The 72089-nt window shown below is 41.4% G+C and overlaps 1 protein-coding gene and 1 long non-coding RNA gene across 3 annotated transcripts in view; one reads left to right on the plus strand and one right to left on the minus strand.

Moving 5' to 3' along the window:
* The window catches only part of ACO1 (aconitase 1), a 70824-nt gene extending 69534 nt beyond the window's left edge, over window positions 1-1290 (minus strand). For both annotated transcript variants that reach the window (XR_005530936.1, XM_039247037.1), the window contains exon 1: window positions 1173-1290. The gene's annotated coding sequence lies outside the window, so the exon portion shown is untranslated. The remainder of the gene's footprint in view (window positions 1-1172) is intronic.
* A 10835-nt stretch (window positions 1291-12125) lies between these two features.
* On the plus strand, window positions 12126-31955 carry LOC120241721. Its single transcript, XR_005530937.1, has 3 exons — window positions 12126-12194; window positions 30994-31143; window positions 31819-31955. It is a non-coding gene; the product is annotated as an uncharacterized LOC120241721 (long non-coding RNA).
* The last annotated feature ends 40134 nt before the right edge of the window (window positions 31956-72089 follow it).

Genomic DNA, 72089 nt, shown 5'->3' on the forward strand with positions numbered 1-72089 from the left:
AATACCAAGACGCAATTGGCCTTTTTCCCTGTCACGTGTTCAGGAGTATACAGTGGAGTTTTCCAGAGGCTACATGATGGGACAGTGCAACAGGCTTGAGTGCAGAAGCGGATATAAGAATCCAGCTGCCTTCTATTAAACCTGCCATTAAAGAGATTTGCAGAACTATAAAACAATGCCACTCTTCTCAGTAACGTTCTGTTTTGGAAGGCAGCTATGCTCACCACTATACCACCAACGCAGGCCCGTTCTGTTTTGGAAAATAAGGATATTTTCATAAAATGCTCTGTTAATATAAATAGGTCCGCTATTTAAAAAAAAAACCAGTAAATATTTACTGTATAAAACTCTGTTTTATATATATAGTAAGTATCAAAACATAGAACCCACATAAACGAAAGCTTAGTATACGAATTTTTAAGCGCCAAAGGATTTTTGGGTCCCCTCAAAAGTTTGAGAACAGCTGTCCAAGAGACCGTGTCCCCATCCTCCGGCCACCCCTCGCCTTCACGCTTGTGGGGAGGGTTATGTATGTTATGTAGGTTGCAGGGAAGACGTGCCATTCAAATATCTGGCTGGATTAGGAAAGGCAGCCCATTCTTCCTGGATCTCTGAATTCATCAGGGCAGGCTCTGTGCCGAACTCTTCCATCTCACCCCATTTTCTCCTCACCACTCGGTGTGGCTTCCCCAGGCTGCCGGCTGGGTGAGGATTTCCCTACCCTGCAAGCCCGGGCGCCGTGAGAACTCCCTGGTGGGACCCACACATCCTCCTTGGGGTTAGGACTCCCCAGGGAGGCCCGCACACCCTCGTTGGAGGTGAGGATTCGCCGGTTCGGCCGGCCTTACAGCCTGGGTGAGGGCTCCCAGCGAGGCCCGCACAGCCTCTGAGAGGACTCTCCAGCGGCGCACACAGCCAAGGCAAATAGGGACGAGGAGAGCCATTTCCAGTCCCTGAACCCTGTCCCCCGCGCGGCACAGGCTGCAGACAAGGCGGAGAGGTCAGTCCCCAGGAGCTAGTCCGTCCCCGATTCTCACCCCAGGCCTTCCCCGGCCTCTACCCAGCGCCTGGCCGCTCCACGCGCCTCGGAAGAGGCTCCGCCGTCTGCCCCCGGGGACCGGGCGGCCGGCGCCCCCTCCCCGGGACGTCCGGCCTGCCGGGCGGGTACTCACCGCTAAGTGCACGGCCTGGATCTGCGCGCGGGCAGGCGCCAAGTGCGGGACGCGCTCCCGAGCGCTGCGTGGATCTAGGGGCAGCCGCCTCCGCGCCCCTCCCCCTGCGTCCCTTGGGGCCACCGGCCGGTGGGCGGAGCAGGGGCGGGGCGGGGGGCGCGGGGCCCGGGCGCCGCAGGGTAGCGGCCCGAGAGGCGGGGCGGAGTCTGCCGCGGCTGCCCCGCCCCGCCCGGCGGGAGAGACTTCGCCCCCGGCGGGAGGGGGCGGTGGCTAAGGGCCCTGCAGCAGGAAGCGGACCGACGCGTGCTCCGGCCCGTTCCACTTCGGAGGGCCCAGGGCCTGGGACTCGGGTGACTTTCGCACTCTGAGGGATCGGGGGGGTGCTGTCCGGCTCGCGCTAGCAAGTGAGCCCAAGGGGTGGGGAAGAAATGTAGTGTTCTTTTTTGCTTTTAAAAATGATTTGGCCATAAAGGGAGAGGCTTCGTTCTTCAGCTGCTGCAGCACATGTGGTCACACCGCGCCCCTTCTCACCCCCTTGTGCCCACCCCCGACCCCTACTCCCGCCTTAATTTCTTGCAAAGCGTGCCAAGTGGACATCGCAGTCACGCTGACATATAATAGGACTTTGACGTTTCCATGGTTATGAATGCAGAGTTTCTGGTGTAAAAAATTTTTTTTCTTAACATGTGACAACATTTTATAACGCAGGCTATTCACCAGTCAGAAATCAGAGAAATGGCTGAGAGTTGACGCTGAATGGACCTTCTTCACCAGACCTGTTTTTGTTGGCTGATTTGACTTGCACCCTCTCTAGCAAATCTGAGAAAGAAGTGATTCAATCTTTCTAGATCCAAGGTGGTGAGGTTTTCCTGTCGATTTATATGGAAAACTGTTGTTTTCTAACTTAAGTAGCTGAATAAACAGCTTATAGGACGGATAGCTAATAGCTAATACTAATTTCCACTGCTACCAGTTAGTTTCCGTTTTGTTCCTCTGTGCAGGGCCCTATGATTGGATCTTTATGTATCTTATTTAACCGACTCTTCCATCTGTCCTGTGAAGTGAAAAATATTACCCCGTTTTGCAGTTATGAAATGCGATAGCTGGGATTCAGTCCTCATGTCTGTTTCCCAAGCCCATACTTTTCTCATTATATCTAATTTTTAAATATAAAGGGTTATATTTAAAAAATCATATTTAATTTTGAAAAATGAGATTACTTACTGTATTCCCAATGTGGGAAAAGACTTTCTTTCCACACACTTCCTAGATTCATATTCATTCATTCTTCCTTTCACATTCATTAATTTTCCTTGAGTGTCTACCCCATGTCACAGAGTCACCACAAACTCTGAAAAATAATAATATTAGAGTTCCCTTGGAAGTAAGGGTGATAGTGTTCAATGATAACAGGCATATAACACAATAAGATATAATCCCTTACAGAAAAGAATGAAATCAAAACTCTAAAGGGAACAGGAATTTATTCGTAAACACTGGTCAAAACCATGAAGGAAATACATTTGAGAGTTGGTGTTCCACCACTTCGATGTTATAAAAGACATTACCTTAGTACCTGTTTTCACTAACTGAAAGAAATCTGAAGCGGATTTTCGCTTTTACAAAAAATTTGAAAAGTGAAAATGGCATTCAGTGTTTGTTTTGCAGCAAGCTGTTATAGAGAGGGCCCCCGACAAGATCCTTCCCTGGGAACTACACTCAGCCTCTCAGCACCAAGCCACCATAGCTTTGGACTGTGTCCGTGAGCATCTGTGCTTTATCTGGATTTACTTTGTGTATCCATGAGCAAGATGTGTCCTAAGGGATCAGAAAAGCCTAAGAGAAGCTGTGTTTTGGGTCTGGGAATGCTGAAAAACTTTCCCACAGAAATTAATGTAATTGCTTCTTTGCTTTCTGCCATTTTGGTTTCATGGGAACCCTCTACTTTCAGAAAGCACAAGAAACCTGTACTCCCCACATCACTCGGCTCTGTTGCTCTCTGGAAAGTCACCAGTACCATGCAGATTGTAAATCCACTGGCCTGTCTTCTGTTCCTGTCCTCACTGACTGCTCTGTGTTATTTGACACTGGTGACTAGTCTTTCCTTGAAATTTTAACCTCTTTTTGGCTTTAGAGCCCTCTGCTCTCATGATCACTTCTCTATCTTTGATCTCTCTTAGGCTTTTTGCCTATACTTTTTCTCCTCTCCCTTTACTTGTGATTCCATACACTGAGTTTTTCTTCATTTATTTTCTCTCTGTGTAGACTCTCTGTCACCTGCAGCTAAAGCCTGCTAGGTCTCTGTCACTGTTCTTAATTCTCTTCAGGTCTCCACATGCTTTATTTCCAGCCACTTGTGGGCTATCACCACCTGGATATTCCAAAGGTGCCTGCCATTCTTCACATCTAAAATGAGACTTCAGCATCTTTTCTAACCATCAGTCTGTCCCCTCCTTCCCTTCCAGTTTCTTCCTCACTCTGAATCTCACATCTTGAATTTGGGTCTCATGGAGTGTTGCAAAAGCTAAATATTTAAGGGCTTTAGAACCATATTACTATGCTTATACAGGGTCCACCTGATAAATATTTCTGCCATGGTACAAAAACTCTGCGAGTGGCCTAGCGGAATATGTAGACTTTATGAACCTTGTGAGAGGAAGCCAGCCAGCTGTGGAGCTGCTCGGGCACCGCAGATCACTCCAGGGGCCAGTGGCAGAAGGACCTTCCATTGAAGCGACTGCACTATTCTAGCAGCCTCACCTGCCAGAAGCTTCTGCTACTATAAGTTGAACCATGAAGATGTGGTCAGAGACCTGTTATGCTCCGAGGAATGCATTATTGTACTTCACGCTGACTTCAGTTATTTGTATAAACTGGACTTCTTCACTTTATAGAAAGGTCCTAAAAACTGTACCCAATTAACTTTGTACCATGCTTTTCCATTTATACTGCACATGCACACATTTTATTTAAGAAAAAGGAACTGGTGTCAGAGAAAGGCAGCCTGAGAGCACAGTCATATGCTGTTCTCTTGGAGAGATTGAGTTTGACAGTCTGACCACCTTTCGAGAAAAACTATTGGTGGTTCCCAAACTGAGTGTTTCTTGGCATCACCAGAGGGCACTTAGTAAGAATACTGCCTCCAGTGTCCCCCACCTCCTAGAGTGTCTGATTAATTAGATCAGGGGTAGGATCTGTGCTCAGAGCCTGAGGAATCTAAATACTACAGGTGATTCTGCTCTAGCAGGTCCACAGATTGGCACCAGGGGGTTGCTACCTGGAGATATACGCTCCATAGGGCGAGACCATGTCAGTTTGTTCTTCACCCCTAACCTGGGGCCTGGCACATAGCAGGTGCTCAATGCAGTTTGTTGACTCTTTCTTCCCGCCCCCTACTCCATTACACTCTGTTCGGTGTTCTCTAGCACAGTACAGAGGAGAAACATCTGGCAAGGAGTGAAGCATAAGGTGGTCCTTCCTGAAATACTTGTTTGAAGGAACTCTAGAATACCTATGTTCCTCGCTGAATGTACGTCTTTCTCATCCTAGAGGAACTTTTAAGTAAATGTTTTCTGTTCCTTTAAAAAATGCTATGTTCATAATAAGGAAAGGCAGTGCTTAGCCTCCTCTTCACCTCCCCACCCCCAAATATCCAACTGCTACCCCCCTTCCACACCTGTCCTCTATGTAATGTCTGTGCTCCTTTTCTTACCGTCCAAGTACCTGAATCCTTGAGATGCTTTCCAGGATCCGCTGGCCATCTGGTTTACACTTAAACACTGGCCTCCCCTCAACCTAACTAGTGATAAAAGCCAAATGTGGTCAAATGTCCCATTGAAACTTCACAACAACCCTTCGAGGCTGGTGATATTCTTACCATTCCACAGATATGAGAACTGAGATTCAGGGTGACTTTATAACTTGCTTTAGGTCACAAAACTGGCAAATGGTGATGCGGGGGTTTGAACCAAGGGTGATCAAACTCCAGAACTTGTGTTTTTAACCTCGATGCAGTGATGTAGCATTTTATTTAAGTGAAATCATTGGATACTCTGAGGCTATAAATCATTTATTCTCTGCAGAAAAGAAGAGGAACGTCAGTGTGCTAGGAGAGAACTTTGGTCTCTCACTGTACAGTCTAGAATTCCTTGTTCACTTACTTTCAGTGCTTCTTCTCCCTGATCACAGCACAAAGATCCCTGGTGCAGCATGTACTTTAGATGCACATGGATAAAGATCCTCCTCATCCTGGTGGATGGAGATGTTGAAAATTGGGAGCAGTAATGTCATTGTTCTGAGGCTGCTTCTCCTGACATGATTTCTTTGTTTTCAAGAAAATGATTTGGTAACATCAACAAATGAGAGTTAGAAAAATAGCAAATCTGTCACTAGTTGGACTTATTTCTATTTCCAGTTTATGAGGAGACTGCTTTCATGGGTTAGATTAACTACTATTTAAAAATCTTACTACAGCCCCTGTGCCCTTGTGCTCTCGTCATTCTTCTCCACCCTTTAGTCGCTTTGTCCTTCATTCTGGGCATTTCTTTCAGTCACTAAAAAAGCAGTGGATTCCCCAAACTCATTTTTCCTAAGCAACACAGCAGACTCACTGCATGCCTAGCCTCCACCTGGGCCCTTTACTTGTTGTCCCAGCAGGGAACCAATGTGACATTATTTTCCTGCTCCTTGCTGTGTATGAGTAATACTGTATCTCTGACCCAAGAATCTCATTTTTTCTGCCAACATCCATGGAACAGTAAGAGGCTTATTTATTAGCATGTGTAGGGTAAAGTCTTAGTTGCTGACGCTTTCGGTGACACAGTGGGATGCTGGCAGAGACACTCCTTTCTGGAAGACCCTACAGGTTATGTTAGTGGGCAAGAGAAGACTCTCCAGGATCTCATAGCAAATGCTTTTACCCAAGTGGTGAGCAAGGGGCACGGGAAGGGTCCTCCACTGCCATCCTGTTAATGTATATTTATATGTGATGAGAAACAGGATTGAAACAATTTACCCAAACGATGTTTTGGTTGTGTTCATGCTCCTCAAGAGTAGGATGCAAAAGGGTTGTTATATGACAGTGGGGTGGCCCAAAGTGGCTGTAGCTGCTGAGTCAAGGGGTCCCCAAAGTTTAAATAAATGCTGCCAACAATATGGAGATAGAAACTTAGGTGGATCAAAAACAAGTGTTGATTTGGATGAGCCCAAGCCGTGGGATTGAAACCGGACGTTGATGCAAGGACTTGTTTATGGACAAGGAATTGCTGTGTCCCTCTGCACCTCGTGACTCTTCCCTTCCCCCATTTCCCAACTTCAGCTGCTTTAAGGATAAAGCTGAGTACGCTTGGGGAACTCCAAGAAGGGGGAAGCTCAAAGAGTTTTAGCTTTGTTGTGTATAATCGCCCAGGTTACAATTCTGCCCAGTTAGTGGAGGGGGTTGGGGTGCTAGATGCAAGGGTAGCTGAAGGCACTGAGGACTGTGGAGGAAGCTGCGTTATATGAGCAAGGAAACTGGTATCAAGCCTGTCCTGAAGAGACCAAGGAGTTAAAAAAAAAAAAAAAAAAGCCATCCTCCAAAGCCTACCTTCCTCCTCTTCCATCTGCATCCCCCCACCATCTGGACTTCCAGCAGATGTAGCCCTTTGTATACATATTCTGCCTCTTGGTCCAATGGCCCATGTTCCAACAGGGTAGTGGTTCTCAGCCAGGGTGATTTAGTGCCCCCTGCCAACCCTAAGACATTTGACAATGTCTCTAGAGATGTCTTTGATTGTCTTGACTAAAGGAGGGAGGGTGAGTTCTACTGGCATTTAGTGGGTAGAAGCAGGGATGCTGTGAATATCTTACAGTGGACAGGATGCCTCGCCAAACAATGATCCTGCCCAAAACGTTAGTACTGCCAAGATTGGAATCCTTGCAGGCGGGGGGCGGGGGGGACTCAAAAATCAACTGATGGGGTTTGGAAAACTTTTTCTGTGAAGAAGGAAAATAAAAGTGAGCTGGTAGAGAGGGCTTTTTGGGCTGATTCAATGTACTACCATCCTTCACTGCCGAATGTATAATTGATATTCATGTTGTACGTGCTTGTGTTGTGAATACTGACGTAATCCAGAAGGGGTTCTTCCATTCAAGGACTGTGGTATATAGAGAGGTTCTTACAGGTGGTCTAGCAAAAAGAAGACAAAATCTGAGAAGAAAAGGAAATCACAGCTTTTGTCAGACTTTGCTAGTGAAAAAAGTCAGAAAGGCAATTCCCTAGTACAACATTGCCACCTGCTGACTCGGGTACCAAGTGCACCTCTTTTAAAAAGCTGGGGTTTGGGGACTAGGAGATGCAACTATTGACCTGTTGCCTGACCTGTTGCGGAGCTCTTTTTCTTGAAAAAGAAACGGGAACCCTATTATACTGTTGGTGGGGATGCAAACTGGTGCAGCCGCTCTGGAAAACAGTGCGGAGGTTCCTCACAAAATTAAAAACAGAACTATCCAATGTTCCAGAGCACTGCTAGGAATTTACCCAAAGGATACAGGAGTGCTAATGCATAGGGGCTATGTTTATAGCAGCACTTTCAGCAATAGACAAATTACGGAAAGAGCCTAAATGTCCATCAGCTGACGAATGGATAAAGAATACTACTTGGCAACGAGAAAGAATGAAATCATGCCATTTGCAGCAACGTGTGTGGAACTGAAAGGTATTATGCTGAGTAAAATAACTCAGAGAAGGACAGATATATGTTTTCACTCATATGTGCATCTTGAGAAACTTAACAGAAGACCATGGGGGAGGGGAAGGTGAAAAATAGTTACAAATAGAGAGGGAGGGAGGCAAACCTTAAGAGGCTCTTAAGTACAGAGAACAAATTGAGGGTTGATGGGGGCATGGGGGAGAGGGGAAATGGGTGATGGGCATTGAGGAGGGCACTTGTGGGGTTGAGCAATGGGTGTTCTATGTAAACCCATTTGACAATAAATTATATTAAAAAAAAAAAAAGAAAAAAAAGGCCTGATCCATAAAGACTTGTGACTCTGCAGCCTGAGGTCCCCATTTTGGAGTGGGTTAACTCAGGCTTGACAACCAATAAGGAGAATGCCCAATATATCTCACTTTCCAAATGGGAAAGTTTTTCCTCACTTGGAAATTAGGTATTTAAGGACAAAGTAGCCTGGCCCTGGCAGCATCTCAGTTTATATAAGAAAAGTGGTAACTGTTGCTTACGGAAAACTATATTCATGTTATACCACCTGAAGTAAAGCCATTGGCTCAATGGAGTCCTCAGTTCACAGAGGTGCACCTTAATGCTGGGGCCTGGTTCCCTGATGGTCTGGCTAAGTTCAAGCCTGTTGGTGGGGAGGCTGTAGCTGTTCAACTGCTGCTTTGTATATGCATACTGAAAATTGGCATTGTTATTCACTCACTGCATAGAACTCAAGGCCGTTTTCACAACTCTGGCCAATATTCCCTATGATGAAACATATTTTTTACTGACTCTTGGGATAGTAGCAATGATTTAGCTGTCTGGTCTGTTATCTGGTCCACCCCTTGGAAGACTGTGGACTGATGGATTAAACAACCCTGGCACCTATGGTAGGAACATCTTAGACTACAGATGTACAAGGGAGAGGGCCATAAATATTCTCTTTGTCACCTAGATCCAACACCATCACTCAAGTCAAACAGCAAATGCAGCTGACAAGTTGTGGACGTGGCTGATCATAAATGACACTGCTGTGCCTGGGCATGATAGCAGCTCTCAACTCGGAGCCCTTGTAGACAGGTACAAACACATGGACTGGCACAACCTCACTTCATTCTGTTACCAAATCTGCTTCTCTGATGCTTGAGAGGGATATGCCATATATAGAAAAGGAAGTTACAACCATTCAGTGACACTGCCCGTGTGACTTAACCAAACTGAGGGAAGAATCTGTTATAAAATGGCTGACAGGACTAAGGACCTGTCCCTCATCAAAGACTCCCCCTTCTGGGTTCTTCTTCTCACTCTGCTTGTTGCACATATTAATGAGGAATGCGTAAGTAACAGGCTATAAATTTTTCCCTCTGTTGATGCTTTGGGCTCAGACCTCTGAAGAACAGATCTCCTCAGAGCTCTCCCGTGTAAAATACACCTCTTGCCTTCCAAGATCTCCGAGTGCTGCTTGGTTCTTCTGCCAGGTGATCCAGGCCATATTCCATAACAAAACTAATGTAGTCATGTTGATCCAAATCAAGTTTAATGACAAATCCTGATAGGAGTGACCTGTGCCTGCTTGGGTTATATGCTTGTATGTGGCTAGACATGGGCCAAGGAATATCTCTCCATTAGGGATAGAGGTTGTTTTTTGGCTCATCTATTACCTCCAGTAATTATTGGCAATGGCACCAAAGATCATCAGGTTAATGAAATGGATAATGGACAGGCCTTAGACTAGACTACATCCTGACTGTCTGAAGTAAAGTCCCCTGGTCCCTCCTGGGACAGTTACCTGGGTCCAGGACTCTGGAAGGCATAGTTGAGGTCAATACTGCAGGTTAATTTCATCTTGTTGTTTGGAGTCCTGATGACAGTAGCCTTAATTAAATGCTGCACGAGAAACCTAGTTCCAGCCACTGTTTGTTAATCAATCAAAGTGGCCAACAGAGTGACATACTTTTGTGACAATTTGCTAGAAGCCAAGATAGCTAGGGACAACAGGCAGATTGATGGGGAAAACAATCTTCCACAGGTCCTGAACATCCCTGCACATTTTTGCTGGGCATGCCAAGAATGCAAGTTCCTTTCTGACTGTTCTTTCCTAATACCATTTCTCAGGGCTGTGTTTATAGTGAACAACCATGAGGGTTGAAGTTATATAAAGTCAGATATTTGCTTCTAAATTATTGGGGTGGTGGTGGTGGTGAAGAACTGAGTAAGAGTGTAGATGAACTATATCACCTAAAAATTTGTAATTGTTGAGTCTGGCCCATAGGTACACGTGAGTACAAAGTACAGGCTTTCTTACCACTTACTATAAAAACAGGGGATCCCCAAGCCGTATTCCTCACTAGCAATACAAATCCATTGTATGTATTATATCCTTCTGGGCCCCTCCATGTTACCCACATGGGATCTGCAACAAGGCTCCTGCTGCTTGCTGTCTCTGAGTAATAAAGTCGTCTTCTGTGACCTAGGGGTCTTGGGTCTTTTTCCAGTATTTACAAAATAGTAACAGGATCTTAGTACCTTGTAAGTAGAGTAAATTCCAGACCCTGACAGTATCTATATTGTTTTGTGGGGAGTGGGGGATGCTATGATAGTTGATTGAAACCACCAGGCACAAGTTCAGTCATGTAATTTTGTTTTCACATTGAGAAAAAAAAAAAAATCAGTTTGTTAAACTTGTCTTACAACTGCCCCACATTTCGCCAAGCTAGAAATTTGGAACTTCCCTATTTAGTCACTTTTTAAGCTTTATTTTAAAATTTTAAAATTATGAATAATGTCAGCCATTCACAAAATTAGAGAGACTGGTGTAATGAGCTCCAATATAGACATCACTTGGCTTCAATGATTATAAACTCATGGCTGATCTTGTTCTATATCTACCTCCCATTGCCAATGACTTTGCAGCACATATATAAAATTATATAATTTCATTTGTAATATAATCTGTTTTAAAATCATTGACTGGAATTTGCTTTGTTTTAGGGTCTAGTATATTTGTTTTATTTGTACTTCTAAAGAGCTATTTTGTGAAAATAGAATATATTGCTCCATTAATAATAATTTTTTAGGGCTTATTTATTTATTTGAGATTAAGAAAGAGAGAGAAAGAGGGGGAATTCCGATGCAGGCCCTGCACTGACACAGCCCCCATGTGGAGCTTGAACTCACTGTGAGATCATGACCTGAGCCCAAATCAAGAGTTAGACACTTAATTGACTGAGCCACCCAGGTGCCTCTCCATTAATAATAATTTTTTTAAAAGCGTCACAAGCCTGTCTCACCCCCACCCCAGAAATATTTTGGGTGTAACTAAAGTTGTATATAGTGGCAAATGTATAATCTTCAGTTCTGTAGTAATTAAAACAAAAAAAGAAATTAGGGGAAAAAACTAAAGAAAATATAAATTAGTAATGTAAAATATTAATGAATTATGTAATATATGTAATTGACCACTTGTGAGAACTGCACCTTGGAAAAAAATAAATAAAATATACAGATCTCTGACAAATGAAAAAATGAGGTAAAATGTATAAATACTTGAGACATACAACTTCAAATATAGTGGTTAAAATAATTTAATATAATACTTAAAGTATTCAATGCAAATAATTTTGAAAATCATAGAGAGAAAGAAAAGTTCTGACCAATATACATAAAATCTATATCAGTTGTAGCTTCCAGAGATTTGGTTGACTTTGGTTCAAATGCCACTTTGGTTTCCTTGCGACAATCCCAGAACCTGCTCATGCTTTGAGATTTTGTGGCTGCTTTATAGTTTTCTAAGTGTCCACACTCTTGCATCCACGGAGGCTGTCATTTTTTCAGCAACATCTTACAGGGGGCATTCTGCCCCCATTCCATTTTTTCGCATGGAAACCACTGAGAGCACAGAAAGGATTGGTCAGTTTTTCTGTAATGTGTTAGATAGCAAATATTTTAGTCTATTCATATACTACTAGTATTCACACTACTCCTCATCTTTTCTTATTTTACAACCTTAAAAAAACTCCAAAACATTTAGCTCTCAAGATGTATGGGGGGAGGGGAACGGCGCTCGTGGCTGCCCTGGAGGGCGAGACGCTGGATGGACGAGAAGCGCCCCCTATTCAGGCCTGATAGTTACCTGCCCCGCGCCAGGGGCAGGGCTGCGGTGGGCGGGGCGGCTGGCGGCACGGGGCGGGGCTTACCTTCCCGCTTCCTCCTCCTGGTCCTTCTGGGCAGTGCAGCCTCTTGTTCCAGGTCCTACCTGCAGGTGACACCGGCCAAGTGCTTCGACAGCTACCAGCGGGTGTGGTGGATGGTCGCTCTGTTGCAGGTGAGCCCCGGCGCAGGCGCAGAGGGCGCGGCAAGCATCTGCGGCTGCCACTCTGCATCCCTGCAGCCGGGCTGCGGGGCCCCAAGCAGGGCAGCCCCCTGGCAAAAAAAAAAAAAAAAAAAAAGTACAAAACCAAGCTGCTGGTTGTGTGCGGCCTGTGGGCGGTAGTTTTCTCAACCGTGCCCTGAAGAATAATGGCTCCAGTGCAGGCCCTGTAGCCGTATTGCCTTTCGTTCTGGGTTTTAATCCTGACTCCAGTGTTTTCTAGTTCTGTCAACATGCGGGGAAATACTGATCTTCTCTGGGCCTCAGTTTCCTTTTTAGAAAACAGTGGTAATAACAATTGTTACTTCATCAAGTAGTATTGAAAATGGAGTGAGCTAACCTGTGTACCGTGCTTAGAAAAGTGGGACATTGTGAATGCTCACTACATGTTCGATGTTACTATCAAGCCTTTAATTTTATATAGACTATTTCTGTTCATTGGATTTAATCACATCTTGCATAGCCATCTGTTATCTTCTTATTCCTACTCTCCTTTCTCCCCTCGTTCTTTCAGAGGTAGCCAAGAAATTCTTCACTTTCTTTTTTCTTAATCGGGCACTATTGTTCTTTCCATAGTCCGTTTGCCGATAGTCTTACACTCTTCAGAGTGGATTTATTTATTTTATTCTGTAAGAAAAATGCTAATGAATGATTTTCTGTTCACAACATTATTTATAAACTGCCAAAAGTTGACTCTAGAAGAAATGAAAATGCAAGTCATAGGAAAAGTTATCAAAGAATTGCATCCAAAAATGCTCTTAACTCAGATGATTTTGCATGTTAAATGGATTTTTTATTATGGAAAATACAAACATATGAAAAAGTAAAAATAATTATATAATGAACCCCCATGTACCTATGTCCCAGACTCTACAGTTATAAAGTCCTGGATAGTATTGGATTTGTTTTTGTTTTTGTTTTTTTATTTTAGAGAGATAGCATGCAAATGGAGAGGGGCATGGGGTGGGAGAGAGAGAGGGAGAGGGGAGAGGGGAGAGGGAATCCCAAGCAGGCTCCATGCTGGGATCATGACCTGAGCCAAAACCAAGAGCTGGATGTTCAGCCAGGTGAGCAATCCAGGTGCCCCTTGGGCAATATTATTTTTAATATATCCTCACCCACTTTTTCTCCACACCTAATAATTTGGAAGCAAATACCTGACTTTATAATTTCATTCTTGAATTGTAAATTTGGTTTAAAAATGTAACCACAATATTATATGTTGACATAGTAAACAGTACAGTAATCCCAAAATATCATAAAATATGCCACCTGTATTTATATTTCCCCAATTGTCTTATAAAATTGTTAAACAATTTGTTTAAATTTCACCCATATCTTTTCTCTGTTAATTTACACATTCTCTTTTTTCTTGCAATTTATTTGTTGAAATAATTGCCCTGGGGTGTTCTGCCATCTGGGTTTTGCTAATTGCATCTCCATTGTGTCATTTAATACATTCTTCTATCTCTTGCTAATAGGTAAATGCATATTGAAGCTTGATTACCTTATGCTTGTGTGTTTTGCACAAGAATACTTCATAGCTGATGTTGTGTACTTTTTTTGGAAAGTACAGAAAATTTGGTAGTCTCTCTTTTTCCTTTTTTATTATGTTAATAGGCCTTGATGATCATTTCCTAGACCCATTAATCATTAGGGGTTGGAAATGAAGATGTTCTAATAGAATATCTTCAAGTTGGCTCCTGGGTCTTTTTGCCGTAGCCTAGCTGTGTTTGATAGCTTTCTTGCTTTCTGGTGTAACAGGAGATTCCTCTTTCACTTTGTGTTTCTGTTTCAGATCTAGAACCTAGTTCTTGTTTTTGGGAAATGGGATTTAGAGACATAATCTGCACCCCAGGGGTGCTTATGGCTGTGGGGCTGGTCTTTCTGGGAACAATGCCTTTTCAGTGGATGGAGTTTTTGTTTGTTTAGAAAATACATCATTTAAAACGTTTCAATTTTATTTATGAATACGATTTATGATTATGTAAATTATTTTTTGTTTCAAAGTTGTAATATTGTGATTTGAGATGAGGAATATGTATTTGGTCTTTGTCCAGTTTTTGGCACAGAGCACCTAAAACCCTTGGAATTCACAGGATGATAAGAGCAATAAAGGAATCTTTTGTATGTTAACAAGGCAGCTTTGGGAAAGCATCTAAGGATGGGGGGCTGGTTACCAGAGGAGCCAACCATGTGATTAGGGTTGGAACTTTCAGGCCTGGGAAGGCGAGAGGGACAGGAGGTCAAATCAGTTGCCACCAGTGATTTAATCAGTGGTGCTTATGTAATGTAGCCTAAGGCTACATTAAAACTAAGGACAGGGTTTGGGGAGCTTCAGACTTGGTGAACATCTGGAGATTTGAGGAGAGTGGTGCATCTGGAGAGCACGTGGAAAATTTGCACCCTTTCCCCATACCTTCCTGTATGCTTTGTTCCACCCGGCTCTTCTTGAGTTATATCCTTTTGTAATAAATTGGTGATCTAGTAAGTAAAATGTTTCTGTGAGTTCCGTGTGCTCTGGCAAACTAATTGAATCTAAGAAGGGGGTTGTTGGACCCTCCAGTACATATGGCCGGTCAGTCAGAAGCACAGGTGACAATGTGGACTTGTGACTGGCATCTAAAATGGGGGTGGAACGGGGGGGGGGGAGAGAGTAGGACTGAGCCCTTAACCTGTGAGATTTGATGCTATCTCCAGGTGGTTAGTGTCAGAATCCAGTTAAATGGTGGGACACCCAGCTGCTGTCTGAGAATTGCTTACAGGTGTGGGAAACCCCTCCCCAACTACCCCCCCCCAACATGCACACACACCCATATTGGAATTGGTACCAGAACCTTTCAAAGTGAAATCTATAAAACAAGGTGTATTTTAAGAAGTCTAGCTTCTATCTCAATCTATTCTTTCCTACCATCGCAGGAGTTTTTAGCCTTAATGCCTGGGATTCCTTGTCTTGCCACTTCAAAGAATGAAGGGGTGGACACAAAATAAAATGAGCAGCAGGCAAAAGCTTATTTGACTATAAGATCAGAAAGGAAGAATAGTTGGAAGGCTCTCTTTACAGAGAGAGGGAGTTCAAAAGTGAATGCCTGAGGACTATAGGCAAGGGACTTTGTTGTAGAGGATTTTGTTCCCAGCTGTCCTTCCCGCTGCTCCCTCATTCCTTCTCAGATCCTACCCTTAGCGCTAGTAACTCGAATTGCCTAGTCATTCCTTTTTGATTGGCTTGTTTCTGTTGTATGAGGGGTTGCCTAAGGCCATACCTTTCCTTGTGGGTCCGTATGTTTTACGTTCTACTTGTGTTTAGTCAGGTCTTTTGTCAAATTCCTGGGGGAAACCTCAGAGGGAGTAGGCGGGGTCTGTTACATTCCTAAGAGGAACTTTACACCTGAGGGAGTTTGCTCGAGAAGTTCCCCAGAAGAAACGTTTTAAAATGTGTCTTTTTCCCCACCCAGGGACCTCCCAGCCTTAGTCTTTCCCTTTTAGCCTATTGAATCCTGTCTTTCCCTGTCATACTACCTCCTATAAGGTATCTTATGTGTTTTTTTTGTTTATCCTTCAGTTTAATTTAACAAAAGCAAATAGGTGAATATGCTTTTATTTTTTCTTTTGTAGGCAAATAAAAGTGTCCTATGCATATTTTCTCCCCATGTGTTTTGTTTTAAGTTTATTTATTTATTTTGAGAGGGAGAGAGAGAAAGAGAGAGTGTGTGCGCGAGCATGTGCACTGGAGAGGGGCAGAGAGAGGGAGAGCGAGAGAATCCCAAGTGGGCTCAGTGCTGTCAGCTCAGAGCCTGACATGGGGCTCAATCTCATGAATCATAAAATCATGATCTGGGCTGAAATCAGGAGTCAGACACTTGACTGACGGAGCCACCCAGGTGCCCCTCTCCTCTCCTCCATGTTTTGTTTGTTTGTTTATTTTTGCCTAACCACTTCTCATGGAGATGACCCTGTAGCAGTATATAGAGTATATATAGTATGTAGAGCCTTTTCCCATTCTTTTTTTTTGACTTTATAATACTCTGTTATGTGCACGTACCATTGATAGACATTTTTATTTCCAATCTTTGCTGTTACAAATAGCACTTCAAAGAAAATCCTGGATCGTATGTCTTTTTGCTTGGAGAACCAGTCGTGATATTGATGGGTCAAAGGGTGAGTCCATGTCAGTTTGCTACATATTGCCAAATTCTTTATTAATTAGGGTCTGCAGTGGATTGAATGTGTCCCTCCAAATTCATATGTTGAAATCTTGATGACCCCCTGCCCTCCCCACCAAATGTGATGGTATTTGAGTTGGGGCCTTTGGGAGGTGACTGTAGAGGCTGGAGCTGGAGAGGTAGCTTGAGCTTTCTCTGCCACGTGAGGAGGTCCTCCTCAGAACCCGACTGACTTCATCTTGGACTTCCGGGCTCCAGAACTGTGAGAACTAAACGCTTGTTGTTTAAACCACTTAGTCTATGCTAACTTGGTATAGAGCCCAAACTGACTCAAAGACAAGGTCAGATGTGGAAACAAACCACATCAGTTGTTTCAACTGTTGGAATTTAATATGAAGAATTGTTTACTTTATAATTTTGGGTATAGGTATAGGGTTAATGAAATCGCTGCAAGGGTAAAAAGAGAACTGCAGGGAATCAAAAAGGCAGCAGGTGTTGGAAGCCTGTACTAGCCTTTCTGCTGAGGAAACTTAGAGGAGGGATCCCGTGGACTGGCAGCTCAGACCTCTCTGGGGATGGTGCTGTTTTCCTGGTGCTGTGGTTCTGAGTTGGAAACGGGGCCCAGTCTTGAAGAAGGCGGTAGCCAGCTGATTCTAATGTTTCTACGGGAGATTGGAGTTTGCAAGTATGGGGAAAACTGAAAACTGAATTTGGCTGCCGTTTAGAAGGTACTGCTGCTGTCAGGATGAGTCTCCTGGGAACAGAGCAGACTCCTGGTAACTGCAGGCAGACAGAAGCCCCCAGGATACAGCCAGGATGGGGCCAGTCCCTTCCGTCCTCCAGCCTCTCAGACTCCCTCCGGGGCCCCCAGCAATTTGTCCTGACTTCGAGCCACCTGACAAAGCAGAACGTGGCTTGAGAACCTGGCCCAGCACCAAAGAGCAGAGTAGAGAGGATAGATTTGGAATCAAGAGGCAACGAGGTTATAATCTCCACCGGTCCACTCTCCATAGGTGTGGAGACCCCATTACGCATTTCTTCCACGGAGGGCCCGTTTCCCCACCGGCTCAGCAACAGATTTGATATTTTGTTAGACTTGTAGATTTTTGCCATCAGATTCTTCTTTTCAATAACAGATAATTATCGTGCTTTATAAGCTCTTCTAAAGTATAGAAAATATCGAAGATATAGTTTCTACTGCTTTTATACTTATCGTATATAATGGCTTTAACAGTGCTTGTAAAACACCTCACAACTCTACAGAAACACAGCTGACACAGAACAACTCTATGACCAGGGATAAAATGATTGCAAGACAGCCCAAACCATCTGTTGGCAAAAGTGAACAGCGGAGTCCTCACTGCATTCCTAACAATTAAAATAGAGGATCTTCCGTATTTTTATCCTGTTGAATTTTGCAGTTTGTCTTGCCCAGATTTAAGCCTACGATAGCTTTTGCTTCAAATTAAGGCTTTTTGGGGGCACCTGGGTGGCTCAGTCAGTTGAGCCTCCGACTTCAGCTCAGGTCATGATTGTTGTAGGTTAACCTCAAGCACGGTTAAATACTAACATGCTATTTCTGCTTCTGTAAATCCACTTGGCAAGCTTGTAGTTCCCTGTTCTGGATGACCACACATGATCTCAGGGCTCCTGAGTTCGAGTCCCGCATAGGGCTCTGTGCTGACAGATCAGAGCCTGGAACCTGCTTCAGATTCTGTGTCTTCCTCTTTCTCCCCTTCCCTGATTTGCTCTGTCTCTCTCTCAAAAGTAAATAAAAAAATAATAAAATTAGGCTCTTTGTTAAAACGTTCATATTCTTATTTGAAAATTACCATCACAAAAGGGAACATGTAGAAAATACTCCCTTAGGTTGTTTTCATATCATATATATTTTTGACATCCCTACATATTTTTATGAATAAAAGCCAATTAATCATTTCCAATTTTTATACCTTTACTGATAAAATTGTGTTTCTCAACTTTTCTGTAGTTAGGCATCCCAATTATTTAAATATTTTAAGGATCAAAATATAATCCCCACTGGGGAAAGTCACTCAGAGATACATCCTCTTACATTCTAGACACATTCTCCATTGAGTTTTAAAATCTTTGATATAAATTTGTAAAGGTTAAGTCATCATATAAATAGCAGTGCTATTAACAATCACAAAATTAATGAGAATAATAATGAGCTCAAGCGTGTAAAATGCCAGAGTTAGCATAAACACTGTAATACCTCTGTGTATGACATTTTTGTTTTGCCATAGGGAAAAGTTCTGTGAACTAGTTCCCTAAGTAGTGCCAATACATTATTACTGCAAATAAACTGCTCATCATCTAAGTTGTTTTTGCAACTTTTGGAGAAAGCAAAATGAGGTATTCTTGAAGGAGACATTTATCTCTGTGCAAAATAAAAAGGTGGTTTAAATAGAGGTCAAATTAAGAACACTTCTGTATATCACTTTCATCATCGTTATAAAAGTAAAACATGTTCACTGCCAAAACCTTTGAAAATATATTCAGATGTGTGCATACACACATCCACAAACACACACACTCCATTAAAAACTGCCCATAGTCCTATCACCCGTGGATGACTTATACTGTTAATATGTTTAATTTTATCAGTCTCCTTTTTTTTTCTTTCATAGTTTATTGTCACATTGGTTTCCTTATCAGTCTCTGTCTTATCTCAATAAGTGGGGAGTGCATGGTAGCTAGTTTTATAGGTCGCATTTTTTTTTTCAAAACATAACGTTAGAAACTTTTCTCAGGTCATTGAAACTGAATTGAAAGTGTGATTTTTGTATTGCATAATATTATTTCACACAAATAGATTGTATTTTATTTAACCCTTGGCCATCTCCCATTTTTACCTATTTAAATTTTTTCTTATTTTCCATTATGAACACATGAACAGTTTTGTGCATAAAATGTTGGCTAAATATCTAATTATTTTCTTAGCACAAATTCCTACAAGAAGAATTGCTGGGTCAAAGGATTTGCACACTTTTAAAATATGTTTCCAAATCATTCTTCAGAAAACTGGTATTAGGTCAAATTTCCACTGGCTGAGACAGAATAACTGTCTTTTGGGATCCATCACAATGCTGGATATTACCAATAATTTTTTTCTTAGCTTAATGGAGAAATTCATACTCATTAACATTTTATATTTCCTCAATATTAATTTGTAAACATAATTATAAGACCAAAATATTCCCGATTTAGCCTTGACCAAAATTGTAGTTGAAACCAGATGCCACACATTTCAATAGCAGGAATCTTGAGAAAAAAAAAAATTGCTGACATGGATGGTCTGAAAGTATGTAGGAACGTGATTGGCTTTCATATATTAACTATATATCTTACAACCTTATTATAATGGCTTATTAGTTCCAGGAGATTTTTTGCCTTTTGGATTATCTGCATAGATAATCATGTCATCTGCAAACAAAGAGAGTTTTATTTCTTCCTGTCTAAATTATACCTTTTATTTCTTTTTCTTGTCTTATTGAATTAGAAGTTCCAATAAGATGTTAAAATCAGTGGCAAAAAGTACATCCTTGCCATGTTCCTAATCTTAGAGGGAAAGCTTAGAGTTTTTCACTAAGTATGATGTTCCTTATGAACATCTTTATGAACATCCCCCACATCTATTGATATGATCATGTGCTATGTTACATTAATTGATTTTCAAATATTGAATGAACCATGCATATGTGGGTTAATCCCATGTGGTCATGCTGTATAAATCTTTTTATACATTGTTGGACTTGATTTGCTTATATTTTGTTGGAGATTTTTGCTTCTGTGTTCATGAGAGATATTGGCTTCTAGTTTTCTTGTAATGTCTTTATCTGATTTGGTATGAGAATAATCCTGGCCTCATAGAAAGAGTTTGGAAGTATTCCTTCTGCTTCTGTCTTCTGTAAGAGATTATAGACAGTTGCTAAATTGTTTTCTTAAATTTTTAGTAGAATTTAACCAGTGAACCCATCTGAGCCTAGTGCTTTCAGTTTGGGAAGGTTATTAATTATTCATTTAATTTTTGTAATAGTTATAGGCCTATTTGGATTCTCTACTTTTTGTGTGAATTTTGGCACAAACTTTGAATTCATTCAAAGAATTGGTTGATTTTTTTTTCTAGGTTATCAAATTTATGGTCATAGAGGTGTTCATAGTATTCCTTTATTATCTTTTCAATGTCTATGAGATCTCGAGTGATGTCCCTCTTCCATTTCTGATATTAGTAATTTGTGTCTTTCTCTTTTTTTCCTTAGTTACCCTGTCTAGAGACTTATCAAATTTTTTGAATTTTTTTTTCTTCAAAAAGCCAACTTTGGGTTTCGTTGATTTTTCTCTATTGGTTACCTGTGTTCCATTTTACTGATTTTTGCTCTTATTTTTGATTCCACTTCCATTTTCTTCTTCTTTCCTTCAGAGTTTTCATTAAGGGCCCTTATTTCTTGCTATTTGTGAGCCTCCCTCACAATCAGATCCTCTTACAGTTGTATCTTCAGGCCAGAGATTCAATTTGAAAAGTACTGACTTGCTTAGGGACTTATGGGAAAAATGTGACAAAGCCCTTTCTTCTTCATTCAACAACTTCTAAAATCTACCCTTTATTTAGTGTCTGCTAAGTGCCTGATATATTTTTTAAATTATTTTATTTAATACTTACCATAAGATAATAAGTATTATCATGTATACATGAGGAAAGAAGGTTATGGAGGTAAAAGTAACTCAAGGCTACATGCTTTGTGTAAGTGGAAGAGTGGGTTTGAAGTTCAGATCTGTAGGGTAATAACATAAGAGATGTACATAGAAATAAATTCACTGCAGATATACAGTCATAGAGAGATTGCAACATCACAGAGATTTTTGAGACCACTTTATGCTTTAAAAACATATCAAGCATGATGTATTTTGTTAATAAGTGGGATTGCCTTGTCAGATGAAGGGAATGACTTACTCAAAGGTAGGTATTCATTGGTGGGTGAGGAATGGTGAGACTGCCTCTGTCTCAAGTCAATATTAGTCTATGATACAGACTCAGAAAACTGGTTGGCACATTTGGATGCCCATATGTTTTGTTTCTCATGAGCTATTCCAAGTGAGGATTAAAATGTTGGCATGTCCAACATTTTACTCAACCCTTAAACATGACTTTAAAATGATCATCACATCCTAAAATGGTTTAGATGAAATATATGCATAATACTTCTTAATTCTTTTAGATCTTATTTTCTTTAAAAAAATTTTTTTATGTCTTTATTCTGAGAGAGAGAGACAGAGAGAGACAGAGAGTGAGTGGGGAAGGGGCAGAGAGAGAGGCAGACAGAATCTGAAGCAGGCTCCAGGCTCTGAGCTCTCAGCACAGAGCCTGACATGGGGCTTGAACCCATGGACAGTAAGATCATGACCTGAGCTGAAGTCAGACGCTCAACCGACTAACTTACCCAGGCACCCCTTTTAGATCTTATTTTGGAAAATTTGGCCTGACCTTGTCGAGGAGGTGAAGATTGTGATCCAGAGAGCCTCTCAGCTCAGTGATAATGCCATGAATTTAATTTCTATAGGTTTTTTAATTCCAGAAGGCAAAGAGCTTAATACAGAGGAGATGAATTTAATTATTGACAGTGGACACTTCTTGAGAGACTTAATGAAGGAAACAAAATCTGCATAGAGTAATAAGGGAACATTTGATTTCAAGATATTTTCTGCAATATTCAATTTTGCCAATAGATGGAGAAGTTGTTCCATATAAGTCAGAAGGCCTGGCTCCTCTCTGATGGCTAAAGAAATTCAGGTTTCTGGCAAGTTGAAAATGGATTTTCTCAATAAAAATGTGAAGCAGGAAAACTGGGTTTCTTATAAATTTTAATAAGAAATACTTTTAACGGGGGACAGGAATTTCACTAATTTCAATTATAAGTATATGAACCTGTTGTTAGTACCTGCACTGTTTTTGCAATTTGGCCATAGCACTTTTAGATCTGTACATGTGAATATCTGTATGTATGTATGTATGTGTTTATACCTGATCTTGCACAAACCAGGTTTTAGAATATGTAATTTTATAGGATAAAAAGATAAGCATAAAAATATTTGAAAAGTGGAGCAAGAAAGAATCAAATGAAATTAAAGTAATAGCATTCCTTGAGTTGAGCCACATGTCTGGCTTGGAGCTTCCTAGCAGCCCATTCAAGTCAGCAAACAGGATTAGTTCCATGACCCAGTGTCTATAATGTAAAAATATGCTGTGTGCTAGGGAAACTAATAATTCTTAATGCTAATGCCAAGAGTTATGTTTCTTGGGGGATTCATGAAGAGGATACTGTGTAACGCAATAGATAATATCCTTACATTAACCCACTGATACTTTGCACAGGACTACTTCTTACAGTGTCAGCTGATGGGTAATACCACAGCGCTCTTTAATTAAAGGAATTTGAGGTGGAAGTTGGGTGAGTACCCCCAAACATTCCTTGTAGTGTAGCTTTCTGGTTGTTTGGTTTAACAGAAGGATACAATTCAGAATCCATCAATTCTCCATGAATGTTATTTCTCTGACTGAGGGGTTTGATGAGGATGGAGGGCTGCTGGGAAGACTGAATCACATGTTGCATGCAGAACACTTGGCCCTGAGCCTGGCAGGTGGTGAAAGCCATTCATGGTCAGCCTGGACCATGCACCACCCTTAGCCAAAGGACACAAATTACCTGCTGTGGCTGACTTGTGTGGATATCCATATGGCCTCTTAAATGCAGTGGTGTCTTTTTCACAAGTACTTGGACATGGGGTAACTTTGACATCCCCTTCTGGAAGTGTTCCCTCCAGTCTCATATTTGCTTATTCATCCTGTTCCAAACCTCTGTGCTCAATGTTCCTGTATCCTGTTGGTGTTTCTAGACCCTCTTTGCATCTTCTCTGGCTTGATCCTTCCCTTGTTCTGTTGGTACTTTCATTGTTTGTGATTTTCCAGAGAACCCTGCTGCTTTATATCCTGAAAGTGAAGCCAGATTCCCTGTCCCAACCTTTTTCGAAACTGTTGCTCAGATCGGGTTTCCCTTTCTTTCCAGGAGGGAACTATGGACCACAGCCATTGGGTTTCCTGGCTTCATTTTCCATCAACTTTCTCTAATCTCTGTTCATCTGTGACATGTTTATAAATTTTTCAGAGTAGCTTCTGGGGCTGGAAGCTGATTGGAGAAAGTTTCTCTGGCTCCATCCAGTCACCACTTGGTTTATTCATATTCGTCCTCTCTGCCTTCAAACATGGCATCATTTCAGCCTCTCTGGAAGCGACCAGGGTGATTTAGTCCATCTGCCCAATCACACACACAAACGCGCCCCCCCCCCCAATCTGGCCTCCCTCTTTTCTCCATGATATTGCTTACACATTCTATGTTGCAATAATTTTGTTTTCTGTAGCCTGAGGGTATGCTAAGGGTATACTTTTGCTTATACTTCTGCACACTGATTGGGAGAATGCACCCTGAATTCTGTTTTGTTTCCATTAACCTTTTTCTGAGAAATTACTGACCCTGAATATTGGAGCCGCAAATGGATTCTTTTAACAAGTATCCTGTCAGGATGCAACCCCTGTGTATTATGTGGCTTTTAGTCTGCAAATGCTTCCTCTTAATGCATCAATTCCCTTAAGAAGTATTTATTTGAGTGACTTTCCCTGTCTTAGAATTTTAGGAATACTTCTATTTCTGCTGTTTTAGGAAACCTCCAGTCAGAAGAATTTACAGTTCACTTATTTTTATAGCCAGCGGTAGCTATTTAAAGCCTTGCCTCTTTCTCCTACCTGCTTGAGAGCTTCCCAAATCAATGATTCTTCTGATTTCTCCATAGACTTTGTCTTAATCCTGTGCACTCTGTCTTCAGTGAGATATTTGTGTCATGACATATTCTGGATGTTTCTGTCATCCTCGAGAAAATCATGCAGATACTTTCCCAGCTCAACACAAAGCGGAGTTGCGTCACTATCATTTCGCCTGCAGTTGGAGATTGTGTGTTGAGGTGAAGCGGCAACACGATTTGAGCTGACATCATTCAGACAGGAGCCTCCTTACTGATCCCGGCAACACTAATGTCTCTGAAATAGCTCCCCAATGTCACCATTAGAGGATGGGTCAGGAGTGGATATACTTCTAGAAAGCAGACCCAGTGGGTAGCACAGTCTGCATGCTTGGATCCTTCATTATTTTCAGGTGACACTGACCATAAGGCATGAAGCCTGTGAGACGAGACCCATGGAGGCTGCCGGGCCTCTTAGGAGATTTTCAGTGGTCGGGTCTCAGCAGCAACATAAGGATTCGTCCTCCTTATAAGATCTACCTGTCTTTAATTCTCTTCTTTATTTTCTTACGGTAAAAATAGAAAAAACAACAGCGAAAAAGACCCGTTATAAGCAGTGCTTGGTTCCTATCAGTGAGTATATTTTGAAAGTCTTTGGAATTTTGGGGGTAGATTTTCGTGTGTGTGTGTGTAAACCAAGGGTCAGGCAGGGAACAGAGAAAGGACGGGAGGAGCTGAAGACCCTGGAATGGCAAGGGAATAGAATCAAAGTGAAAAACAAGTGCTCCCTAATGCCTTGCTGGAGAGTCAGCCCAGAAAGCAAAACGAATTGCATTTAGACTGCCCCCCTCCCCTCACTCTAAACTGCTTGCAACGCTGTGACTCCTAAACCTGAGTTATTGGTGACAAGTGAAATTAGGCAGCCTGGTTTTTAGGTAGCAGGTTGGACTGCAGTGAAGTTTCTTAGGAATACCTCGGCCTTTGTCTGAAAGCTAAGCAGAATGGACTCCAGATGGTACCTGTAGGGTGCATTGTAATCTTTCTGCACACATTACTTACATTTGCATTTGTGAAATATAACCTGTTGTGAAGCAAAATGCTGACTGAGAGGCTCTAGGAAAGACCCTTTAGCATAACAACATCCCATTGGGTTGAGTTGTATCGGAACAAATGAAAGCTGGAAGTCACCGAGGAAGGATGCAGATAAATTCAAAGTAAGGGAAACAGCTTTCACTTGTCAGGGGAGGGTGTGCTCCTTTGTGTGTGTGTGTGTGTGTGTGTGTGTGTGTGCGTGCGTGCAGCTAGCAGTTTCTTCCCGATGGGATAATTTCCCACCATCTCTTTATTACACTGGAGCAGTGATCTGTCCATTTTAGTGTCATTGGCTTCTCCAAGGCCAGAAGCAGCCTTGAATGAGCATGCTAGACCAAGGGAAAAAGGAAGGGGGCCTCTTAGGCCAGAGTGAGATCTACAGAAACTGAAGCAGAGAAACACTTTCTTGATGGAGGGGACCAGATTGAGCTGGGGGAGAGGTGCTGGGAACAAAGGGAACAAAAGTTGTCGTCCAAAGACATAAGCACTAATGAAAATAGAGTGAGAGAGAAGAGAATTGGAAGAAAAAGAAATCAAAACAAGAGATAAAATCATTCAAAACAAGAGCTAAAAAGCCAGAAAGAAGGCAGCACAGAAAACCAGGCTGCGTGTCTCCGAGTCCAGGCCCCATACTGGCTGGAAGCAGGGTGGAAAAGCATCAGGAGGCTGTCATGGGAAGTCTGATGGCTGAGTTTACCGCATACCTGCTTTGCCCTGGCAGAGATGGTCCTGAAGATCTGCCTGGTGATATCTGTCCACAGGTCTTTATCTGGTTGGTTTTGTGGAGCTATGAGAAGGCACCAGAAGCTGTCTTCTGGCTCTTGGTGTGAGGATGGTATAAGGGGAAGAGGAAAAGGAAAGGAGGAGCAGACAAGAGACACCACCTGTCTTATTTCTACGCCTCTATATCCTCATTAACAATTGGTAAGATCTGGGGCTCCTGGGTGGCACAGTCAGTTAAGCATCCAGCTCCTGCTTTTGGCTCGGGTCATGATCTCACGGTTTGTGAGATCGAGCCCCCCCACCCTGTCAGGCTCTGCACTGACAGCCTGGAGCCTGCGTGGGATTCTCCCTCTCCCTCTCTCTCTGCCCCTCTCCCACTTGTGCATGCTCTCTTACAAAACAAATAAATAAAACTTCTAAAATATTGGCAAAATCTAATAGTGCCCAACTCAGAGAGTCCTTGTGAAGATTAAGAATGTTAGGTTAACTAAACAAGGAGACCACTAGACTGATGTGGTTCTAATCCCTCTGCAAGCAAACCAAAATCTAAGTCTAGAAATGCCTCAGTTATGAAATAAAAATGCTAAAGACAACCACTCACAAATAGCCAGCCAGGTTTCAAGGTATAGCCAATCAATAACTCCTTTACTTCGCTTCTGCATTTTCTCTATGCATGTTAAGTCTTTCCCCTGGATTCTGTTGGTAGAGCGCTCCTGACTACTTTCTGTTCGATGCTGTTCAATTTGAACTGATTCTTTGCTCAAATAAACTTAAAAATTTTAATATCCCTCAGTTTGTCTTTTTTTTTTTTTTAATGTCTTATTTATTTCTGAGAGAGAGAGAGAGAGAGAGAGACAGCATGAGTAGGGGAGCATCAGAGAGAGAGGGAGACACAGAATCTGAACCAGGCTCTGAGCTGTCAGCACAGAACCCAATGTGGAGCTTTAACCCATAAACCGTGAGATCATGACCTGAGCCGAAGTTGGACGCTTAACTGACTAAGCCACCTAGGCTCCCCCCTCAGTTTGTCTTTTAACAAGAAATAATACAAGTGTTCCTGGCTTAATAAATGTGAGCTATTTTTAATACCCATAAATGTGATCTTTAAAAAACAAACACGGCACCTGAGTGAGTCAATCGGTTGAGGGTCTGACTTTGGCTCAGATCATGATCTCATGAGTTCGAGCCCCACATGTGGCTCACTGCTGTCAGCACAGAGCTTGCTTCAGATCCTCTGTCTTCCTTTCTCTTCTCTCCCCTACTCACACACTCTCTCTCAAAAATAAATAAATAAATAAAACATTTAAAAGATGTGCAAAAAATTAACAGTAGTTTTTATTAAGTAAAAATACCAGTTACAAAATAGTACTCACAAAAAATACACATATACACATACACGCATGCGTGGAAGAAAGGAATTACAGTAAAATCTTAAGAGTGATTACTTTTAAAAGTGGATTATCCCTAATTTATTTTTCTTCCCATGCTTGTCTGTATTTGTACAGTGAACATTAATTCCTTTTGTAGTAAAAAACACATTATTCTTTAAACAGCTGCAGGAATCAATCCCAACAAGGTTCATTATCAGTCCTTTTTCTCATGTCTCCTCAAATATAGATTCAAGAAGGTCTAACATCAGTCCTTGTCCTCGCTTTTCTCCAAATGTGGTTTCATTTTAGTTAGGAGCATTATTGCCACCCCATTGGTACCTTCCAGCTCCAAGAGAGAAGCATGTTTGCATTCTGGTAGGAGCTGGAAGTTACTCTGTCCTACATTTCTCACCTGTGCTTTAGTAAAGACGCCTGAAATTTCTAACAAAAGATCTTATTTGCTCACAACTGTGCTGGTTAAGGAGCCAGATTTGCAGGCAGGTTTGGATCGGGCATGACTTCCCAAGATCTGCAATAGGAAGGCTAATTATTTGGAGGGCTGTCTCTTTGCACATGCTTTATTAATCAGTGGGCATTGCCATAAAAAAATTGGCTTTTGGTTGAGGCAGCCTTCTGGGGGTGGCTCAGTGGAACAGCTGCTCTAGACTGGAAAGTGCCAGTCTCTGACTGGGTGTGCATATGAACCACCTGGGGATAGCTGGGAGCGCCTGAAAGCAAGCATTCGTCAGCGGAGCAATGCATTCCCTGGGCTCTGTTTGGAAATGGGAGATGTCGTGTTGTGTTTCCATTGCCTCTCTGCTAGAATCCAATGAATAGCATTGTATGATGTTGTGGAATCTGGGTGATTTTTGGTGGTGATAATGGGTTTGAGGAGTAGGGAGGAGGGTGGTGATGTGCTGTCCATGGTCCAATTGGAAACTAAGGATAGAAGCAAAGAGTTAAGAGTTAGATGTCTGTGCCTGTGAATTGCCCTCCACCGCAACTTAAGCAGTGCTTCATATTTTGATCTGCTTTGGCACGTTTTGATTTTGGGCAAGGATACAGCCTTGTCCATGTTGCCAGAGGCTGTGTATGTAATAGAGGCATCACATGCAGTGACAGCCTTGTAGAAAAAGCACTGTGCCCTGATACAGATCAAATGGGAGCATTCCCATCAAAAAGTGCAGCATGTGTTGTTTTTTTGTATCCCAGTGGTAATTTGGTGGCTCAGGGTCAAATTCAGTGGCTGTCCAGGTGTGTATGACACTCAGCGATGCTGATGGATGCTGAACCTGACATCCCCTGGCAGTCTGGTTCTTAGGTGGAGAGGCAGCCTTTCTGGGGAAGCTTTCTGAGCAGAGGGTCCAGGACTGGGGATACAGAACCCTGAATGCTGGCACCCTGGGTTGTTCTGATCTTGGGCAGGATTCTGATCCTTAGTGAGAGATGGACAGCTAAAAGCTGAAGCACAGGGATTATTCATTCTCTTTATTCCTTATTCTTCCTCTGGCTATTGCCTCTCTCTCAAGCCTTCCAGAAAGTGAAAGGCAGAAGAGGGAGGAGATGGAAGTCAGAGCATGGTTTCTCCTCCTAATTTATTAGTGGCTCTAATCAAAAGTATTGTGTATGGGGGAAAACTAGTGGTAGGTAGGGATAAAAAAATGTTGGGTAATTTTGGGTTTCAAACATTCTCTCTGTGTTTTATTGCCAGCACCAATGACCACTTTCTGTATGTGAGGGGCAGGGCCTATAGACTATAATTCTGTATTTGGTGTTAAAAGTTTGCATTAATCCATTTTTTTAAATAAAATTTTTTAATGTTTATTTTATTTTTGAGACAGAGAGAGACAGAGCTTGAGCAGGGGAGGGGCAGAGAGAGGGAATCACAGAATCCAAAGCTGGCTCTGGGCTCTGAGCCCACAGCAAAGAGCCCGACGTGGGACTCAAACCCATAGACCGTGAGATCATGATCTGACCGAAGTTGACCGCCCAACTGACTGAGCCACCCAGGTGCCCCACATTAATCCATTTTTGTGTCCAATTAGATTGATGAGCAGTTCAGCTGCTCAGTGTTCTTCCACTTTGATTTTTTGCTGAGGCTTTTTAAATGTGCTATGTGTTGACTGATTGATGAATACGTATAAAACGTTCACTGCATGCCTACTGTGCGCCAAATCCTGAGCAGAGATACAGGGCACAGCTCTCCTTTCATGGAATTTAATCTAACTATAGGGACAGAAAATTAAGCAAATAATTAGGATACGGTGTATTAAGTGTCTGATCGGGAAAATCCTATGGGCCTTGGAGAATGTAGCAGGGACCTAGGAAGGATCGAAGAACATCTTCTGGGGGAACAGACTTGTAAATTGAGACCTAAAGATGAGTGGAGTTAACTGGGGAAGGACCAGTCTCAGCAGCCTTCATAATTCCTTTCTACTGTGCATATATATTTAGACAAGTGAGAAAGAGCTTCTTTCATAAAAATCAAGTTGGAAGATGGTTATTAACAGATCTCTTATCAAGAACTTCATTTGTCTCTCTCTTATGACCTCTGCCCATTTGGTTTTGTGTTGTGGCTACTTATATACACATCCAAAGGATCTCTGCAGGCTCTAGAAAGCCTTAGTTATCCCTGTATCTCTCAGAAGGGGGTTTTGCACATGAATTTGCTGAATGTTGAATCAAGGAATAGACAGATTCAGGGAACATTGGAAATCAAGGTTATGTCCCAAGCCAATGGGGAAGGGAAATAATCTTAATGTATGATGTTGACTCTTGAACTCTCTCTGGATTGTCCAGTGGCCTAGGTGTATGTGACCTCCCTGAAGTTTCTGATTCTTGGTCATTCTGCTCAGTTCTGCTCTTCTTCTTCTTCTTCTTCTTTTTTTTTTTTTGTCAGACTGACTGGATTTAGTCTGGAATGGCACAATGACCTGTTGTTCCCTCAAATATCTCACTCTACATTCAAGTTGTTATGATTATAGGCTTGTGCATAAATAGCTCATTTAACAATAACTTCAATCCTGTTTATTTCAACACAATTGAGAGCTTTCTGGTTAAGTGCTGATAGCACAAGGATGAGGGCCTAAGGCTACTAACAAGTATTGCATGCCAAGGGTGACACTGATCTAGAGATGGTGTGGCTGGGGTGGGTGGATGTGTGGGAAGTCTCACCATCAAGGTTTTGTACAAAGGTCTTCATGAGACCAAAATGGAATACGGTCTTGATTTAGGAGCTTCTAAGATACTTTTGACAGGAAGTAGGACCTAGCCCCTTGGGGGATTATAAACTCCTTCCTATCTTCCTTTCTTGCTAGTGGGTACAAAACCGTATTTTCTCCTGCTGAATTCTCTTTGGATCCTGGACTCAGTGGGGCTGAGGTCATTTGGGAGACTCCTACCCATGAAATTCTAGACTGATTATCTCTGCAGCTTGAAGGAATTGATGTGCCTCTGTGATACTGTAAAATAATAAGATATATATTTTTATTTTCTGGTCCCCAGTTTCTGGTACAGAGCTCCTAAAACTTATAATTTCTTGAATGATAGGGATGATAACATCTTATGTTATAATATGTTATATGTTGGTCTTAGTCCCTCCTTCCTGACAGAAGAGCTTCTAAGACCCTTGGAATCTTTGGCGTAAGAAGAGTGTCTTTTTTGTATGCTGATGCGATGGCTGATGGCTGGGGTCTTCACGATAGCTTCAGGATGGAGGTTGGTTGCCAGAAAGACCAAGGCATGGTGAGTTTTGAGATTTCATACTCATCCCCTGACCTCCGGGAAGGAGAGGGGCTCAGCAATGGCCAGTGATTTAGTCAGTCATGCCAACTTAATGAAATCTCGGTAAACACCTCTGAAACACAAGGTTCAGAGAACTTCTGGGTTGGTGAAAACATGGAGGTGCTGGGACGGTGGCAGCCTGTGCTTTGTCTTCATTTGGCTGTTCCAGAGCTGCATTATTAAAATCATAAATCAGTAATAGTAAACTGTTTTCCTGAGTTCTGTGAGCTGTTCTAGCAAATGATCTTTGACCCGGATGAGGGGGTCATGGGAACCCCTGATTCATAGCTGGTCAGTCAAAAGTATAGGAAGGCCTGGGCATTTCTTTTTTTTTTTTTTTTTTAAATATTTTTTTTTTATTTCTAGGAGAGAGAGAGAGAGAGAGAGACAGGGGGAGGGTCAGAGAGAGAGGGAGTCACAGACTCTGAAACAGGCTCCAGGCTCTGAGCTGGCAGTCAGCACAGAGCCCGACGCGGGGCTCGAACCCACGAACCGCGAGATCATGACCTAAGTGAAAGTCGGACGCTTAACCGACTAAGCCACCCAGGCGCCCCAAGGGCATTTCTTGTGACATTTGCAGGGGGGACGGTCTTGTGGGGCGGAACGCTTCACCTGTGGGGTCTCTTCTAATTCCAGACAGGAGTGGACTCCAGACCATGTCAAGACTGAATTGAGTTGTAGGCAACCAGTTGGCATCTGGAGATTTGAAGAATTGGTTGGTGTGGGGGAGGAAACCCCCCCATCATACATTTCATGTCAGAAGTGTCATGAATAAAAACAGTTCAGAACCTCCAAAAAGAACACTCAGATATTCTGTAATATCATTTTCAAGTAAATATGTTTTTTTTAAACATTCCTTTGGAGTCCATCACTTTGTAATTTGTGATATTTTGAAACAGTTGAGGCTAATTTTAATGTTTACAGTGTTTATAAAAAAGGGGGCTGATGTGTAGCAACATGGAGGGAACTTGAGGGTGTTATGCTGAGCGAAATAAGTCAGGCAGAGAAGGACAGACACCATATGTTTGCACGTATAGGAGGATTAGGCGGAACTTAACGGAGGACTGTGGGGGAGAAGGGGGAAAATAGTGGGGGAAAGGGAGGGAGGCAAACCATGAGAGACTCCTGAATGCTGAGAACAAACTGAGGGCTGATGGGGGTGGGAGGAGGGGAAGGGGGGAGATGGGCATGGAGGAGGGCGCTTGTTGGGATGAGCACTGGATGTTATATGGAAACCAACTTGACAATAAATGATTAAAAAAAAAAAGGGAGGGGTTGCTGCCAGTATCCAGCCTGGCCAGGTCAAGGGTCCTTGAAGGATGGACGGTGTCAGCAAGGGAGGGATGAGAGAGGCACGAGATTCTTCCTGGTCAACAGCCAGGCCTCTCCATACTGTCTGAGACTCAACTTTATTTTGTGATTTAGTGTTGGGGAATGGCACAGAAGTGACATTCTGATGATAAATTCTTTGATCAGTAAAAACTTTCCAGAACATTGATATGCATAGGTGTATGGAGAACAGCCCAGAAGTGGCATTAGCATAGTAAAGGCAAAAGTTAGTTCTTTGTGAGCAGGGGTCAATAGCCTGTTTATCACTTAATGGGAGGTATTAAGAAAAACAGGTCTTTCAGGAACACAATGTTGCCCCCATAACCACAAAAGAAGTTCCTACAGTAAGTTCCTTCACAAAGTGCAATCGGGGCACCTGGGTGGCTCAGTCAGTTAAGCGTCCGACTTCAGTTCAGGGCATGATCTCACAGTTTGTGGGTTCGAGCCCCGCATCGGGCTCTGTGCTGACAGCTCAGAGCCTGGAGCTTGCTTCAGATTCTGTGTCTCCCTCTCTCTGCCCCTCCCCTGCTCATGCTTTCTCTCTCTCTCTCTCTCTCTCTCAGACATAAAAAAGAACATTAAAAAAAAAATGCAATCAGCATATCAAGGCCAGAATGAGTCACTCCAAATACCAATCAACAAGGTGCCTTGGAAGTCATTACTCAAGCAGAAACAATTGGGTGGGGGTGGGTATCGGACACCATCTGATGGTAAGAGTCATGCAATTTACCTTAATCTCACAAGGAGTTTTTTCTCAATTTATGAGTTCAGAAATGGCTCCCAACAGGGGGGGCTGAACATAAGATAGTACAGAAAATGTACAAAAGGTTAATAAAATAAATTAGTAACAATAGAAGCAGGGAAAATTGACTTACTGCTAAGAAACAATACTTACTTTCTCATGAGGAGAAATCTCCTAAATGGAAGTCAGGATACTATATATTTTGTTAAAGCATTCTGGTGCCAACTAAATTTCACTAAGAGAGCCTCAGGACAACTAGTGTTGATTTCCAGGCTACAAATCACCTATCTGTGTGATACAAAGAGACAAATTAGCAATGACGTACATCTAATGGGTTATTTATTTCCAGAAGTAGTGAAAGCTGGAAAACCATGGCAACCAATGTAGTCAGAGATAACGTGAGAAGGACTTACACTCTTGGCAAAAGAATTGGAAAGAAAGAAAGAGAAAGAAAGAAAGAAAGAAAGAAAGAAAGAAAGAAAGAAAGAAAGAAAGAAAGATGTGAAAAGGTCTGAATCACTACAACTAACAGTTGTAGGCAATTTAATGTTTGTTTTCTTCCTTCTGGCGTAGGGTTTACATCCCCTCAGGAACAGTAGTTATAGTTAAGAGATATTTGTTGCTTCCCCTGCAACTCTTATTTTATAATTCTAAGCTCAGTGGCAGAGGCCCAGTCAGAAGCTCATGGACACATTTTCTAGTGAAACCAGTGTGAATCGCATGTTAAGGACTTACAAAGCAGTTAGTATGTGCAGTGTTATTCTTAAACTCTCAGATAATCTCCTTATTAAAGTCATCTCCTAGGATCTACATGAGCTCCATTAGGCTACAAGAAAAACTACTGTGTCAATTCACTTATTGGTAAACCACGTAACTGCCAAAGCTGGGTTTATGGATGGTGAAATTGTCACTTTGCTGTGAATGCGTAGTTGCAGTCATCTTATAACCCAACTATTGCTTAATCAGCCAGAGCAAACTGCATCCATTTGTTCAACAAATAATGGTGCAAACTTTCTGATTCAAAACAGGATCGTAATGACATGTTCAAATACCATGAAGCTCACCCTTTTTACTCAGATTCACTACTTGAATAAATACTTCTTGGATCATTGCAAGCCTTTGATTTATGGAGTTCTGAAAAAGTGAATTTTGACACGCATTTTTTGTTGCCAGTGTTCTCACTGCTTTTATGGAGGAAGTTCTTGCTCCATCATTCTTGGAGTGCCTTCCTCCAGCCCCTCCATGTTTACTTTGTGGATTTATCAGCATTAAAAGTCCATTAAATGGGTTCCTGTGCACCCACACAACTTTGCATGCATGAGGCAATGAGGCTGTGCGGCGGCTTGCTGTGAATGGCCTCTGGCAGTGAATGTCTAAGCACCTGCCGTTTCATCTGGAACTTCTCTTCAAGAAGAGCAAACAGTTAAAAGTCGGAAGGTGAGCAAAGGAAAGATCACTGCAAACAGCACTGGCCACATGCATAGGGTTTCTGAGTGAGTGTTGAATTCACTCGTTTAAACTCATGACAATTCAGAAAACTCAATAGCTAGAGCTCACTTTTGTTTCATTTCATAGTAGAAAAATGCATCGAATTATTAAAGTTCTTGTCCAGGTTTTCATTTTTATGGTAAATGTGAATACTTATGCTTAGTGATAGATGATGTACTTTTGTTTCCTCAGGTTTTCTCCCAGGATCTGCGCTCTTCTTTGCCCTGCTCTCTTCATGGACAGTAGATGAGGCTCAACCAGTGATTACCCCCCCATTCTCCTCTCCTTTAAGACCAGAGTAGCAAACCCAGAAAGTCTCATGTGAGTTGGCAAATACTTGTATAGGCAAATCGTTTTTGTGTTCATTAATTTCAAAGGACCAAATGAGAGAATCTAGACCAAAGGATGGTAGTGGTGTCAGAAGGCTAATCTGAGTTCGAAATAGGGAGATACTCTGACAACGAAATCTCTAAGCTCGACTTCAGCTGTCATCTCCAGTTTTCCTTATTTTTCTTGGTGGAAGGAGTTTTTCTTTCTGTAGCACTTGACCATTTCGGTCCATCTCCACCTTCTCATTTCATTATAGGTATTCATTTACATGTCTCTCTGTGGTTCTCAAGGGGGGGGGGGCAGGGTTTGTCCACCAGGGGACTTATGGCAATGTTTGCAGATAGTTCAGCTGGCACAGCTCTGGTGGAGAGTGTTACGGGCATCAGTGAGTAGAAACTATAGATATTGCCCAGATCGTGCAGTTCACAGGACAGCTCTCCACAGCAAAGAATGATCCCTCCCCAAATGTCAGTCAGTGCTGAGGCTGCGAAGTCCTGTCCTATGAAGTCAGGGAGCTGGCAGTGAGCTGTAGAAGACATGATAAATATTGGTCACAGAAGAGAATCTGTTCGTTTTTTATCTGCATCTTTGCAGATGCAACCCATGGTTTGAGGGCTTGAAATTACGTATTTCTATATTTTCCTGTCTTGGTTAGTCACTGAAAGGGAAATCCAGAATGATCAAACAGTCCTGTTTATCCCTATGAATAAATGTCAAAAATATACATGAAAAAAGCCAAGCTAAGAGGCCCTGGGGGCAAGGCAGAAAATGAAATCCATGTAAAGGCGTCATTCAGTCTTACCTTCGCCTACGGGGCTGGCGGTCATTGTTCATCAGAATGGGCACAGTCTTGTATCTGAGTCTGTTTTGCTCTTTGGTGTGGCTTTTGAGTGTGGACTTGATTTAATTCTCTTTGTTACAGGCAGAATCTCAAGATAGAACAGTGTGGAGACACACAGAGAGCCAGGCAGTCAGTGCTCAGACTGCAGAGGGATGGGAGGGAAGCTGTGAATGGAAGCAAAACTTTCTGCATCTCATTTATTCCCATGTGAAAAGAAACCATGTTCTTGCTGTTTGGACAGAAAAGGTAAAGGCTGTGGAAGAAGAGATAGCTTGTTTCTCCAGATGCTGTAGGCCAGAGATGGCTGTCTGAACACAGACTGCACTGTGGGGCATTACACATCCTGTTGATGTGTGTGTACACAAAGCAAAAGCAGAACTCAGAAATGTTTCTTGAAGGGGCTTGAGTATAAAGAAATTAATGAAGAAATGATTTGGGAAGAAGTGTGCGCTTGTGCGATAGTCCAAGTAATTACTATTTATTGAACGTTTGCTCTTTGCCAGGATCTTTGCTAAATGCACTTTTCATTTAATCTTCATGCTATCCCTGTGAGTTAAGAATGTTCATCAGTTTCTTACAGAAGAAAAACTGGGTTCAGAGAGGTCAATTAACTTGCCCGAGGTTGCAGAGCTTGTATGGTGGAATTAGGATTTGAGCCCAGGTCTGTGCTGCCCCGATTCAAGGGAAGAGCTTTGGTCCCTGTAAAACTTGAGAAGCAAGACAGTGGAGGAGGTGGAATTGAGTGGGGGGCTGCTTCAGTGAGCACCCCACATCCACTCTTTTCAGCAGAAACCCTAGGGGGTGTTGTTCCACCTGGTTTTCAACAGAGACAACAAAGGGATCAGATGACAATGATAGAATCTGTCCTCTGTAGTAAGAACTGTAGCTACACTACTGTACGTATGTGGTTTGTGACTCTTCATGCCACAGATGGTGAGTGAGGTCACAATTGCTGTCCTGTCCCTGTGTCACAGACTAGTTTTCAGTAGCTAATGAGGGCACTCAGTCCCTGTGGAACCTTCCAAGGTTTTCTGCAAGCCTTGGACATTCTGGGAGGTGCTTTTGTGTACATTAAGCAGCTTTCTTGCAGGAGCTGTCATTCCCTAGCACTCCAGCCTCTGTCTTTTTCTTTCTTTTTATTTTATTGAAGTGTAGTTGACGTGCAATATTATATTTGTTTTTGTTAAATAACTGGGATTTAAATACAAACTTGAAACTAAAAAAGCCCCAATATCATATTAGTTGCGGATGTACAACATAGTGGCTCAGCATTCAGATACATTATGAGGTGATCAATGTGATAAACTTAGCTGCCATCTGTCACCAAATAAAGTTGTTAGCAATTATTACCTATATTCTCAAAGCTATGTCTTGTATCCCCAGGTCTTATTTATTTTATAACTGGAAATTTGTGCCTTTTAATCCCCTTCCTCTATTTCACCCATCTTCCCACTCCCACCCTTCTGGCAACCAACAGATTATTTTCTGTATCTATGAGTCTGTTTCTCTTTTGTTTGTTTATTCATTTGTTTGTTTCTTAGAGTCTGCATGTAAGTGAAATTATATGGTGTTTGTCTTTCTCTGCCTTTATTTCACTGAGCATAATACCTGTAGGTCTATCTATGTTGTTGCAAATGGTAAGATTTAAATCCTTTTTATGGTTGAGTAATATTCCTGTGTGTGTGTGTGTGTGTGTATGTGCACGTGTGTGTGTTTGTGTGTATTTTATCTTCCTTATTCATTCTTCTATAGATGGACACTTAGGTTGCTTCCGTATTTTGGCTGTTGTAAATATTGCTGCAATAAACATAGGGATGCTTATATCTTTCTGAATTAGCATTTTTACTTTCTTTCAAATACCCAGAGGTAGAATTGGATTATATGGTAGTTCTATATTTAATTTTTTGAGGAATCTCCATGCTGTTTTCCATAGTTGCTTCCCTCATTTTGCATTTCCACGGCTCGAGGGTTCCCTTTTTTTCACATCCTCACCAACACTTGTTATTTCTTATATTTTTGATAATAGCCAGAATACTCTGATAGATATAAGGTGATACCTCATTGTGGTTTTGATTTGTATTTCCCTGATGATGAGTGATGTTTGCATCTTTTCATGTGTTTGTTGGATATTTGTGTGTCTTCTTTGGAAAAATGTTTATTTGGGTCCTCTGAGCATTTTTTAATTGGATTGTTTTTTAAAAAATTTTATTTATTTTGAAAGAGAGAATATGAGCATATGATCAGGGGAGGGGCAGAGAGAGAGGGAGAAAGAGAATCCTAAGCAGGCTCCATGCTTGGCATGGAGACTGACACGGGGCTTGATCCCATGACACTGGCTGGGATCATTACCTGAGTCAAAATGTAAAGAGTCGAATGATTAATTGGCAGATCCACCCAGGTGCCTGGATTATTTGTTTTTTTTGATATTGAGTTATGTGAGTTCTTTATGCATTTTGGATATTAATCCCTTATTGATCATATCATTTGCAAATATCTTCCCCATTCAGTAGTTTTGCCTTTTATTTTGTTTATGGATTCCATTGCTATGCAAATTTTTAGTTTAATGGAGTCCTAGTTGATACACTGAGTTATAGTCCTTTGTTTCCCTTGTCTGGGGAGACAGATCCAGAACAATACTGCTTAGATGGATGTCCAACAGCTTACTGCCTATGTTTACTTCTAGGATTTTTATGGTTTCCAGTCTTACATTTACTTACATTATTTTGTGTACAGTGTAAGAAGGTGGTCCAGTTTTATTCTTTTGAGTATAGCTGTCCAGTTTTTCCAACACTATTTAATGTAGAGATTGTCTTTTCCCCATTGTATATTCTTACCTCCTTTGTTGAATATTAATTGACCATATAAGCTGGATTTATTTCTGGACTCTCTATTCTGTTGATCTATATGTCTATTTTTATGCCAGTACCACACTGTTTTGAGTACTATAACATTATAGTATAGTTTGAAATCAGGGAGCATGATACCTCCTGCTTTGTTCTTCTTTCTTAAGACTGCTTTGGCTTGTCTTTGACCACTGTCAGCTGCTATCAATGTGGTGCATTCCTTGAGAATATAGACTCCAGGGGTGCCTGGGTGGCTCTCTTGGTTGGGCATCTGACTTCAGCTCAGGTTGTGATCTTGCAATTCACGGGTTTGAGCCCCACGTTGGGTTCTTTGCTGACAGTGCGGAGCCTGCTTCAGATCCTCTGCCTCTTTCTCTCTGCTCCTTCCCAGCTTGCACCCTCTCTCTCTCAAAAATAAATAAACATTGAAAAAAAATAAAAGAGTATAGATTCTGGAGTTAGACTCCCATAGTTCATATCATCTCTTTGCCATTACCTTCCTGAGAACTTGGGCAATTTCCTGGTGTCTTGTTTCCTCATCTACATAATGAGGATAACGACTCTGCCTATATCACAGAGCTGTGAGGATTAAGTGAAATAATCCATTCAAAGTGCTTAGCCTGGTGTTTTGTAAACAGACCTCCTTCAAGCTTAGCTGTTATTTTTAACTCCACCATATCTTTCAGGCTTGATAAGAAGCAGCAGAATTTGGAAACTGCCTGGGTAGAATTCTCTTTTGGAAACTACCAGGGGAAACAGGAAGTCTGGTGGCTTCCAGGACATGCACTGGGTTCCATTCAGCTTCTCTTCACACACCCGAGGCATTTTGGAGACCTTTATTGGCCTGAAACTATGAGTTAAATTTTTTTGTTAATCATTTCATTATAATGTTATACTTGAATGTCTAAAGATGTAATTTGTGTTGTATACCTAGGATTTTCTGTTAAACTTTTAAATATTTTTTTTTCATGAGGAGTTGCCCTTTTTTTGTGATATTGATCATAAATAAGTTTGGCTCTCAAAAATTTTAAGGACAAGTTGAAAATGTAAATTCTTGGTCTTCAGGAGGTCTGGCAAGGCAGATATAATTTTTGGCAATAATTGCAGGTGCCTTGGAGGTGGGAGGTTCCGAAAGTGCAAGAATAACATCTAAGGTAAAGTTTGAGGAATCAGTGATTTGGGAGAGGTTATCAAAATGCACGTAGTGGATAATCTGCATGGTTCCCATGTTGCTCTTCATAGAGTTTTCTAGTGTTTGGTGGATGCGAGAGCTGGCACTGCTGAGGTAGAAGGAATTACTCCTCACTCTATCGGAGGCTTCCTGGGAGCAAAAGCCTTTTTATTAGATGCTTGCACAGTAAAGCTGCACCCTTCCTGCATCAGGAACTACCTAGCAATGTAGTTTGGGCTTGTCTCTGTCCACCATTGCCATCAGTGGGAGCACAGAGGATTGCATGAAACCTGAATTCACTCCGACGGGGAAAATCATAAACTCTGAAGACAGATGTAATAGAAGCAATATTTAATTCTGCTTCCAAGAATCTATCTCTGCCTCAAACAGAATCGGCTAGGCCTCATATTTGCAAATAAGAGAATTCACTCTATTCAGTCACACCACAAAAGAGATTTATTAAAGGAGATGAGGAAGTTCACAGAACCTGGAGGTGAGCCAGGAGGCCCTGAAGTCAGCAACAATGCTCAAGTGCACCTCAGGTCTGCTCCAGGGCCGACCCTACGGCTCGTGCTGTGGGAACAGACACAGCAACTCATGCTGCCGGTGCTCGGACTGGACACCAGAACCAGGCTCCCACACTCCACAGCGGGGCACTGCCTCTGCCACATTGCAAAAAGATAGAGTCGATGTGGAGACTGCTTCCTAATATTTCTCTCTTCAAAGCTCGTTTCATGCAGGTGCATCTGTTTACAGAGTCTAAGGCACGTGCCTGTCCAGTGGTCTGTTGAAGTGCCTCCAAACAGCTTATGAAAGCTGAATAGTTAAGTCTCAAGGATTTTATGGGCCAGCTTTAAAATTATTGGTAATTTGAAATGGCCTTACTAGGAGTATTTACACCCTGAAAACTGCCAAGTGACACAAATCAGGGCTTTTTAACCCCCTGGAAAGCTGATTGTGAAATATTTACTATCATATCACTGCAAGGGATTCTGGGTAGATTGATCTCACATCTCCTTGGGGAATGTGGGCCTCATAATGTGTGAAATCTTCTAGACACAGAAGTGCTGTTTAAAATATGCTGTACCTCCACTGAACTAGCAAATGATTGGTTTCAAGATTTCTTCCAAATCTTGTCAAAGTATCTTTTGATGGCTGATAATGTAGAGAAAGAGAACTACAGATATGCTTCAGGTGATAGCCAGAATTTATAGCCTTGTCTCCTCCATTGGACACCTGACCAACCAACGGTTTTCCCTGAAATAGCCCAGATTATTTAGTAAAGAACAAAAGGGAACCATGTGGTCTTTTGAGACATCACTGTGAAGCACTGGGCCATGACCATTCTGAGTATAGTAGTCTTCTAGTTTTGGGTCTCCAGGAATTATTTTCAGAAGGTAAGCAGAGGGCATAAGACCCCACAAACAAATTAATAATGGAAGTAGCCACACAGCATTTATGAGAGAAATGTAGCTAGTATCACCTGTATCCCTAAAAAAGCAAATGGAAAAGAGGGACTTAACTGGCAGACTCAGAAGTGGGAAATCCTATTGGTATAAGAATCTCTCCATTGGGAGTGGAGGAGACTGGGCAGGCCAGGGTGTGAAAGTAAAACTAGCACTGGAGATGTTGGTAAAGGGTAGGAAGGTGTATTCCTGTGCCCTTTTCCTGTCCCACATTCCCATCTTCTTCCACCAGGAGGACTCCTGGTCTTCAGGGAATGCCGTAGAAAGAGTTTTATCTTCGCCTGGGACAGGGAGCTCATTTCAGTTGGCCAGACCTGCAGCAGGGCTGCCCCTAGTTAAGATCTTGGACACGAGCAATCCAGGACTAGTAGAGCAGTGCCCAGGCTGCGGTGGTGCCCAGGCTGCGGTGGTGCCCAGCCTCCGGTGACAGAGACGTCTCTGGAGCCCGGGAGTAGAGATACAGCTCTAGGCTCCAAGCAGAAGGTTTTGAAGGAGATTATTTGTAAAGCACACAGAACCTTCTCTCTGCCACAAAGGACCCTTCCTTCTACAGGGACAGCAGACTTGCAGGGCGGACAGGCAACCCAACCCAGCTGGTCCTGGAAGGTGACCTAGAGCATCTAGGGATGAGACACTGGTGGGTAACAGTCACTCCCCACACTGCCTATTAAAATAAAATTAAAAATATCAATCATCATAAAGGTAATAGGGTTTTTTAAATTATACAATTTATTGTCACGTTAGCTAACATACAGTGTATACAGTGTGCTCTTGGCTTCTGGAGTAGATTCCCATGATTCATCACTTACATACAACACCCAGTGCTCATCCTGAGTGTCCTCCTCAATGCAAAGTAATAGGGTTTTTTTTGTGTGTGTGTGGAAAACTTAAAACGTATTGAGAAGAAAGAAAAAAAGCTTTAAAATTATCTTGCTACCTACTTTAACATTTTTGACCTTTCTGTCTTTTCTCTATGTATTCACATTTTCTTTCTTTAAAAAAATTTTTTAAAAAATGTTTGTTTATTTTTGAGAAAAGGAGAGAGAGTAACAAAGCATGAGGGGGGAGGGGCAGAGAGAGGGAGACACAGAATCTGAAGCAGGCTCCAGGCTCTGAGCTGTCAGCACAGAGCCTGATGCAGGGCTCAAAACCACAAATTGCGAGATCATGACCTGAGCTGAAGTCGGACGATCAACCGACTGAGCCACCCAGGCGCCCCTGTATTTACAGAAAAAAGCTCCTGACGTATGTTCTGAGGGCTATATTTTTTCTCTCTACTAGATTATTTTCTTTCATAGTCATTTTAAATAATTTCACAACACATTTATATATACATATACACACATGTACATACACATGTATCTATCTCATTATAAATAAGACTGGAGTAAACATCATTCTTTGTGCACATTTCTGATGATTTCCCTAAGTCAGATTTCTAGGATAGAAATGCAATTAATAAGCATTTTAAAGATTGTTGATACGGCTTCCTAAACTGACTTTCCGAGCTACCATCTGGCTGAATGTGTTGGGTACAGCCCAACATTGTGGGTAAGCATGGATGTTGAAGCCAGCAGGAGATTTGAGTTTGCCCCCAGCTAACCTTGCTTACCATCTTGAGCCTCTAACCCTCATTTCCTCAGATAGCAATGCCGGCCTTGTAGGGTTGTTTTATGGAGTAAATGAAAGAATGCATGTGAGGCCCTTAGCCTAGGACCTGGCCCAGCGCCAGTGTTCTGGACCCTCACATGCCATCATGTAGGCTCTCAGCCTCACCTCTGATGCTGACATATGGTGACCAGCTCCATGTAGGCCTCTCCCACTGGGTGCAGGTGCAGGTTGAGAGCCCCTCACCCCTCCTACTTTCTGACCAGGCTTCTCTGATACTTGCAGTGGGTGCCCCTGTGTGTATGACTTGGAAGTGTAAGGGGTCTAATAATGTCTTGCAGGCCAGCCCTTGATCACTGGGGGAAGGTGACCAGTGGCTGGGTGCACCCTGCCCCTTATCTTCCCTGGGCGGACATTTGACAAGTGTTTCATAAAGCTTCTCAGGAGGTCCTGTGGGGTGGCCCACGGCAGGGGTCAGTTCTATCCACAGTTGGGACTGGCTTTCCCTACTCCCAAGCTACTTCCCTGTGCTGCAGATCCTGATTCCCAAACCACCAGCAGGTGAGTCTGTCTCAGGCTCTGCTTTAGGGGGAGCCCAGGCTAAGACAGTCAGTATCAATAAATGTTAGCTTTTTTAATGTTACTGCCAATATTGTATATTTCCTCCATCCATCATATTCTAGAAGAAATTCAGTCACCTAACAAATACTTCTGGGGCTTCCTGGAAATCCTTATTTTATTCCCTGCAGATGCACCAACCTTTGGTATTTCTGCCACCCTCTCCTGCCTCCTCTACATCACTAGTCTGTGCAGCTCCAACCTTTTCTGGTCAGCTTCTTCCCAAACTAGGAACACATAGGCTCCCCTAACCCTACCCTTTTCATCTCCCAGGCACCCTTATCCCGGGGCTTTGTAGGGAACAGAGGTGCATATGAAGGACCCACAGGGATACTCTGACTTCAGTGAACAAGGATGTTTCCTCTTTTTTCTTGGAAAAAAAGGACAAACTATGGTAGTTAAGTAAATGACACTGAAATCTGTGTGTCCATTCCCAGAAGATACATCATGCATATTTTAATAAGGGATGAGAACAAATAAGAGTTTCTAGAGGCAAAGGAGACAGTTGCTTTATTTTCCCCCTTTGAGAGGATAGCTCAGGAGACCAGGCGTGTGTTCTCATTTTCACATAAAGTAACCTCACATCGTTTCTAGATGTTCCTATCACTCCCTGGGGCTTTTTTTTTTTTTTTCTAACTTCTTTGTTTCCTGAGTGGGACGCAGTGATAAGCACCCTTTCACTGTACACCTGCACCAATGGTGACCTCTGAAAACACAAATATGGTTACTCCACTCGGTGGCTTAACACGTGTCAATGGGTTGTTACTGTCCAGAGAGTGACTGGTCTCCCCTTGGACCCCGGGGTTCCTTATGATCCGGGCCCTGCCTATCTTCCTGTGTGTCTTTCTCCACTTCTGCTCCTCACCTGCACCTAAGCCCCAGTTCTCAGTATTAGCATCACTTGTGAGCTTGTTAGAAATGCAGATTTGTGAGCCCACTTCAAACCTATTCAATCAGAAACTCTGCTGGGAGGCTCAGCCCTCTATGCTTTAATAACATGCAGACTCAAGTTTGAGAACCACTCACCCAGGCTAAGCAGAAACGGCCTTGACCCCCAAGGAATCTGGAAATTCCTACTCATTCTTCAGGAGTCAGTCAGTTCGTTTATCACCTTTTCCATGAAGCCTTCTCTGCCTTCACCTGACAGCGTTTACCACCCCCTCCTTGGTGCCCGCACGACCTTTCCATTGTGAAGTGTAATATGCTGGTTTGCAATTATTTGCAATTTTTGTCCATCTCCTTGACTAGACTGAGATGCTTGGTGAGGAATAGAAACTCTCTAAAAGTTTAACTTTTTTCTCTGTCACTACACACACACTATAGCCTCTATAAAAAAGGAGATTGCAGGATAGAGTAAGAAACCACTGTTCAAAGTGTTCATAATTGGCACTTTCCACCAATGGGCACCTCTTCTTCTTCTTTTTTTAAAATTTCTTAAATGATTATTTCTGAGAGAAGGAAGGTGAGGGGCAGAGGGAGAGGGAGACACAGAATCTGAGGCAAGCTCCCTACTTGTCAGTGTAAAGCCTGATGTGGGGCTCAAATTCACGAACCATGAGATCATGACCTGAGCTGTCAGATGCTAGACCTATTGAGCCACCGAGGAGCCCCTGGGCACCTCTTCCAACAGCCTCTTTTTGTGCCCCACCATGAGGTGGCAAAGCCAATTTTGTCCCAGATACCAAAGGAAAAGATTCATTTTTAGCAGACTTGTCTTAATTTGAAAAGAGAGAAGTGAGCAGCCTGCAGCTGCCTGACAGTTTTTCTGGTCAGAGGCTTTCTATAAACCATTCAGTGAAGTAGCAGATGACAAAGTTACAACCTTTATGGCTCCAAGACTTCGTAGAAACCATGATCATCTATAGTAATGGACTGTCTTGTAACCCACATTGGTGCTTTTTATTTTTATTAAAAAATTTTTTTAACATTTATTCATTTTTGAGAGTGTGAGTGGGAGAGGGGCAGAGAGAGAAGGAGACACAGAATCTGAAGCAGTCTCCAGGCTCCACAGTGTCAGCAGAGTCCGATGTGGGGCTTGAACCCATGAATGGTGAGATCATGACCTGAGTTGAAGTCAGATGCTTAATCGACTGAGCCACCCAGGTGCCCCCCAAATTGATGCTTTTATTGTGGTCTGATGGGCTTATCACTTGTCTGCCTTGTTGTTAATTATGAGAAAAATCCCTTTTATTATATATGGAACAATAGATCTTTAGATATGATTTGTGTAACTGAATACCCTCTTTGGAGTGTCGCTTTAAGAACTAAAAAAGGAGGAAAGAGATGACTCTGACAAATCCAGGGCATCTGGATAAGCGTGAGTTGGATTATATAGGCTGCAATGAGAGAGCTAGAATATGCTGGAAAACTTTTTATTCAGCAGAGCTCATCTGAGTCCCTACAGTCAGGAATTCTGAGACATAGATTCTCTCCAGTAAAATTCTTTTTTTTTTTTAATATTTTTATTTATTTCTAGGAGAGAGAGAGAGAGAGCGAGCGAGCGAGCGAGAGTGTGAGCAGGGGAGGGTCAGAGAGAGAGGGAGATACAGACTCTGAAATAGACTCCAGGCTCTGAGCTGGCAGTCAGCACAGAGCCTGACGCGGGGCTCGAACCCACGAACCGCGAGATCATGCCCTAAGCAAAAGTCGGACACTTAACCGACTAAGCCACCCAGGTGCCCCTCTCCAGTAAAATTCTTAATTTATGCCCCATAATAGGCCAATTAAGGATGTGGCTACAGAGTGATATGATTATCAGTTCAGCTTCTTCAGGCTGAAGTTATGGATCCCAAGAGCCACATCTTCTGTTTCTGTGTGATGCTGGCTGGATGTGGGCCCTGCATGAGTCCGATGAGTGAATGGATGCCACTCTGGCGGAAGGTACCCAAGATTAATAGAAAAGCCTGCCTTTTGTCAGGTATTATAATCAGGAAGATGAAAGTTTTCCTCTGTAATACAGTTTTCGCTTCTACTTCCACGATGCTGCAATTAAAAGCCTGGACAGAGGAAAGGGACATGAATAATGGTGGCGCCCAGCATTAGCACAACACTCCATTCATCACTGCTGAAGGGCAAATGCGTAACCCTCAAAACCCTCCTGGGAAAAGGGGGAGGGAAAGGAAGTGCAAGCTCCTTGGAACCATGATTTAGCACTCAGCAAAGGATGTGAGTCTCCACATTCAAAGGGTCCACATTTTTTAAACTTTAACATATAAAATGATGTCTATAATATGACCGTGATGCAGGGCTGATTAATCACATGATTGACATGCAGATATTCTCCAGGCAGGCATTTGATTTTGTGTGTATGTGCTTCCTATTTGTCAAGGGCCACCCACACTACCAGCATTGGATAGAAACTGGGCTCAGACTTGTTTTTCACAGCAAATGATTTCTTCTTACATGTACCCCATAACCTTCTTTCACTATGGCATGATTATATCACCTCATTAGTTTGAGGTTTGTGTGGCTGAGGCTGTGAATCTGATTTTTATTGTTTACCCATCAGTGCATAATATTCTGAAGAATAGAGGGGTCGAGACCTTGGGATCAGGTCAGAATAAATGTGAAAGGTTTGGCTTTGGAAGGGGTAAGGAAAGGTCAATTTATACTAGATGCTTAGCCAGGGGCAGGGAGTTGAGATAGAACCCAGTCTCCCAGAAGAGGCTGGCATAATCTTTGGGTCCTAATCAGGCTTCCTTGGGCTCAGGTGGTCTTAGGGAGCAGTGGAAGTATAAGGCAGGAAAATCAAGGAAAAAGTCATGTCCCAGAGTCTGGATCAACGCTTTAGGTGTTGGGAGGAAGAATTTCCTCTGTCAGGGTCCTTTTAGCTGGTCTAAGCATCAAATTAACATGAGACAGATTAACAGGAGAAAATAAAATTTAGTCTTGTATGTATGAGGAATCTACACAGACATGAAATTAGAAAGGCAGGCAACATGAGATATATATGTCATTCTGAACTAAGGAGAAGGGGTGGGGTCTGATACCTCAAAAGAAAGGAGTGCAGTTCACAGGAAGATGAAAAAGAATAAATGGTAACCAAGTGTTAGCTGGGCTGCTCGGAAACAACGGGGCACAGAGGACTTTGATGAAATGGGCCTCGCTGGGTTCTTCTCTGTCCACTATACCTAGTTCATATTATAATATCATTGTCTATGGTGATAGTTCTCTTCCTCAGGAATGTCTTCCATCTAAATCCTTTTTTGTTAGTTGAAGGGGAGATAAAGAGCTTCTGAATTTGTTGGCTTTTGGTTGCTTTTAACTCAAAATAATCTTCATGCCAGAGTGGCCCTTGGGGTATTGCCCTTGGTCCCTACACAGGGGAAGGGATGGGGTGGGGTGGAGGGGACAGAAAGGGGAGCTGTGACGAGGGGGGTCTCCCACCTGGCTCAGGGCAGATCCTAAGTGCATGGGTGATAGGGTCAAGATCAGGTACCACCTCGAGATTTGTGGCAATTTTTTTGTTTTGTTTTGTTTTTGTTTAGAGTGAGCTCTAGGCCCAATGTAGTGTTTGAACTCATGACCCTGAGATCAAGAGTCCCATGTTTTCTTCATTAGGCCCCTGCTGCATTAGACCCAGGGTTGTAATTGGGTCTTCAGGTATTCCCGCTGTGAGGGGCTGCAGGAGTATTCCTGCTGACAGATAGGGCAGGGCTCAACCTCTTGGGAAGGTTCTCCTGGAAGGCTCTGTCATGGAATCCTGTCCTTGAAACCCTAACGAAGGGCCGCTCTGACCCACTGACCCTTTAGAGGAGAAGCCTGTGATAGTCCAGGAGGCAGGGAATGGGAAAAGGCTGGAAATCTTTGGAGAGTGATTTCTCCAACCCTCAGTAGTTCCACAAAACACATCCTCAGACGGGTGAGCTTTGCCCACTGGCCGTCTCTGCACTGTTGGGTGGGCGGGCACAGCCGAGATCCAACTCTGTCCTGACTCCGGGGCTTTCCATCCCCCGGAGGCATGCTAGCCTGACTTGTGTCTCTGGCTGTCTTCTTTGTCCAACTTAGGAGACTGTAGAAGATACTTACTGATTTATTGTCTGACTCAACGATTGCCAGTTGAGTCTTATCTTGTCTTCTTTGAGCTGAGAAGGTTCAGATGGATGGAAAACTCAGAATGGCAGCCCTCTGAGGGTAAACCGGAGATAGAAAAAGCCTCATGTTCGGTTTCGGAGAAGTATTCCTTTCTCTTTGCTGCCCACTAGACCTGGAAGCTACTCTTTCCAGCGGGAACGGAACCTTTTGTTTCCATTGGTTTCTGTGTTGTGTAACTCAGCCCTGGTTACAGCTGAGGCTTGATATAAAGCCACAATGAGCTGAGTGGCACGTGCTGTTTCTCAGGCTTCCCCTGATACTACCTTGTTGGGAGAGAATTATAACTGAAAGGGAAACATATTCCCCCCGGCCAGAAACTTGGCTTAGAGACGCTCATTTGGGGAAGCTTTCTTTTGCTTGCTGGTTAAATAAACCTACTGATATAAATCAATATCTGTGAGTGTTATGGAAGACCAAGTAAATAAAAAATACATGTTTATTGCAAACAGAAACGCCCTAGAGCTGCTCTAGGGGAACTGAGGAGTGGGAGGGGGTCATTACTTCCTACACAGAGAAAATGGACTGTTTCATTAGTTTACATACAAACACATTTTTCCTTAAAAATAGTTGTTACTGAAGTCTTGCCACATTGGGCCTCTCACTGGGCATATGAAGCAGTACCGAAAATATTAGGTACAAAATATTAGGATTAGCTCTCCCCTCATCCTTGCCATCTGGAAAAAACTATGGAAGAGGAGGAAAGGAGCTCCTGACGTTCGGGGACTGGCAGGATGCTGAACAATGAGGTCACGGCATTCTCCTATTGGACGCAAATGACCTCACTGAATATCCATCCATGTCACACAAGGGAATTCTGTGACCGCGGTAAAATGAGAGAAAACATAAATGAGGGGACTTGATCATTTTCTAAGCACAGACAAAAACAAACCCCAGAAGTACTGAGCATCCTCCTAGCTTGGCTAATGTGAGCTGCTGTCACAGCTCTGGCTTTGCTGATAGGTCAGATTTACTAGGACAACAGGGATAGAGGTGCCCTCATCTCCTGGAAGCATCCAATCCATAGTGACACCTGCTGCCCTTAGCCCTGCCCCGAACAACCTGGCCCTTGGCCAACTTCTGTAATTAATCCTTTCTCGGTCTTTCTTACTGAGATGCCCCATGGTCGCTCATGCCATGCCTTCCCCCTCCCTGAAACGAGCACTAAACTTCCTTTGTTCAGTTATGGCTGTGTCCCTGTTGATCTTGGGCTAGGGGACGTTGACACTAACCACTGGTTTCTCAACAGCCAGTCCTTCCATCTTTTCTTTCCTGAAAACGGAACCATGACCTGGGGCTAGTAAAACCCTCTTGTTCTCCAGGAAGGTCAGCCTCACTCCCAACCCAAAATGCCTGGGATGCAGGTCTTTGCAAATGGGCCCAGGTTTGGGCATGGGAACCTAGTCTGGTCCATGTGACCTGAGGGAAATGGGTTTATTGTGCTATCTTTAATCAGAACTATATTTTTTAATGCCTCTATTACATTTCATTATATGAAAGCCCTCAGTTTTTGGAAATTTTAAAACATTTCACATAAGGCAGAGAGCATCTTGAGCACTTTGGCGTGCTTTTACTTTCTCCTCTCACACCGTTAATCACATCCTAAGATATTAAAACATATGTAGTACTTTATTTAATTTTTTAAAGTTGATATATTCATTTTGAGAGAGAAGGAATGCATGCGAGCAGGGGAAGGGGACGGGGAGGCAGAGAGAGAGAAACCCAACCAGGCTCCATGCTGTCAGTGCAGAGCCCAGTGTGGGGCTTGAACCTATGAACCATGAGATCATGACCTGAGCTGGAATCAAGAGTCAGAAGCTTAACTGACTGAGCTACCCAGATACCCCTAAAACATATGTAGTATTTTATTTATTTTTATTTTTTTAATGTTTATCTAATTATTTTGAGAGAGAGAAAAAGTGAGGGGAGGGAGAGTTGAGGGAGAGAGAGAATCCCAAGCAGACTCTGAGCTGTCAGCGACAGAGCCCAATGCGGGGCTCGATCTCATGAACTGTGAGATCATGACCTGAGCTGCAATCAAGAGTCAGGCACTTAACCAACTAAGCCACCCAGGCACCCCTGTAGTATTTTAGATCCACATAATTACTACTTAATTTTTTGTCACATTCCCTTTTCTCAAGGATTATTTTTAATATATGTCCTATTTTATTAAACATATTCAAAGCAATATGTCTTCCTCCTTCCCTTCTTCCCTCACTTTTTCCTTCCTTCATTCCTTTCTCCCCTAGTTCCTTCTCCTTCCTCCTCTTGCTCTGCTTCTTCCTCATCCTCTTCCTTCCTGTTGCATGGGTCACTACCATTTCTTTATTTCTTTATCTTTTTCCTTTCACATGAACAGTAATTCTGGCTCACTATATTCTTTCCCTGAGACTCTATTGATATTGCTTCTTTGTCTTGTGAAATACTGTTTGGGAAAGAAATCTCATGCTCATCTGATCTATTTTTCTTGAATATACATCTTAAAAAAATTTTTTTAACATTTATTTATTGTTGATAGATAGAGCGAGACAGAATGTGAGCAGGGAAGGAGCAGAGAGAGGAGACAGAATCCAAAGCAGGCTCCAGGCTCTGAGCTGTCAGTACAGAGCCCAAAGCCCGGTTCAAACTCATGAACCATGAAATCATGACCTGAGCTGAAGTTGGAAGCTTAACTGACTGAGCCACCCAGGTGCCCCACTTTGAATATACATCTTAAAGATAACTTTAGTCTTAAAAATATAGATAAATTTCTGTTGGAAAATTTGCTTCTTGAATAAGTAAGTTGTAGAGTCAGCTGAACCATTGCTGAAACTTCTAAGAATAGTTAACCAAATATATTATTTCAAATGCTGCATAAGGGGGACCTGGATGGAGGGTGTGACTCTAGATCTTGGGGTCATGAGTTCAAACCCATTAGGCCTAGAGCCTACTTAAGAAACTTTTAAAAATCTAAAGGTAAAAATGCTGTGTAATGAAAACTCTAATCCCTTGACAGTACTTAGTATTTTTTTTTTTTAATGTTTTATTTATTTCTAGGAGAGAGAGAGAGAGAGACAGCATGAGCAGGGGAGGGTCAGAGAGAGAGGGAGTCACAGACTGAAACAGGCTCCAGGCTCTGAGCTGGCAGTCAGCACAGAGCCCGACGCGGGGCTTGAACCCACGAACCGCGAGATCATGACCTAAGCGAAAGTCGGACGCTTAACCGACTAAGCCACCCAGGCGCCCCTGTACTTAGTATTTTAAATTTTAGTGATTGTAGTGGTATGCAATGGTATCTCACTGTGATTTTAGTTTGCATTTTTCTGATGACTAATTATGTTGAGCATCTTGTCATATGCTCTTTGATTATTCCTATAACTTCTTTTGTGAAAAGTCTACTTTTTTGCCCATTTTCTGATGGTTTGTTTTTCATCATCTGAATGAGCTTTTAAGAGTTATTTTTATATTTGGGTACAGTCTTTTAGCAGATACCTGCTTCATTTTAAGAAATCAAAATGGAAAATGTAGCCAAATATATGGATGTGATTTAATCAAAAAGGACTTTGTGTAACTCTTTTCTCTGATATACATTCAAATAAAAGGTTTTGGTGCTACATCAAAAGATTGGCAGGTGAATGAACAATGACATGTTGTAATCTGAAATGTTTAATAAGTATGTATTAGTTTCTTTTTGCTGCTGTGATAAAGTACACAACATAGTGGCTTGAAACAGCTCAAATATATTATCTTAAAGGTCTGAGGTTGACAAATCCAAAATGGGTCTCACTGGGCTGAAATTTTAAGAAAGAAAGAAAGCAAGAGCAGGGGCAGAGAGGGGCAGAGAGAAAGGGAGACACAGAATCTGAAGCAGGCTCCAGGCTGTCAGTACAGAGCCTGATGTGGGGCTCAAACTCATGGACCATGAGATTGTGACCTGAGCTGAAGTCATGCTTAACCAACTGAGCTACCCAGGCACCCCTCCCACTCCCACTTTTAAGGACCCTTGTGATTACATTTAGCCCGCTGGGATAATCCAGCATAATTTTTCTATGTTCAGATCAGCTGATTAACAACCTTAATTCCTTCTGCCATCTTGATTCCTCTTTGTCATCCAACAACATACTCACAAGTTCTGGGAATTAGGATGAGAACATCTTTGGGAAGCTAACTGTTCTGCTTACCACAGTATATATTATTAATTCATAAGGCTTTTCCGTATTTCTGGCTTCTTTAAAAAAAAATTTAATGTTTACTCATTTTTGAGAGACAGAGACAGAGCAGCAGAGAAAGAGAGGCAGACAGAATCCAAAGCAGACTCCAGGCTCTGAGCTGTCAGCACAGAGCCCGATGTGGGGCTTGAACCCATGAACTGTGAGATCATGACCTGAGCTGAAGCCAGATGCTTAACCAATTGAGCCACTCAGGTGCCCTCTGGCTTTTTTGATTAACCTGTGAACTACTAGTCCCAGATGCGTTCGATAAGAGCACTTCTGCAGGATCTGAGGGAGTTTGACAACGTAACAGATAGATCTGACAACTGCCTTTGAGGTAGGATAATTACCCCATATAGGTGAGCACCTTGAGATAGAGAGAAATTATTGCCCAGTATCACTCACCTGGAAGGTGGCAGAGCCCAGACTAGAGCCCAGCTTCTCTGATGTTTTTGGCCACACTTTATGACCCCTGCTACTCAAGGGAATTAGAATACTAAAACATGGGAGGCAGGATGCACATTTAATTAAAAAAAAAAAAAAAGACATAAACCTAGGACGAAGATTGTCATAGATTGTTTTCAGAGGGTGGTATTAAAGTAGATAAAGCAGAATATAGGGAATTATGGCAGGGATAAGGTATGGAGAACATTGGTCCCTTCTACTCACCTTTGATGGAAAGGACATTCCATGGATGGCAACAAGCATCACTTTCCCTGAGTACCAAAGGCAGCTGAATGGAGAGTTCAGGGAGGTGGTCAGGAGGAACATTATTCAGGAACACATGGGAGACAACTGCAAGCTCCCTCACTGAGAAGAGACAAGCGAGAGGTGCCTGGGTGGCTCAGTCAGCTAAGCGTCCAACTTTGGCTCAGGTCATGATGTCATGGCTCGTGAGTTCGAGCCCCACATCGGGCTCTCTGCTGTTGGCATGGAGCCGACTTCGGTTCCCGTCTGCCTCTCTCTCTGCCCTTCCCCAGCTTGTGTTTTCTTTCTGTCTCAAAAATAAAAACATCAAAACAAAAATTAAAAAAAAAAAAAAGAAGAAGATACAAGTGACATCGGCCTGGAAGTGCTTCTGCCCATGGAGGCTGAGCCTGAGGACTTTTCCCATCTCCTAAGTCCTAAGTGATTGTTCAGGTTGATGTGGCCTGGGAGTGGTGGTTTACAGTATAGCTTGGAGTGATACTGGTGTGTAATAGACGAGTAACGTCAGTGACAACATATAATTAAAGCAACAAATCCATGACCACAAACTTCTGACCACCAAGGCAGCCAAGCTACAAGTTCTACAAATGGATGTAAGTGTGATGTGCATGCATCACACTGAAAGTGCCCGTGGAGGACACAGCAGCGCCTGCCTTAATCACGTCCAACTATCTCCTTCCTCTCCGCACTTTGTTGTTGAAAGTCTTTGACCCTTTTATTCCAGACTAATGTGCTGTGGAACTGAGCTTCTCCAGGAGCTCCTGGTTCCTGTGTTACGAGGCCCAGGCTGCGCGATCAGACTACTGGTTGCAGTAGAATGTCTACCTTCTCCGAAGGCCCGTGACACTGAGTGGTGTGATCTTGCCCTCACTGACCAGCGGTTGATCTGCTGAGACTGTGAACGTCTCCTGGGGGGGAGAGGGCTCCCAGGTCAGTGCCGGTGGCCTGAAAAGACCAAGAGAAGTATGAGCCTGTGTGTGTCTAGTGACCGACGCTAGAAGCACAGTCATTGTTACAGTTAGGAAGAGAGTAATTACGTAAAAAGAAAATTATGTAGGATGGTATCAATGTTTAAAAAAGTAAAGGAGGGATGCCCAGGTGACTCAGTCGGTTAAGCGTCTGACTTTAGGTCACGATCTTGCTGTTTGTGGGTTCGAGCCCCACGTTGGGCTCTGTGCTGACAGCTCAGAGCCTGTAGCCTGCTTCGAATCCTGTTTCTCCCCTTCTCTCTGGCCCTCCCCTGCTCATCCTCTAAGGTCTCTCTCTGTTTCTCAGTAATAAATAAATATTTAAAAAGTTAAGAAAAATAAATGAAACAGTAAAGGAAAACAACAGAAATGAAAAAAAAATCAGGAAGACTAACTGAAAAATGGTACTTTAAGAATTTCAAGTTCTTAGATCCTGCTCAGTCTCTCTCATTCTCTTTCTCTCGCCTTTCTTCTTTCATTTCCTCTACTCCCTTGATTGGCTATTATTATGAGAAAATGCAGGTTGCAAAGGGTGCCCTCCAACCTTGGGGGAGACTGTTACATTGTTCAGTTAGTACCGCCAAGCTGTTTACCTGTTTTTCACATTAAAGTCTATTGTCTAGGATCACTGAACCAGAGCAAATAGACCAGGCACACGGTTAAAGTGTTAGTATAACAGCAACAGAAGCTATTGAACACAATTTCTGATTGCCAGGGAGACTGTATGTTTTAAGGTTTCATTCTGCTGCTTGGAATCAAAGCTCTGGTCTTTATGCTCTGATATATCCCTGCGTGCCTCATAAACTGCTTCTGCCTTTGGTCATGGGTCCAGAGGCAAAGGGGAGAGGTGTGCACTATATTCTCTTGTCTGTTTCTCAGATTTCTTTAAAGTGCCACACAGAACCTCTGTCCTTCATTAGTCAAAACCAAAACACAAAACAACACAAAACCCCCACAAACCCAAAAACTCTAGTCACTTACAAACAGATTCATGCAAACCACTTCCTTTGGGCTTCCCACTATTTCATCTGACATTTGCAGATAGATGTGTTTGGATCTCAATTTGGGCCACTTGTTATTAATAAAACATTCATCATGCTCACATATATATGGGTTTGTGATCATTTTGGTTTACTGTTGAAACAAAGGCTATCCTTGAATTAGAGGCTTCTTATGAAATATTAAAGCCGTGTTCATGATTTTCACTTAATCACTTTTCATACGGGCCAGGTTTAGTTTCTGGTTTGGTAAATGTCAAGGGTACTAGTTATGGTGATTTTGAATGACCCCTCATTGGTTCTCTGAATTTGGGCAGGGCCCATCTGGCCATGAGAAGATTTCAGCATATGGGTCATTGCACATCCAGGAATTGCTTGATAGATTAAGACTGTACCTGTAACTGCTCAGAGGCTCTGGTTTTCCATTAGTTCTTTGTAGTTGGCAGTAAGTTTCAGAGCAGATGTTTTTTTCTTTGGCCTTAATGCATGTGAGGTAGGAGGAGCAGGGAAATCTGGCTTTCTCTGTGATTCTCCATGGTTTTTAGTTCTGAAGAAAAAGACCCAGCACTTAGGGAAACTAGGGATGATTCCCCACAGTATAAAGCTCATTTAAGTAAGGAAAAATGAAAATGTGAATCATTACATCAAAACTACAATATGAAGGGATGATGTAATCGCAGCAGAGGAAAGTGGATGTTTTGGAGACTTTTGTCTTTGTTTCAGTTTATGAGTTACCAGAAGGTTTATTCACATGTGCTCATAGGAGCGCATCACTCACACGCCATTGTTCCCAATATCTGGTATCTCTTGGTACCAAAACCACAGGGAATGCTTTTAAGATAGAGCCTACAAAATACAGACACTTGCTGATTTGGAATTCACAATATAATAAATTAACTATATTTTGAGAGTCTCTCATTACCATGACAGACGGGTCCCCTTATGATCCGCAGTCACTTGTGTTCAACTAGTGTCTCAGCTTACATAAAAGTTGACACTGTGTATGAACATATATTTTGTTCGGCTATTCTGATAGTTCTTTGAGGGAGATAGTGCAGGTGGTGCTATTCTTCTATGGGAAACGAGAAAACTGAGAGGCTTTCATGATTTGTGAAGGCTCTGAGATTTTACCATATGTGTAAGCAGACAAACGAACCTGTTACTGTTCTCCGGATGCTGGCACGAGACATAAAACTCCTAGGTCAGAGGCAAAGGCACCACAGCAAACAGCGTGAACATGGGGTCGGCTCCCCTACCCCATGCCCTCCCAGTCCCACGGAGTGGCATAGATGGACGCTGCGCACGCAGTGGGATGTGTTATAGAAGAGGAATTTATTGTTCTTACAGTGAGCGCTAAGGAAACTTGCTCTTTGAGTGGAAACAGTGCTTGATCCTTCAAGGTTGCTGGCTGCAAAAGCATCCCTGAGAAATGGGCCCCAGAAAGAGCCATCAGAGCCTTACATTCTCTTACAAAAAAACCTGGGTGGGGTGTTCAGGGCTTATGGGGACTGCCTCTCCCAACAGGGTCTGGGTTGATTAAATATTATTTGCAGGCTTACAAGGCTAGTAAGTGGCAGAGCTAAAGTTCAAATCTAGATTTTCTGATATTAGCTTGAGTACTTTTCATTAATGTTAATTAATGTTAATGTCACTAATGTTAATACTTAGACTAATGCCAAAATGAGTACTAAATATCAGTACCAGTAATTTATGGAGCATTAACCCTACACCAGAGACTGTGGGTGCTAATTTAGATACATTATCACTAAATCTTGCCCCATCCCTAGAAAGTAGGTACTATGTTGTCCTTTAAAAATTAACAAAAGGTGGGAGAAGTGAAAATGGGTGATGGGCATTGTGGAGGGCACTTGTTGGAATGAGCACTGGGTGTTGTATGTAAGCAATGAATCATGGGAATCTACCCCCAAAACCAAGAGCACACTGTATACACTGTATGTTAGCCAACTTGACAATAAATTATATTAAAAAAATTTTTAAGAGGCCCAATTAATTACATTTCCTAAGTTCGCACAGCTAGAAAATGGTAGACTACAGAGCTCATGCTATTTTCAGAGGTCTAGATAGTCCCTTTTATGGATATAATTTTAGTGGTACTAGAAATATTCTGTACCCAAATTATCTCTTTCATGGCCTTGTCAATCTTTGGAGCCCTCACTGTTAGAGATTTGGTCTCTTGATTTAAGACTCTGTTTCTTGTTAAAAATCCACATTCCAGGGTGCGTGGGTGGCTCAGTTGGTTAAGTGTCGGACTCTTGATTTCGGCTCGTGTTGTGATCTCACGGTTTGTGTGTTTGAGCCCCGAGTCGGGCTCCTTGTTGACAGCATGAAGTCTGCTTGGGATTCTGTCCCTCCCTTTCTCTCTGCCTCTCCCTTGCTTTTATTCCCACACACTCTCTCCTTCTCTCTCAGAATAAGTATGAATAAGCATAAAAAAATTCCTAATTCCTTGGGACGGATAACAATGTCACATCAGTTATTTCATACCTGAGAATGAACAAGCTTAATGATCCTTTCATGTTGGTAAATGTGGCTGGGTTGGAGGGCCGCGAGGACATGAGGATGTAGGTGTTGTTTTGGGGAAAAATGGCTACAACAAGGAGAGAAGTTAAGGGTTGAAAGAGGGGTGGGCTCAAAATACAAACATTGTTCACCTCATTCCTTGGTCAGTGTGGTTCGTGCCTCAATTCATTCATTGTCCTTTATGGTTGGATATTGAGCATGAAGAAACTCATGGATATTGAACATGAAGAGTTCACTTCGGGTGTTAAAAATCAGAATGTGGCTGATTCTGATGGTCTCAGTGTTTTTGTGTACCTGTACACAGAGTGTGAGTTTTGGAGTCAGAAGGTCTGAGTTCAGTCCTAACTCATCCATTTATTAGGTGTGTGATTTTGTATATTTTCCCAAGTACTGTGCTCAGTTTCTTCATTTGTGAAATTGGGAGAATGATGGGGTTGTTAGAAGAAAACCTGACATTTAATAAGCACTTGATAAATATAAACTACTGTTATTGTGTGTTCTTATTTAGGTCACCTGAAGTTCTTTTGGAATGAGAGCTAATATATAAAATAAGAATATTTAAAAAACATAATGTCTGTGTCTCAGTTAGTTAATCCTCTGACATCGGCTCAGGTCATGATATTGTGGTCTGTGAGTTCAAGCCCTGCATCAGGCTTTTTGCTGTCAGCTCAGAGCCTGGAGCGTGCTTCCAATTCTGTGTCTCCCACTCTCTCTGTCGCTCCCCTACCTGTGCTCTCTCTCTCTCAGAAATAAATAAACATTAAAACATTTTAAAAATAATATAACATGAAATAAAATAAAATAAAATAAAAAACATAAACTCCTTTAATTTATTGTAATGTAATGTTAATAGTGTCTTTTATGATTTTCCACTTATGTGAAATTCCAGAAATAACTGAGAAATGCTCAATTAGGTTCAATTGATTATAATTCCATTTACATAAAAATAATTATTCCTTGAATAATTTATAACAGAATAAAATTCACTGAAATTTCTTTGGTTACAAAAGCAATCGCTTTGTTAATTTAACAGTTGGGTGTTCCTATTTTGTATCAGCGCTGTGCTGGTTTCTTATGTTTATATGTTTGGTTTCTCTACTGCTTTTGTCTTTATATTATATTCATTTACTCCTATCATGAGATAATCTTAGAAAACATGATTTTAAGGGCTGTCATGATATATACACATATCACAATTAATTTCACCATTGCTTTCCTTATAAATTTAGGTTTCTTTTTCTAAGAAGTTTTTAAAAAATATTTTTCAAATCTTTATTTACTTTTGAGAGAGAGAGAGCAAGCACGAGCAGGGAAGGGACAGAGAGAGAGGGAGACACAGTATTTGAAGCAGGCTCCAGGCTCTGAGCTGTCAGCACAGAGCCTGACACAGGGCTCGAACTCACGAACCATGAGATCACGACCTGAGCTGAAGTTGGACGCTTAACTGACTGAGCCACCCAGGCGCCCCTAGATTAATCTTTATATGTCATTGTATTGTATTATTTCACTGGTTATAGTTAGTAAGTATTTATTACTTTTTCTGTTTGAAAAAGTCAGATAGAGAAAGTGTAATGGGTATAGCAGATTCCTCCATGCATGTCTATGTCCTCATTTATTACAAATGTCAATTAGATCCTGTTAGTCGTTGGTGCTGTTAAGTTCTTCCCTGTCCTTGCTGATTGTTTCCGTAGTGGTCCTATCAATTTTTGAGAGAAGAGTTTTGAAGTTTCCCACTATAATTGTGGATTTCTTTATTTCTCCCCTTAGTTCTGCCAATTCTTGTTTCTTTCACTCATTTTGCAGCTCTATACTTTGGTGCATATGTATTTAGGATTACTGTATCTCTTTGGTGGATTGATCCTTTTATCATCGTGTAATGTCTCTCTTTGTTCCTTGTAATTTTCTTTGCTCCGAAGCCTAATTTATCTGATAATAATATAGGCACTCTTGCTTCCTTTGATTAATGCTTGGCATATCTTTTTCCGTCATTTTGTGTTTAAAGCTTATTTATTTATTTTGAGAGAGAGGGATGGATGTGAAGGGGCAGAGAGAGGGAGAGAGAGAATCCCAAGCAGGCTCCACACTACCAGCACAGAGCCAAACTCAGGACTCAAATTCACAAGCTGTGAGATCATGACCTGAGCTGAAACCAAGAATGGGACACTTAACTGACTGAGCCCCCCAGGCGTCTCCTCCATCAATTTGTGTTTAATCAGTTTTAACTGAAGTGAGGTTTTAGATAGCAGAGAGTTGGGCCATTTTTATTTTTATCCATTCTGCCAGTCCTTGTTTTCTAATTATGTATTAGACTATTTGTTTTTATTTATTTATTTTTTTAAAAATTAAAAAAATGTTTATTTCTCAGTGAGAGAGATAGAGAGAGAGACAGCGTGAGCAGGGGAGGGTCAGAGAGAGTGGGAGACAAGAATATGAAGCAGGCTCTAGGCTCCAAGCTGTCAGCACAGAGCCCGATGCAGGGCTTGAACCCATGAACCGTGAGATCATGACCTGAGCCAAAGTCAGATGCTAAACCGACTGAGCCACCCAGGCACCCCTAGACTATTTATTTTTAATGCAGTTTTGATGTGTTAGTGCTTTAGCCTGCCCCTTAATTATATGTTTTCTGTTTTTCTCTGTTTTTCTTTTCTCTGTTTACTTTTTCCTGCTTTTTAGTGAGTTACTTGAATATATTTTATATTTTTTCATTTTTATTTCGTTTTGATTCATATGTAGTGTTTTTGAGTGTATCTCTTTGTAGAAAGTTTTTAGTGATTGGAAGTTATGCTTACTTAAATTATCACAGTCTACTGGTGTCACCATTTTTGTAGTTCAAATGAAGTATAGAAGCCTTAACTCCATTTAGGTCTTTTTATCTTCTCTCTTTATAATGAATATAATATAATATATAATATAATAAATATAATATAATATAATATAATATAATATGATATAATATAATATATAATGTAGTGTAATTGTTCTAAAAAATGAGAAAAATTCTCTGAAAGGTGGAGAGAAAAGGGCAGACTGTTTAGAGACCTCAGAGCCCAAAGAACAACATATGGTATGTTTCCCGAGATTCCTTTTTGTCTCCCATATATCCGAGATTGGGTGCTGAAGAAGCCTGCATCTGGGCAAGACAATTGGGCACAAATGAGAAGCCTGTTGTCTCTAGCTAAATAACTAGGAAAAAAGCAATTTAATAAGACAGAAAACTTTTTGATAATAACTACCTTAATCCAACCAAATATGGAAAAACACAGATTCCCTGCCACCCCAGTGAGCAAAGATTAGATTTCCACTCTCATTTGGTGATAATAAGGCTTTGTATGACTTCTGTTCTCATAAATTTGCTGAAGGTTGTTTAAGGTTTAGATTATGATCTAAGTAGGGGCACCTGGGTGGCTGAGTCAGTTAAGCGTCTGACTCTTTATTTTGCCTCAGGTCATGATCTCATGATTTGTGGGATCGAGCCCTGTGTCAGGTTCTGGGCTGACAACATAGAGTCTGCTTGGGACTCTCTCTCACCCTCTTTCTCTCTGCCCCTCCTCTGCTTGCATGCTCTCTCTCTCTCTCATAAATAATTAAATAAACACTGAAAAAGAGAATATGTTCTATGTACAGTCAGAAAGAAAGTATGTTTTGGTCTTGTTGGGTGGTGTGTTCTAGATCTTGGTTAGATTTAAGTTGATTGATAATGTTGTTCAGTCCTTCTGTAATTCTTAATGATTTTGGTGTTGTTCTATCCATTACTGAGGGGAATATTGAAGTTTTCAACTATAACTGTGGATTTGTTAATTTCCTCTGTCAGTTCCATCAGTGTTTTGCTAATACATTTAAAGCTCTGTTTGGTACACACATAAATTACTATTTATTCTTAGAGGATTGACCGTCTATTTAGTGTCCTATTTCATGCCCAGTCTTATTTCTGTGGAAGTTTACTTTGTCTGATATTAATATAATTACTCAAGCTTTCATTTGTATAATGTTTGCATGATTTATCTTTCTCCATCATTTTCCTCTTTACTGCATATGTCTTTAAACTCAAAATAGATTTTTAAAAAATTTTTAAATGTTTTATTTATTTCTGAGAGAGAGAGAGAGAGAGAGACAGTGTGATCAGGGGAGGATCAGAGAGAGAGGGAGATACAGAATCTGAAAGAGACTCCAGGCTCTGAGCTGGCTGTCAGCACAGAGCCTGATGCAGGGCTCGAACCCACAAACCATGAGATCATGACCTGAGCCAAAGTCGGACGCTCAATCGATTGAGCCACCCAGGTGCCCCATAAATTCAAAGTAGATTTCTTAAAGACAGCATATATTTGAGTCTTGCGCTTTTGCCCCATCTGAAAATTGTTGTGTTATACTGTTTTCTTAAATCATCCACATTTAATGTGATTATTGATGTGGTTGGATTCAAATCTATCATGTTTTTAGCTATTTTCCATTTCTTCTATCTGTTCTTTGCTCTCCCACCTTTTCTACCTAGAAAGCTTTTGTGATTCTATTTTATCTCCTCTATTGACTTATTACTTATATCTCTTTGAAAATTTGTTTTAGAGGTTAACCTAGGGCTTATAATATACATATTTAACTAATAGTACCTTCAGATGATACAATACTGCTTCATGTATGGAGTAAGGACCTTCTAACTGTATATTTTCAATTCTTCCTTTCTATCCTTTGTGTCATATGTTTTACTTTTTCAAATGCTATAAACAGAATACAGTGCTACTATTTTTTTGATTGAATAAAAGTAAGAAAAGATTACTTTTACCTTCATTTATTCCATTTTTAAAAATTCTTAGTTTTTGTTTTTTTTTGGTAAGTTCAATTTTCAGCCAATGTATTATTTCTGTCTGAAATACTTCAACATTTTTTTGTAGAGCAGGTATGCTGGTAATAAATTTCCTCAGTTTTTGTCTGAAAAGTATTTATTTTTCCTTCCTTTTTGAATGACATCTTTGTTGGATGTAGAATTCTAGGTTGACAGTTTCTCTCTCATCAGTTTAAAGGTATTGTCTTTTAGTTTAGATGTTTCTGATGGTAAGTTTGCTGTAATTTTTGTTTTTCTTCCTTTGTATATAATGTTTCTTTTATATCTGCTGTCTTCAAGAATTTCTCATTGTTCTTAGCAATTTGAATATAATGGGCTTAAATGTGTATATACATACATATACACATACATATATATATTTCTTTTTTGGTATTTGTAATGCTTGCTGTTCTCTGGACTTCTTGGATCTGTTGGGTTATGACTAATATGATCAATTTGGGAAATTCTTAGCCATTATTTTTTTTCATAGCCATTATGTTTTTAACTATATTTCCTGGCCCTTTCTCTCTCTCTCATCCTTTGGAATATTGTTCCACAGCTCTTGGATGTTCTACATTGTTTTCATATTTAAAAAATTTTTTAAATCAAAAAAATTTTTCTCATAATTTTTTTTCTTGCTGGGTTTCAGTTTGGGTAATGCTGTTGACATTTCCTCAAGTCTACTTATTCTTCCTTCAGCTGTATTGAGTGTATTGATGAACAGTTGAAAGCAATATTTATCTTTATTACTGTTTTATTTATTTCTAGCATCTTTCTGATGCAATTACCCTTGTGACCTTGGATATCTACCACCTTTTTTTTAGTGATTTATTTTTCTTTTTTAAAAAGTTTATCTATTTATTTTTGAGAAAAAAAGAGTGGGAGCAGTGGATGGGTAAAGAGAGAGGGAGGGAGAGAGAATCCCAAGCAGGCTTCTCACTGTCAGCACCGAGCCTGATGTGGGGCTCCACCCCACAAATCATGAGCTCATGACCTGAACTGAAATCAGGAGTCAGATGTTAATTGACTGTGCCACTCAGGTGCTCCATCTACCACCTTTTCAATTAGAACTTAAAAAAAAATTTTTTTTAATGTTTTTATTTATTTCTGAGAGAGAGAGAGATACAGCATGAGCAGGGGAGGGTCAGAGAGAGAGGGAGACACAGAATCTGAAGCAGGCTCCAGGCTCTGAGCTAGGTGCCAGCACAGAGCCGTACGTGGGGCTTGAACCCACGAACCGTGAGATCATGACCTGAGTTGAAGTCGGATGCTAAACTGACTGAGCCACCCAGGCTCCCCTCAATTAGAACTTTTAACATATTCATCAGAGTCATTTAAAATTTTCTATCAAGTAGTTCCAGTATCTGGGGAAGAGATGAGAATTTGATTAGGGTTTTAAATGGTGCTCAGAGTTGCTTATCACTATATAAATTTATAGAGAATCAACACAGACCAGCAAGCTCACCTGGCCAGCTTCCCAAGAGTAAAATTGAAATAATAAAGTAGAAGAAACACTTTGGCACTCTGTTAGAATATTATTCTTACTAGAATATTTAAATGTGGCAAACTTAATTCCACAAATCTAAATTCATAATCTCTTTATCACAAGAGCTTTATCCCTTTTCTAGCTCATATATAAATGTTCTGAGCATTAATTTAAATATCATTTTTGAGGAATATGTTATAGATTCCTTTTGACCCTATTGTTAAAAATGTTTTTTTTTAAAAACATTTTTTTCCCTGTCATAATCTTTCCTCACTAATTTCTTTTTAAAAAGTTTTTTAAACATTAAAAAAAATTTTAATGTTTCTTTATTTTTGAGAGAGAGAGAGAGGCATCGACAGCATGTGAATGGAGGAGGGGCATAGAGAGAGAGGGACACAGGATCCAAAGCGGGCTCTGCACGGACACCAGAGAGCACCATGTGGGGCTCAAGCTCACAAACTGTGAGATCATGACCTGAGCTGAAGTCGGATGCTTAACTGACTGAGCCACTCAGGCGCCCCCCCCCTTTTTTTAATTAAAAAAAAAATTATTTATTTTGAAGGGGGAGAGGGGAGAGAGAGAATCCCATGTAGGCTCCTTGCTGTCAGCGAGGAGCCGCATGAGGGGCACAATACCAGGAATCGTGAGATCATGACCTGAGCCAAAATTAAGACTAGGAAGCTTAACCAACTGAGCCACCCAGGTGCTCCTTTCCTCACTAGTTTCTACAGGCAATATTTCTTTAGAAAATGCTCCTAAGGCTTTAGTGCCTGTTCAGACAGCTAACATCAAGATTTTTTTTCAAAGTACAGTCATGTGTTTAATATCCAGCCACAAAGACTATGTGGGTAGCTCTGAGAAATAACCCTCCATAGGCACACACGTGTGCGCACACTCACACGACACAACTAATGTCATAGTTCTTTTAAAAGAGGCTTGGAATATTTTGCTTATCCTGTTATTGGGGCGTATGTTCTTGGTGACTATTTTTTTTTTGATCTGCGAGTAATACAAGCTTTAGTTCACAAGCTACTCACCCATCCACCAATCTATCAACTCATTTATCCACTCATCCAGTTCACTTATTCAACAAACATAGGAATGCCGATCTGTGAAATAATTCATTGATAACACAAAGATGCTTCTTGCAGGAAGTTTGTCATTTACTGGAGGAGATAAGATGTGATAATGAGTAATAATAATATACAATAAAGTGTGACATTCTTACTGCTCACTAGAAGCAGAGCCTGCGTGGAACACCTGTTCGCCCTTTCAACCGCCGGCTAATTTCCTGCACGCATTCTCTACTGTGCTCAGTTGCACAACTCATAGTCACTCAGAATGAGCCTGCTGGTGTTCTTTTCATGTTCTCTTGGGTTAAAAATCTCTCCCTGATGTACATGCACAATCCCAATAATATTTATGAGAGTTACTAGTGCCAGCAGGAGGCTCTGCCCCTGAAGCTGTTGGAAGGCATTTGAACAGCTTTTCAGTGAAGATTAATGATTACAGGAAAGAAAAAAATCTTGGTCTGTCAGCTGGAAGTTAACTCAGAGGGATATAACAGAAAAAAGCCAGCGAGGATACTGCACAAGCGAGGTGTGTTTGAGGAATTTATGTTGGAACTGAAGCTTTGATGAATTACATGTATAATGCTACTCAAAGGGAGATGTCAAAGTTTGTGGATAACAACAGAGAAAATAATGAGGGTTACTATTTCAGAATGCCAAAGCACACCAACAATCTGTTTGTCCAAGAGAATAGTAAGCAAATACATCTCTTTGGGTTGAGTTCATTTGCCAAGACAGGCTTAGAAAGAAAGCTGTCCCGAGTGGAACTGTGTTGCCGTAAAGGAGACTCAAGATTATGCTTCCAGTTAGGGACTCAGGCTTTCAGACTTCCATGGAGTTTAGGGTTCTGCATTGAAATGGAGTTTTGGTCTCTCTGACTTTCTGCTCTTACCCTGTTTCTCTGGGTTGAGAATCTAAGGAAAAACAAAGTGAAGAAGGAAGTAAGTACAGCCTTGGTCCAGGAATTTTAGTTAGTCCCCCAGTGCGTATTGTGTTTTGGCCATTCCTTAAAACGCTCTTCAGACAAATTTGACTATTTGATTTCCTTTGGAATCTTGCCTCTTGTCATTGTGACTGAGAAGCTTATGGCCTCTTAGACGTCAAGTTCCTACAAGGGCTTCTGTGAACTTCAGTTCCACAATTTGGTGCTATCTGCAAGAGTCTCTCATTCTCTCCCTCATTTTAGTACTCTAGATTTTCTGCTGTGTTCCACAGTTTAGAAAGCTTCAGGGGGAAACAAAAAGAAAGCTGCAGGTAAGAATCAGGCAGGTGTCATCATCTTTATGATTAAAAGAGAATTCCCTATCACTCACATGGTTATCAGGGTAGTCACTATGGGAAAGCCATCACTGAGCCAGACTCTGTAGCCGGAGGCCCTTATCCTTACAGAATAAGCTATCTTTACTGGACTGGCCTGAAGAGAAGGCAGAGTCAATTCGGGTCCTAGTGGATGGCTACCCTGAGATGGTCATGTGTTTGTGGTTTTTGACATACCATTTTCTTCTTCCTCTCCTTCCCCTTCTCCTCTGCATCAGAGCAAAAAATTCTTCCTGAGTGATACATTTGAAAATGACCTATTTCTATAGGCTATAAATCTATCTATATGTTCTCACTTGCATTTCATGAACCTTATAGAGGTTAATACACTTAAGAACAGAAATCAGAAATAGAATATCATGTACTATTAGAAACTAAGTGGACATGAGGAGAGAATTGTGTTTCTCAAGGTTTAGATTTGGGCAAAGCAAGGTCTGAATGATCAGAGTTCCTTGGATATTTCAACCAGAAATCGCCGTGAAATATAAGAAAACTAGGAATTATTTTGTAAGTAATTATTATAATTCTATTGTGCCACTACCACTATGCTGTGCTATATGCTATGATTTTTTTTACAGGCCATTTTTAATTTTCACAACTCTGCAGATTAAGTATTATTTTGGTAATACACATTTTATAGGCTTATAAAAGGTTAAGTGATTTGCCAGAGGTATACAACGTTGAATCTTAAAGCAAAGACATATCACCTTAGAGTCTTATCCTTGAACATCTAGATTTTGCTGTTTGTTGCTTGAACAATAGCCCAGCGCAAAATTATTCAAACACAAGCACTTCTAAGTATTGGGAGGAATTATAGAGAGTTTCAGGAATGCATCACTCTAGGTTTAATGTGTTTTGTTTTTGTTTTCACTGCTCTCTGGGTCACTATGCCATCAGGTTTGTACATATATACAACTGAGGGACTATTAAAAGAACAATGAAAATCCTGACAGTGAAATTGATTGTAAATTATAGGTCAGAGGGTTGTAATGGGATAAATTAACTGTAAAATGAGAGAACAAGGAAGCTTAATTTTGCTTTTTAGCAGTATTTTAAGTTCATTTTCCTTCCATTTAGTTTTGCTCTGTGTTTTCTTTGAACGTTTTTGGCCACATTTACTGCTCTATACTTGAGAGACTTGCTGATTTGAGCCTCATGCCTTTCCTCAACTTACACCAAAGTTTTGTAGTTAAATTCCTAAGATGCATTGAAATTTTAAATATTAATATGCCTGCATTATTTCCAAATTAAATACATTTTTCCTGATATTAGAAGGCTTACAAAAATGGCAGTGCCTTTTATCAAAAAACATTTATCATGTCCTTTTCACTCTTTTTTTAATAGGTGTTTTCTCTTTTTCTTTTTTTCCCATGTTCTAAAGGTTTGTTTATTTTTGGGAGAGAGAGCATGGGTGGGGGAGGGGGCAGAAAGAGAGGGACACCGGGGATCCAAAGCAGGCTCTGCACTGACAGCAGCAAGCCCAAGGCAGGGCTGGATCCCACACACTGCAAGATTAAGACTCAGATGCTTAACCAAGTGAGCCATCCAGGTGCCCCTCTTTTCCTCTTTTTAAAGGATGACTCTTAAGGGCACCTGGGTGGCTTGACTGAGCATCCAACTATTGATTTTGTCTCAGGTCATGATCCCAGGATCATGGGATCCAGCCCTTTTTCCCCTCTCCCCCACTCACGCTTGTTCTGTCTCTCTCTAAAATAAAAAATTAAAAAAAAAAAAAAAAAAAGGCTGCCTCTGAAAAGCAGAAAGTGCTCCGCTGGGCCATATTTAAATTTGCTATCCATATACTCGTCACAAAGTTTTGGATCCAGCCCAGGATTGTTAAGATTCTTTTTCTTGGCTGGCACAAGGTATCGATTCAAGTTCTGTTTGGTGTGTACTCCGTGGTTGGCCAACTTTTGGAAGCTGTATGCCTGGACCTCCTCAGTATGATGACGTTTAAAAAACTTTTTTAAGTTTATTTATTTTTGAGAGAAAGAGTGAGTGAGTGAGCATGGGAGAGGTAGAGAAAGAGGGAGAGAGAGAATCTCAAGCAGGCTCTGCACCATCAGCACAGAGGCTGATATGGGGCCTGAAGTCACAAACTGAGATCATGACCTGAGCCTAAACCAAGAGTCAGATGCTTAACCAACTCAGCTACCCATGCGTCCCCTCACTATGATGACATTTAAAATAATAGGCACCAGCAATACATATTCATATCTAGAAGATACTTTCAAGGGAGAAGTTCTCAGCTGAGCTATGTAACTGCATGCTATAACTCAGGTTTTGTTTTGTTTTGTTTTTTCTTCCCAGGCAGTTCCCTCACTTTTCTTAGCCAAAACTCATTTTGCATTCTTATTTTAACATAATATGTTATATTTATTCACTTGTTTGTTTATCAGTTCTTTCACTCATTTGTGATTTTGTTTCCTCTATTAGACTATATTTCTTGAAGCCGTAGCCAGGATCTGGCCCATTGTAGGTATACAGTAAATATTGGGGCACCTGGTGGCTCAGTCAGTTAACCGTCTGACTTCGGCTCAGGTCATGATCTCACGTTTTGTGGGCTCAAGCCCCGCGTCTGGCTCTGTGCTGACAGCTAGCTCAGAGCCTGGAGCCTGCTTCAGATTCTGTGTCTCCTTCTCTCTCTTTGACTGCTCACACTGTCTCTCTCTCTCAGAAATAAATAAATTTTAAAAAAATGTAAATATCAACTGAGTGATAGAAATATTTCCTCCGGCTTTATTGTGAAATAATTGACAAATATAATTGCACATTTAAAATACACACCCCGATGATTTGATATACGTATACATTGTGGAATAATTATCAATATCAAAATGATTGATGCATGATCACCTCACATAGTTAATGCTTCATATTTTTTCTTTTTGTGGTGAGAACAGTTAAGATCTACTCTCAGGAACTTTCAAGTAAACAATACCATGCTATTGAGTATAGTCACTGAAGTTTGTACCCTTTGACTTATATCTTTCCATTTCTTCCTCCCGCCAGTTTCTGGCTTCCATCATTCTATTCTGTTTCTATGAAATTGGCTCTTTTTTTTTTTTTTTTAAGATTCTACATATAAATGATACCATAGAGTATTTGTCTTTCTCCAGCTTGTGTCACTTAGCATAATGCCCTCCACATTTATCCGTGTTGTTGCAAATGGCAGGATTTCCTTTTTTTTTTTTTAAATGGCTGCATAATGTTTCATTATACACATTTTCTTTATTCATGCATCCCTTGAAAGGCATTTAGGTTGTTTCCATATCTTGGCTAGAATGAATAATGCTGCAGTGAATGTGTATGTATAGATATCTCCTTGAGAATCTGATTTGTTGGTAGAAACATTTTAAAAAATCCATTGGTGGCAAGAATGTGAGAAAACAAATGCCTTTGTACTCTTCTGGTTAGAGTTTCTATCGGCATGAACTTTGTGGAAGGAAGCTGACGGCGTGTGACAAAGTCCTTAACAGGTTCCTTGAAAATTTTAGGGATCAAAGATTTATGTAAAAGATATTCATCACATTATTTATAATAGTCAAAAATTAAAAGCAACCAAGACATCTGATAATATGCTAATATGCAATCATTAAAAGTGATATTTTTGAAGGTATTTAATATGTTAATGATGTTGTTAAAAATAAGTATGTAACTGGATAATTTTGAACTTGTGGAAAAAATTGTATATACACACATATGTCATTTGAAGAAAGCTGGGAAGAAATACAGGAAAGTATTTAAACATTTCTTTACAAAAAGTTTTTTTTTTAATGTTTACTTATTTTTGAGAGGGAGGCAGATAGAGTACAGATGGGGGAGGGGCAGAGAGAGAAGGAGACACAGAATTTGAAACAGGCTCCAGTCTCTGAGCTGTCAGCACAGATCCTGACATGGGGCTGGAACTCATGGACAATGAGATCATGCATGACCTGGGCTGAAGTCAGACACTTAATCTACTGAGCCACCCAGGTGCCCCTACAGCAAAGTATTTAAACATGTTACCTCTGGATGGTAATAGTATGTGTGATGTTGATGGTCTTGTAAAAATATGCTCACTATTCCCTCCAAAATTGTTTGCAATGAGTATATAATATTTTGTGTTCTATTTAAAAAATAGCTTTGTAAGAAGAATGATTTAGTAACACTTTGTAGGAAATCTTTCTTTCAGGTGGATTGAACTCTGAATCATGATACATGCAACTTAGAAAGCAAAGATAGGATTTTAATGTTGCTTTGCACTATTTATTGATCACTTAACAGTAGAATATCCAACCCAACAAATGTGTCTCTAAAACCATACTTAAGTCCACACATCTTCCTTATTGTCTCTTTCAGCAGTGTACGATAATCATATTAATGGTTTCAAACAATGTTTCATTAAAATATCACCTAGCCCTACATTCTTGAATAAGGCAAAATCTTCAAAGTGAAGAGAGGTTGGCCTAACCAAGTTACACATCATACAGACATTGATCCCAGGGGATTGAACATGTATCTACACCAGGTCTGGTAGCTTTCATGAAAAGCAAGTTTGTTTCCAGCAAACGTGATTTATTTAAGGATGTGTGGTATTTTTACAAATGCCCTTATGACCTACATGAATGACATTTTCTAAGGCTGCCAATACATAACCAGTGTATCACCATATGCAACAGGCCTGAATGCTCAAGAGTTTCATCATCAAAACTGAAATTGCCGGGGCACCTGGGTGGCCCAGTCGGTTAAGCATCCAACTTCAGCTCAGGTTGTGATCTCACAGTGCATGGGTTCAAGCCCGGAGTCAGGCTCTGTGCCAACAGCTCAGAGCCTGGAGCCTACTTTGGATCTGCGTCTCTGTCTCACTCTGCGCCTTCCCTGCTCGTGCACGCTTTCTCTCTCTCTTTTTCTCAAAAATGAATAAACATTAAAAAAACAAAACAAAACTGAAATTGCCAAGAAAGTTAAACTCTTGAGCATGGGTTTTAAAAAAGAAAAATGCAGAACTGAAAATGGCTACAAATAAGTCAGAAACATCTTTAGATTCTCAGTTAAAGAAGGCATCACTAAAAAAAATAAAGAAGGCATCACTTATGTTTTGGTTATGATGCTGAAGGAGAGAATGATGTATAATTGTATGGGTAAATGTATACACTCAAAGTTAGCAATTTTTTCATTCACATTAAATTCATTACATTATCTACATTAAAATATAATTGACTGCGTTTTAGGAAGAAGAATGGGGTAAAGGCTGGCATTTAATCGTAAGATTTGCATTTTCTCCATTTTGTAAGTGAACAGACT

The sequence above is a fragment of the Hyaena hyaena genome, unplaced genomic scaffold, assembly GCF_003009895.1.
Source record: "Hyaena hyaena isolate Hyena2069 unplaced genomic scaffold, ASM300989v1 scaffold_289, whole genome shotgun sequence".
Taxonomy (NCBI): Eukaryota; Metazoa; Chordata; class Mammalia; order Carnivora; family Hyaenidae; genus Hyaena; species Hyaena hyaena.